The sequence below is a fragment of the Euleptes europaea genome, chromosome 18 (assembly GCF_029931775.1).
Source record: "Euleptes europaea isolate rEulEur1 chromosome 18, rEulEur1.hap1, whole genome shotgun sequence".
In the NCBI taxonomy this organism is placed as follows: Eukaryota; Metazoa; Chordata; class Lepidosauria; order Squamata; family Sphaerodactylidae; genus Euleptes; species Euleptes europaea.
The window spans coordinates 9,349,273-9,410,220 of NC_079329.1; the positions used below are offsets into that span (position 1 = coordinate 9,349,273).

At 47.9% G+C, this 60,948-nt stretch overlaps 2 protein-coding genes across 2 annotated transcripts; both read left to right on the forward strand.

The window, feature by feature from the left end:
• The first annotated feature begins 8,375 nt into the window (after positions 1-8,375).
• Positions 8,376-17,540, forward strand: TRIM72 (tripartite motif containing 72). Its single transcript, XM_056864825.1, has 6 exons — positions 8,376-8,774; positions 10,318-10,413; positions 11,614-11,844; positions 14,796-14,818; positions 15,647-15,765; positions 16,964-17,540. The coding sequence occupies exons 1-6, from the start codon at positions 8,376-8,378 to the stop codon at positions 17,533-17,535; spliced, it is 1,440 nt and encodes a 479-aa protein (XP_056720803.1). The 3' UTR covers positions 17,536-17,540.
• A 3,151-nt stretch (positions 17,541-20,691) lies between these two features.
• On the forward strand, positions 20,692-60,623 carry LOC130490392 (integrin alpha-X-like). The gene is made up of 28 exons (XM_056864218.1): positions 20,692-20,731; positions 24,345-24,459; positions 24,934-25,046; positions 28,962-29,092; positions 31,121-31,266; positions 33,418-33,571; positions 34,474-34,624; positions 36,612-36,685; positions 39,555-39,684; positions 41,080-41,222; positions 42,478-42,621; positions 43,413-43,619; positions 43,742-43,872; positions 46,120-46,277; positions 46,885-47,039; positions 48,055-48,186; positions 49,408-49,481; positions 49,979-50,120; positions 50,239-50,352; positions 51,759-51,838; positions 52,894-52,977; positions 54,653-54,731; positions 55,631-55,738; positions 57,524-57,610; positions 58,060-58,173; positions 58,878-58,970; positions 59,645-59,755; positions 60,504-60,623. Exons 1-28 carry the CDS (start codon positions 20,692-20,694, stop codon positions 60,615-60,617), a joined length of 3,324 nt encoding a protein of 1,107 aa, XP_056720196.1. The 3' UTR covers positions 60,618-60,623.
• Positions 60,624-60,948: the final 325 nt, after the last annotated feature.

The following is a 60,948-nucleotide window of genomic DNA, read 5'->3' on the forward strand; positions in this document are numbered from 1 at the left end:
CGAAAGCAGCAAATCCAAGGCAAAACCTGCCATGCATAAATGGCCAAAGATGGTGAGGGGTCTGGAGACCCAAGTCCTATGAGGAAAGGTTGAAGGAGCTGGGGATGTTTAGCCTGGAGAGGAGAAGCCTGAGAGGGGATATGATAACCATCTTCAAGTACTTGAAGGGCTGTCATATAGAAGATGGTGCCGAGTTGTTTTCTGTTGCCCCAGAAGGTCGGACCAGAGCCAACGGGTTGAAATTAAATCAAAAGAGTTTCCGGCTAGACATTAGGAAGAACTTTCTAACAGTTAGAGCGGCTCCTCAGTGAAACAGGCATCCTCGGGAGGTGGTAAGCGCTCCTTCCCTGGAGGTTTTTAAGCAGAGGCTAGATGGCCATCTGTCAGCAATGCTGATTCTTTGACCTTAGGGGCATCATGAGAGGGAGGGCATCTTGGCCATCTTCTGGGCATTAGGGGTGTGAGGGAGAGGTAGTTGTGAATTTCCTGCATTGTGCAGGGGGTTGGACTACATGACCCTGGTGGTCCCTTCCAACTCTATGATTCTATGATCAAATACAATTTTATTTTTTGTAATGAAACAAAATTTACAGTAAGATGGAAAATATTGTTTTTTTTCTTTTTTAAATATATTTTATTAAAGTAAATAAAACATACATAAAACACATACCTTCCCAACATTACATCTTCTCAAGGAAGCTGATATTTAAAGCACTTTGTCATTATTTAACAAGATGTCATACAAACAGGAGCCCCGTGGCGCAGAGTTGTAAGCTGCAGTACTGCAGTCCAAAGCTTTGCTCACGACCTGAGTTCAATCCTGATGGAAGTTGGTTTCAGAAAGCCGGCTCAAGGTTGACTCAGCCTTCCATCCTTCTGAGGTCGGTAAAATGAGTACCCAGCTTGCTGGGGGTAAAGGGAAGACGACTGGGGAAGGCACTGGCAAACCACCCCGTAAACAAAGTCTGCCTAGAAAATGTCAGGATGTGACATCACCCCATGGGTCAAGAATGACTCAGTGCTTGCACAGGGGACCTTTACCTTTTACCGTAAAATAACCTAATTGCTATCAGTAGTCTATATTATATTTATCTTAAATTTACAGTTCTAAATAGTAGGACAGCTGTTATATAACCATTTTGTTTAATCTATATGCTAATCATTTTTACATTATTGATACTGTTTTATAAAATTTATTTTTATATCAACCTTACACAATGCTGTTACTTCTGCATTTCTCTCTCTCTCTCTCTTTTTTGTTCCTGCTTAGAAAATAATGTTTATTTTTGTATACTTCCACTTTATTTATATTTGAAAAGTTTTCTCCTGCTGGCAAAATTCTATTGTGGACCCTGATTCATCTGCACCCTTTGCAGTTTTGCACCACATGGTCCATGGTAAAGCAGGCAATGGAAAATTTCTGTGGTGCCACCCTTTCCTTGATGGCCGTAAGCACGTGCTTATTTTGCTTAATGGTTAATCCAGCCCTGCCCGTGACTGTTACAAGGACTGGGAGAGAGAGAAGCGCTTCTCGCGCCTGACCCAGACAGTTTAATTGGGAGAATGGGCAGTGGAGGGGAAACAGGTCTGCAACAAAAAGAGGACAAGGACACGGAGCTCGATGGTAGAGCCTCTGCTTGGCATGCAGAAGGCCCCAGGTTCGATCCCCGGCATCTCCTCTTTTAAGGCTCAAGCAGAAAGTGATACTGAAAACTTCTGCCCTTGCCCCAGGAAAAGTAGATGGAGTGTTGTTTTCTGGGAGGTTGCCCATCCAAGTACTAAGCAGGGCCGACCCCAAGATCTGTAGGTGGGTGATTTTTTAAACCTACGAAACAGTGCAGGTTTGCGGGGACAATACTACCTCAAATCTGAAAACATTTCCTCGTTTTTGAAGCGATGCAGCCACTGGGTGGCTCTCTAGGACTGTTATGAGCAAAAGGGACCCTGGATCTTGCTGGCAAAGTTGCCTGATTGGGAAGCAAAGGAGGCACGCTGATATTGACCACCAAAATGGTGACCTGACCTGGGCCATCTTTGACATGGGATGGTGGAATCTCTTTATAAAAGGATTCTCCCATGATCTCTGCCCCATATATTGCTCCTCAGAGGGAGACCCCAGCGGGCTCCAGCTACTGATTTGATGGGGGTAGAGAATCATGGAAACCTCCCCTTACCCAAGAATGAAGTTGGGCCCAAGTGGAAGCTTCGGTCAACTGTTTAAGAGTTTAGAGAGTGCAAAGCGGTGTCAGTTTCAAGGAAAGATTTAGTCTGAAGGAAATGGCAAAGGGGAAGATGTTTAAACCTCTCTCCCTTTGCACGGAGTACCCCCCTGACAAATCTACATACACAAACAAACTGCAGATGCTTTTAAACTACAAAAAATCTAAGATCACAAATCTCCTACCTCTCCTTTAGTTGCACCCAAAGGTATTTCCAAAGTATGGCGGCAGATCTGATGTCACTTTGGGACATATTGAGACTTGGTTCTCACAAGGATTAGATGAGGTGGTAAACTTGTGTCTGGACCATACCACTTCCGTATTAGAGTCACATGACAGGTTGCTTAAAAGCTCTCTTATTACATGTTGCCTATCGTGAAGATCACCTGGTAATTCTGCTTCTTTTTGACACTGCAACTTTCATTATCATTCTGGGGTTGATGGCCAGTTTTCAAATTATTTTCTGATGAGTTCTGCCTGCCAGAGAGGCCCTTAGCTTGCATTGCAAATAGCACAGAGGTGTGTATGTCTCACTTGGGCCAGGGTATTCCCATGCCCTTTAGTTTTGGCCCTGGAACTCGCACAATCATCCTGAAGCATGTGGCCAATTTCGAGATTCCTAGTTTTATTTTCTGATGAGTTATGCCTGCCACAGATGGACAGACAGGCTGATTCTTTTATAACATGGTAACAGCAACCAAGGGGTTAGATCACGATGGGTTAGTCTGTCAATAGCAGTAGAAAAGAGCAAGAGTCCAGTAGCACCTTCAAGACTAACAAAATTTCTGGCAGGGTATGAGCTTTCGTGAGCCACAGCTCACTTCTTCAGATACAGCTACAACGTGATTCCATGTATCCTTAAGTAGGGAAGAGTGAATTAGACACACAATGGCAATGTAAATGTCAAAGGCAAGTAAATGACATTAGCAGGCGTGATTGGATTAGGTGTGATATGCAGAGGGTAGAAGGCGTGGAGATGTTAGCATTGGTAATGAGACAGGAATTCCAGGTCTCTATTCAATCCAGGTGAACGCATTGTCTAAAGCAGGGGTGGGGAACATCAGGCCCGGGGGCCATATAAGGCCCAAAAAATAATTTATTCTGGCCCTTTGTGGGTCCTGGCAGATATCTAGCTCAGAAGGCTCTAAGACTGGTGATCCGCCCCCTCCTGCAGAGAGGAATAGCCTCTATTCAAGGCGGATGTGAGTTTGTTTTGCTGAGAAAATGAACCTTCCCCCCCCCTGCAGAAGAGTCATTAGCTATGGAGCTGCCAGGACCGCCCAAGAAACTGTGTTAACCCTTTCCCACCCAGACCGTGGAGAAACGTATTCCCTCTGTACTACAAGAGGGCTGGGGGCAGAAGTGGCGACAATGGAGGGGTTAAAGGGGGCAAGGCCAGAATGCGCGCGCGCGGGGGGAGTTCTTAGCCAGTGTGTCCTCATTTCATCCCTGCAGGTGGAGGTAGCAGGAGCCGGCTGTAGAATCTGGCCCTGACCATGTGGCAGACACTCGGAGCCGTCTCCAATCATGCCTCTTGGCTAAATGTTTGACCAAATATAGCAGGCTAATTTTTAAGTTGATAATTTTGTATGGCCCGCCAATGATGTTATAGATATCCAAATGGCCCTTGGCAGAAAAAGGGTTCCTCAACCCTGGTCTCGAGCTTCGTTATTAGTTTTTCAAATCTCCCTTTGAAATCCCTTTGTAAGAGAACTGCAAAGCAAAGGGATTTGTTTTGTTATGATATTTGGTTGGGATCAGGGTCATATGTGGGGGGGGGGCTTGGTGGCAAGGCCTTGGCATGAAGTCGTCCAGCTGAGATGCTAGTATATCCCCTCATCTGCTGCTTCCTGGGACAAGGCCTACGTTCATACCCAGAACCACCCACATGAAGCATCACCCCAGAAATCCAGTTTTGCCACCAATCACATGGCGTCTGCTGCCCTCTTTCACTCTCCCTCTCCAGACAACCTCCGAAGGCCAGACACAGTTATCTGCTACCCGCCAGGCTGCTGGGAAACGGGATCCCCCTGATTTCCCTTCTTGACCTCCAGCTGCTCCAAGCACTCACCAGGCTGCCTCCGCCCATGGAAAGAGGAGCTCGGTCCACGTAGGCACTTGTACCTAGGAGACCGCCCCCCCAACACCCGGGGAGAAGGCTGCTTCAAGGAACAGCTGTGGGACCAAGACAGGCGGACAAATGGCACCACTGGTGTGGGGGGGAGGACTCCTCCCCGCACGCTCCTCCTCCAGAGACCAAAAAAATTGGATGGCATCCTAGCCTTCCCAGAATTACAGTGCATGATTGAGCTATATATAGGAAGGGCTGGGGTGGGCTCCAGAGTCATTCCCTTGGCTGCTGTGCCTGCTCCGGGATGGTCGGTGTCTCCTTGAGGCTTCTCTGATCTCTGGCTGCTTGCTCTCCGGTTGCTGCTGCCACCTTTCACCAGCTCTAGTAAGAGATTTTTTTCCTGTCTCATTTCCCTTCCTCTTTTTTTTTTTTTTTGCATTTTCTGCTTCTGGGTTCACACCTGATGCCTTTAACCGCAGCCCAGATTCTTTCCAAATGACTGAAAGGCCAGGCTTGCGATCTAAGGACCAGTTAGTGGGGGGAAGGGGAAACCTGACGCAAGTACACGAGGGCATGAAAGTGGGGGCCTCAAATCTGGGAGAGAATGACCAGCATTAAAAAGTCTCATAGACGGGCGAGGCAGAGACCTCTCCTGGGAACTGGCTACTGGGCTACGCTTTATTGCCAGCAGCAGGGACTCATAAGACAACCCTGCCCTTATTGCTTGCTCTGTGTGTTTTGTAAGCCTCAAAGCAATACAATTTGTGGGCCAAAGAGTCCATCAAACAGAAGAGAAAGGCACAATAAAGAAATTAATGCTGCTTGCTGCAGACCAGTAGGAGTTCCAATGAACCCGTGGGTCTTCATTTGGCTGGGGCGGGAATTCTTTCCAACCCGCCCCCCACCTTTAAGGGGGAACTTCATGCTTATTTCATGGGACTAGAGGACTCTGATATTAGGGTGATTCACCCGGGTCTGGTGCTCAGTTTCTTGGAAACCTTGACAAGAAAACTTGTCTTCTCTGGAAGGCCAAAATCTACAGAGGACACGACAGGGGTAAAGGCACTTATGTCCAATGTAGAAAGAGATTATGATACCAGCTTTTAGATACATAGGGTTGCCAGGTCCCTCTTTGCTACCAGCAGGAGATTTTTTGGGCAGAGCCTGAGAAGGGCGGGGTTTCGAGAGGGAACATCACTGCCATAGAGTCCAATTGCCAAAGCGGCCATTTTCTCCAGGGGAACTGATCTCTACCGGCTGGAGATCAGTTGTAATAGCAGGAGATCGCCAGCTAGTACCTGGAGGTTGGCAACCCTATAGATACATGGGTTAAAAAACCTAGGCACTTTAATGGAGGCTGGCTCTATCAATAGCTCTGATACCTAAATAAAAACTCCATGCTCCATATCTTGGGAAGTCAGATGCTATGGACAGGCAGAGGAACGACCATCGCCATCACAAAGGGCCTTGTTTGTAAGCTTCCAGAGACATCTGTCTGGCCACTGCTGAAGACAGAATGCCAGATCTAGGGAGCCTTGGTCGGATCCTGCCCTGCGGTTTCTCATGCTCTTAATAGAAACCAGGCAGGTTTTCCATAGCTTAAGCAAATACAGCTATTGTCGTTGTTTTGGGCTCAGAGGGGGGAGGGTTGAAAGTGGGAGATGGAGGGGATACGGCCACTATGAAAGCCTTAAGTTTCAAGGTGTTCACCTTTGGCATAAACAATAGAATTCAATATCCTCCCCTTATTGCTTTGTATGAAAATATCGTCCACTGCAATACGAGGATCTCAGCTGCCCTGGTCCACTCAATGTGATCAAACATCGAAGCAGTAGAAAGCGCTTTTCTTGCAAAATTTATGCAATGTCATGCAGTGTGGAAGGATCTTATCGTGCCTTGTAGTACACTGCAATCTCAACAGCTCATCAACAGAGCAAGCAGCCCAGAGAGCCCCCAGGTATCAAAGGTGATAGAGAAGGTCCTTCAAAGGATGATGTTTCTAGGCAGACTGGAGCTCAGGTAGGGTTGCCAACCTCCATGTACTGGCTTGAGATCTCGAGCCGATAGAGATCAGTTCCCCTGGAGAAAATTTGGCAATTGGACTCTATGGCATTGAAGTCCCTTCCCAAACCCCGCCCTCCTCAGGCTCCGCCCCAAAAACCTCCAGGTATTTCCCAACCCAGAGCTGGCAAACCTAAGCTCAGGCATCTCTCTTCTTTGAAATTAACCCTGATTGTATAAGTGATCGAGACAATAAAAACGAGATGGTCTATAGTTTAAAATGCCATGTAGAGCAAAATAAAAGCAAAACCAGTCCTGCGACTGGTGTGCAGCTGCATAAAGGCGACCGGTATAGCAGAATGTGTTCTACACACACAGAGAGAAGGAAAAGGAAAGAAGCAGGCAGGCATGGCTCTCTGGGTTCCAGAACTGAGCTCCAGTTACCATGCTGGGGCTATTTATAGGGCATTTGTCAACGTGCCCGGCAAAAGGCCCAGCAGCTGTTTTATGGGGTTAACATTCCTCTCCTGCTTTCAATAGGTCAGGCTGAGTCAGTCTTGAGTGCTAGAGACGCAACGTATCTGAGGGAGGAAGGGAAAGAAAGCAACGTCCAGAGTGGGCTGGGGAAACCAGGAGCCAGAGTGGTGTAGTGATTAAGAGTGGTGGTTTGGAGCGGTGGAGTCTGATCTGGAGAACCGGGTTTGATTCCCCACTCCTCCACGTGAGCAGCAGAGGCTAACCTGGTGAACCGGATTTGTTTCCCTGCTCCTGCACATGAAGCCAGCTGGGTGACCTTGGGCAAGTTACAGCTCTTAGAGCTCTCTCAGTCCCACCTACCTCACAGGTTGTCTGTTGTGGGGAGGGGAAGGCGATTGTAAGCCGGTTTGAGTCTCCCTTAAGTGGTAGAGAAATTCGGCATATAAAAACCAACTCTACTTCTTCTAATAGAATCCAGAGGTTCTTCTCCCATAGGAGGCACAAAGGCCATTTGGACCTCTACAGGTCTATCAGTCCAAAAGCAGAGCCTCTATGATACAAAGTGAGACATCCCACCAGAGGTGGTGGATCTGGCCCATTCATTAAGGTCAGCAGAGTGGGAAAGGAGACAGATTTGACCCATGGAGCACAACTTTCCTGTGGAAGCCCCATTGAAATGAACGGGAACTGCAAGCAACCACAGCAGTTCATTCCAAGGAGGTTTGTGCAAGAGGCCTTCCCAATGGATCAGGATTGCCAGACAACAGGTGGGGGCTGGAGATTTCCCACAATTACAACTGATCTCCAGGCAACAGAGACCAGCTCACCAGGAGAAAATGGCAGCTTTGGAAGGTGGACTCTAGGGCATTATGCCCCATTGAAGTCCCTCCCTGCCCTCCTCAGGCTCCATCCCCCAAATTTCCAGGTATTTTCCCCACCCGGAGCTGGCAACCCTACCAATGGATTGTTCTGCCTCCTCATGTTAGTTAGTGACAGAGTATAGCATTTGGATTTTCTGCATTAGGCACCAAAACATGCTGGGCTGGGCCTGCATTAGACAACTCCAAAGGAAGGGCATAGAAAGATCTGTGACCTGAATTTGAACCTCTTTCTTTTGCATCAAAATCTGTGACTGCACAAAGGCCTGTTGCCTTCTGTATGGTACAAAGATGCTTCAACTGTGCAATGGTGCACTTTTTCCCTTTGGGGGAGATTAGGGTCACCAACTTCCAGATACTAGATGGAGATCTCCTGCTATTACAACTGATCTCCAGCCGATAGAGGTCAGTTCACCTGGAGAAAATGGCTGCTTTGGCAATTCGACTCTGGCATTGAAGCTGCTCCCCTCCCCAAACCCTGCCCTCCTCAGGCTCCACCCAAAAAACCTCCCACCGTTGGCAAAGAGGGACCTGGCAACCCTAGGAGAGACAGAAACCCCGAGGGGTAGGATTATGGGACATTTCTTACCTGCAAGGGTACCTTTTCCAATCCAGAGAGCAAGATGGCGCCAGCTGACTGGTGTGGGAGCGTGGCAGAAAGAGTGGGTTGACAGGTCCAAAGTTCTAGGTTTCTCGTCTCTCCTCCCCAGGTTCCTGATTTCGGCCGCCATGTCGAGCTCCCAGCAGCATCTCATCCAAGGCATGCACCAGGACCTCAGCTGCCCCATCTGCCTCAAGCTGTTCCAGTCTCCCGTGACAACGGAATGCGGGCACACCTTCTGCCAGGAGTGCCTGTCTCGGGTGCCCAAGGAAGAGGACGGCAAGGCCACCTCCTGCCCCACCTGCCAGGCTCTCGCCAAGGTGGAGCAGCTGCACATCAACAAGCAGATGGAGCACCTGGTGCAGTGCTTCCAGCAAGTCCCCCGTGACCACTGCGAGGAGCACCTGGACCCCCTGAGCGTCTACTGTGAGCAGGACCGGCAGGTCATCTGCGGGGTGTGCGCTTCTCTGGGCAAGCACAAGGGGCACAACATCATCACCGCCGCTGAGGCCCACCAAAGGATGAAAGTAGGCATCACGAGAAGAAGCCCTTCTTACTATTTTAAATCATTCATCAATTAAAGCAAACCTTTACAATCAGTTTTTACACATTCAATTCACATTGAGTCAATATTGCTATTGGCACCTTCAAAATCCCCAAAAATAACCAAGAATACTATATAATATGTTTCCCAATCAGTTAATTGTTAAAAACATTTAAAAAGTAAAAAAGAAAGATTCGTAGGATTTATTAAAATTAATCAGTTATACCAGTTAGGTTTTAGTGGTTGTTATTTAATATGGATGCCTGAGATTAATATTATTAGTTTTAGTTAAAAAAAGATTAGGTCTAGTATGAAAAAGTATTTTAATTCTAAGAAAAAGCAAGATGTACCTAAGATCAGCTTATTTCGAACAACCTGAGAAGAACCCTTCTAAGTAACCCACCTTCAGGCCTCCCCAATCCAGCTCTCCTATCAACTCCCAGCTCTTACTGCCCACTTTGAGTACATTTTAGGTTTACACCCCAAGCCTACCCTGATTCCTCAGGACCAGGGTAGCTTAGAAATCCAGCTTTGTGTGTGTGTGTGTGTGTGTGCTGTCAAGTCACAGCTGTAGGGTTTACAAGGCAAGAGATGTTCGGAGGTGGTGTGACAGCAGGTAGACTTCCCCTGACTATGGAAGATCCACTGATTTAGCAATTTGTAATAATCTCTTTTCCTTTCTGTAAATGTATTAGGACAGCAAGGGAATAGCTTGTTGCTGGGCAGGATATCTCTGTGTGTGTATGCCTGTGTGCTAAGGAATTGGGGCAAGAGTCATGGAGGGTTACAGTAAACCATAACAAGAACTGGGTGAAACTATTACTCCACTGCCGCCTTGATGTCTGGAGTGTTATCAGCCTACCTTGAATGTTGATGGGTTGTCATATCTTGAATTTGGATAAATATCCCTTCCTCAGTATGATCGGGGCTCAGAGATTTCTGTCCATTAGGGCCTCTGAGTCAGCAGCTGCAAATAAACTGTTTTCTTGAAATAACGATCTCAGGTCTCTCTCTCCCCCCACGAACCTTTGTTTACCATATCAGTGGTATGTCATTGCCTGCCTCTGCACCACGAACATACACTTCCTTGGTGGTCTCCCATCCAAATTTTGTCCAGGGCCAACACTGCTTAGCTTCTGAAATCTGAACACACATGAAGCTGCCTTATACTGAATTGGACCCTTGGCCCATCAAAGTCAATATCGTCTACTCAGACTGGCCGCTGCTCTCCGGGGTCTCAGGCAGAGGTCTTTCACATTACCTACCTGCCTAGTTCCTTTAACTGGAGATGCTGGGGATTGAACCTGGGACCTTCTGCATTGCCAAGCAGATGCTCTGCCACTGAGCCACAGCCCTTCCCCTCCCTAATGAGATCAGGCTAGGCCAGGTCAGGGCACACACACAGCTCCAGCTGTACAGAAGTTTTAAATGTCAGTGGTAGTCTTAGTTTCCCCTCTCCTCCTCGACTTGTCCTAAATTTGACCTATAACTCTCCCCCCCCCTCTCATCTCTCGGTTTCATTTTAGAGGCAACTTCCCCAGCAGCAAGTCCAACTGCAAGAGGCCCAAGTCCGGAAGGAGAAGACCATTGCCCTGCTGAACCGGCAAATCGCGGAAGTGGAGGCAAGTCATTCATACAGGAGGATCCAGAAGCCAGAGCTATACTACAAACTTATGGAACCTTATTATCAATAGGGCTGCCAGCTGTGGGGTGTGGGAAATTCCTGGAGATTTGGGGTGCAGCCTGGGAAGGGTGGAATTTGGGGAGGAACTCAGCAGGCATGTAATGCCATAGTGTCACCCCTCCGGCCAGCGTGTCATAGTGGTTAAGAGTGGTGGTTGGGAGCAGTGGACTCTAATCTGGAGAACCGGGTTTGATTCTCCACTCCTCCACATAAGCGGTGGAGGCTGATCTGGTGAACTGGATCTGTTTCCCTGCCCCTCCACATGAAGCCAGCTGGGTGACCTTGGGCTAGTCACAGCTCTCTTAAGATCTTTCTCAGCCCCACCTACTACCTCACAGGGTGTCTGTTGTGGGGAGTGGAAGGGAAGGGGATTGTAAACAGGTTTGATTCTTCCTTAAGTGGTAGAGAAAGTTGGCATATAAAAACCAACTCTTCTTCTTCTTCTTCTTAAGCTGTCATTTTATCCAGGGGAACTGAACTCAATGGTCTAGAGATCCATTGTATTTCCAGAAGATCTCCAGGCCCCAGCAGGAGATTGGCAAGCCTTCTTATTAATCACAGTGGCTAATTCAAATCAATATAGTATATGCCTTTGATATTTAAATAACTGATAAAGATGGCTAACAGACTCTAATGGCCAATGTTGAGTGAAGCATACTGAATGAAACCGATCATGGAGAAAGTCTCTTGAGTTTATAAGCCATTAATTATATGGTTGTATCCTGAACCGATCAGGAACAAAACAAATGTCTGTTCCTTGAAGTTGATGCAATTCCCGATAAAAAAGGTAACAGGATTTTGAGGCACTGTAATCCAATATGAAGAAGCTCTTGCTAGGAAAGTCTTCAGTATTATAAAGTTAGTGTAATGTTGTCCCAGGGAGGGAAAGCAACAGTGCTATGGAAGATGTCAATAATATTCCAAGGAAAAGCTTCTCTAAAGAAGTTATTTAAAACTAAAAAAACAGAATTAATGCATCATTTTTTACAACAATATCTTTAGAAAGTGGATTAGATCAATGAGTAACCTTTAAGTTTCCCCATTTGAATTTCAGTTTCACAGTAAACCCTCCATGCCTCCCATTCACCCATAAATTGTGCACCCTCTCTTCTTCTTCTTTCTCTCTCTCTCTTCCCAGGATACTGTGTCTCAGTTCAAGCGACAGGTGTCGGAACACCTGGGGGTGATGCGTGCCTTCTTGGGAACCCTGGAGGCCTCCCTGGGCCAGGAGGCCGAGCGTGTGCAGCAGCAAGCCACAAAGGCCTTGCTAAATGAGCGCAAGACCATGACGCACTACCTGGACCAGCTCAAGCAGATGGAGACCGTGCTGGGAGAAGTGCAAGAGGAACCCCAGACTGAGTTTCTCAGGGTGAGGCGCTCCCTTCTTGGCGGTCCTTTCCAGTCTTCAGTCGAGGTGGAAACAGAACCAAACTGGAAACAGTGCTGTTAAGCTCCCCTGCAACAGAATGGGGGCATTTGTCTTTTGTTGCAAGGGGTGACTCAAAAGCACATTGACCGTAATGGAAATTCGGACAGCAAACTCCGTCTCTTTCAACTCACCACTCCCAACACTTGGCATTAGGGCTGTTGATTCGGTTCGGCCCGAACCGAAAAACAGCCGAATTTCTCTCAATTTGGCGGTTTTTCGGTTCGGACGAACCGAACTCAAAAAGGGGGGGAACCGGGGAGCCGAATTGGCCAAGTTCGGGGTGTTCCCGAATAAATTCAGCCGATTCGGGCCCTTTCCCCCACCCCACGCGCCTTCAGGGAGCTTCCCTGGAGACGCGCGGGGTGCCCTTTAAAGGGCACCCCGCGCCTCTCCAGGGAAGCCCCCTAGGGCTGCGCCTCCCGGCTGGGAGGCACAGATCTGTTTAAAGGGCACCCCGTGCCTCTCCAGGGAAGCCCCCTGAAGGGGGACGGGGTGCCCTTTAAACAGATTTGTGCCTCCCAGCCAGGAGGCACAAATCTGTTTAAAGGGCACCCCCCGCCTCTCCAGGGAAGCCCCCTGAAGGGGGGCGGGGTGCCCTTTAAACAGATCTGCGCCTCCCAGCTGGGAGGCGCAGATCTGTTTAAAGGGCCCCCGCGTGCCTTCAGGGATCCCCCTGAAGGTGCACGGGGGGCCGAATTTTCCCCCGAACTCTGGATCCCCCCGAATTTCTGGGGATCCAAAGCGGGGGAGTTCGGACTTCGGCATGGCCCGAATAAAAACGGGCCGAATTTTGCCGAAGCCGAACTATACTGAATATTTTTTTCAACAGCCCTACTTGGCATCCTCATATGTTTATATTTTCCCTCTCTGAGATATTTATATGTATCCTTCTATTCTCCACAATGTAAGCCTCAAAACAGCTTACTGTTGGGAGAATTTTTCAAGTTCTCTCCCTTGAGCTCTTTTATTTTTTTGGTCTTCTCTGCCTGCTACTTAAGAGTCTCTCCGCCTGCTACTTACCAGAGCAGGAGCTAGAGAGTTTGATAGGAAAAGATAGATCTTGCACACTAAACACTCTTAAAACAGTACACCAAATGTATAAAGTAAATCATGCAGCTTTATTATACTTACAAGGAAATATAAAGCAAAGAGAGAAAGCAATACTTAACTGAATATATATATATGACAGCACACACACTGACAGACAGACAAACAGTCAGAGATCTCTGAGGTCCTTCCAAGGAAGAGACAGAAATGGGTCTCTCTCTTAGAAGGACGATGGGCTGGGCTCTTTGAAAGCCTTTTATAGGTTGAACTGTGTGAGAGGTCTCAAATGGCCCCCTCCTGCCAAATTAGTCAGGAGATGAGTTTTCACAAATCATGGCTATAAATTGTTTGGGAATATTTTGTTTCATAATAAGTTTGCCATGTCCAGGTCTCTGACAGCCATCCGTTCATCCGTTACCCTGTGTTCATAAACAATTTCCTCATTTCGTAACCAGGCACTTTGCTGCCCATCTACGTGACCTTGTTACCCCTGAACATAATTTCTAGGCACCTTAATGTTCTTTGGTTGGTTAACAATTATGCAGTTATGCAATTTCCTATGGCCTCTAGGTCAGGGGCCTGGTTTCGGAGCTAAGGTCCTTTAGAGGCTTCATGTGGCTGTTTAAACTACAGGTTATAGTATTAAGATAGAGAAGGTACAGAGAATGGTTCTTCTTAAGCCAAATTATAAATATTCCCGCCACACTTACATTGATCTCCTTCTCTCAATGTTATGCTCACAACCACCACCCTGTCAGGTAGGTTACCTTGAGAGAGGGGGGGCGGAAGGAGACGGAGAGAGGGAGGGAGGGAGAGAAAGAGAGAGAGGGGCACCCAGTAATATTCCTTGGCAGAGCTGGGATTTGAACTGGGTCTCTCAGATCTTTGCATGGTGCTCTAATCCTCAAATGTTTATATTTTCCCTCTCTGAGATATTTATATATACCCTGCAATTCTCCACAATGTAAGTGTTGTGCCTAGAAAACGCTATCTAAATAGCTCTGATAAAAGACAGCGCTCTGGAGATCATGAATTCTTTTTACAGCTTACTGTTTAATGGTGCCAAGTTTTAAACAATACAAAGCTGGGATCAAGACTCCACCAGCCCAAGGTTCAAGAGAGAAAAAGCCCTCTGTCTACCCAAGAACGAAAAGAGAAAATCACCCTGCCCGTTCTCTGGGCATTAGTTTTATTCAGTTCAGTGTAACTCCATTCGATACATTAATATAGTTCCCATGGTGTGATCCCCTAGTGAACAATGGACAAGCGATTCTGGATTGAACCAGCTCTGTAGCTGAGAGGAGCGAATGTCTCCTTACTTTGCAACATTACGGCTGTTAGTGTGTGTATGTGCTTATGCTGACGTGTTGGAGAACAAGCAGGCAGAGAAACGGAGGAAAGGGGGGGTTTCTGAAGGTTCTTGCACCCTGTTTATATATACAGGGGCATCTCAGAGTGCCATAGGTAAAATACTTTTCAGGCTGGCACTTCATAAGTCTCAAAACAGCTTACATTGTTCTCCTTCTCTCAATTTTATCCTCACAACCAACACCCTGTCAGGTAGGTTAGATTGAGAGAGGGGGGGGGAGGGAGGGGGAGAGAGAGGCACCCAGTAATATTCCTTGGCAGAGTGGGGATTTGAACCTGGGTCTCTCAGATCTATGCATGGCACTCTAACCCTTACACCAAGCTATCAGTTGACAATCTAACCTCCCATACAGGAATCCTCCTGGCAATCTTGTCTCCTATCTTTGCTGACTTTGCCGACAGGGCCTCCTGCTATAAGAGGTCCACCTCTTTTTATTCTTCTCACTAACCTCTTTCTTTCTTCTCATCCTCCACAGAAATACTGCCTGGTGGCCAGCAGGTGAGCAACCGTCTCTTTATTACCACCACACCCAGTATTTTTTTTCCTGCCCTTCACACCTTGCACCAGCCCTGCTTTTGGCCCCTTCATCCTGTAGTACAATAATCTCATTATGCACACACACACATTTGTCCACCCTTCCCGGCACACTTAATTCCTACATTATCTCTAGGAATAAAGAAAAACACCCTTAGCAAAACACGAAAAGTAAGTGAATTTGTTCAGACAGGAGAGTGAAAAAAGGGAAACGCTTTATGTCATGTCGGTCACCGTTCGTTATTTCCCTATTTACAAATTGATAAGGAGGCCTTCCCCTAATGGTACCTCCTGGCACTAGTATTCATGAGTGGCGGAGGCTAATCTGGTGAACTGGATTTGTTTCCCCACTCCTGCACATGAAGCCAGCTGGGTGACCTTGGGCAAGTCACACTCTCTCTGCCCCACCTACCTCACAGGGTGTCTGTGGTGGGGAGGGGAAAGGAAGGTGATTGTAAGCCGGTTTGTTTCTTCCTTAAATGGTAGAGAAAGTTGGCATATAAAAACCAACTCTTCTCCTCCTCCTCCTCCTCCTTCAGGTGAATGTGGAAGTTCCCTTTAGTCACCATGGTCAGTAGCCACTGATATACCTCTCCTCCATGAATCTGTTTAATCCCCTTATGCTCTGGACATTTTCCAAGCATGAAGTGCATAGAGTTTTAAAATAGAAATTGGAAAGATTATCAGAAGAAAGGAACACAGCTTCAATTTCCTTGGGGTTTGGATACACGGACCCCCCCGCCCCCCACTCAGTTCCTTCCCATTAGGTCCGCCTTCTCTTCCTTGGTGCAGACTGCAGAAGATCCTGGGAGAATCCCCGCCCATCGCCCGCATGGACATCCAGCTCCCCATCATTTCAGATGAGTTCAAGTTCCAGGTGTGGAGGAAGATGTTCCGTTCACTGATGCCAGGTAAAGATCTCAATAGGGGCTGCTATAGGGAACATCTATATACAAAAATGAAGGACTGCTATGTTTACTTGATGACTTGGCTAGAAAAGCTGGGAGCCCACAAGAAACTGTAAGGATGGAGAAACAAACAATCCCCACCACTCAAATCTCCCCTCTGGTGTATTACCTAAGTGCTTTAACTAGGGTTGCCATCAAACATTGCATATTTGGGTAACCTCTTCACCACCTGCAGGAGGTTTTTGGGGTGGAGCCTGAGAAGGGTGGGGTTTGGGAAGGGGAGGGACTTCAATGCCATATAGAGTGCAATTGCTAAAGCAGCCATTTTTTCCAGGTGGACTGATTTCTATCGGCTACACTAGTAGACATAGCTTAGGTTCTCAGGATGCTGAATTCTGCTCCCAAATTCCATACATGACCTGAACAATCCAGGGTGTAAGAAGCAACTGGCAGAGATGTCTTGCAGCTTCCCAAAAAATGATTTAAGTTCTCCGCACATTCCCAAATATGCAATGTTTGATGGTTTCACTAGGTAATGAAGTCATCACTCAACACTGGGCACATGTTTCTGAATCAACTCCAACTCATGATTCAAAAGAGAATGAGGAAATTTCTCATTATTAGTTGCTCCATGATTCTTCTTTATATGAATGACAGTTGTCCTAAAATGCCACAGCTGAAGCTGCCATGGTGTCAGTTTCCCAACTCAAACAGCATGGCGACAGCTGCATTTTGCAACGATGAAAAACATCTTCAGAAATACCATGGAATGACATGTTAGTATGAAGTTCCAGCCTCCACGAAGCTGGGCCTGGATCCTTGCTTTCAAAAAGAACCAGTGCCTCACAGTCCCACTTACCACTTGTATCTCTTTAGTGGTTAAGAGCGGTGGTTTGGAGTGGAGGAGTCTGATCTGGAGAACCAGGTTTGGAGCGGTGGACTGTGATCTGGAGAACCGGGTTTGATTCCCTGCTCCTCCACATGAGTGGCAGAGGCCAATCTGGTGAACTGGATTTGTTTCCCCGCTCCTACACACGAAGCCAGCTGGATGACCTTGGGCTAGTCACACTCTCTCAGCCCCACCAACCTCACTGGGTGTCTGTTGTGGGGAGGGGAAGGGAAGGTGATTGTAAGCCAGTTTGAGTCTCCCTTAAGTGGTGGAGAAAGGCAGCATATCAAAACCAACTCTTCTTCTCCCCAGCCTTGGAGAACCTGACCTTTGACCCCAACACTGCTCAGCAAAACCTGGTGGTGTCGGAGAACTGCAAGTGGGTGGAGTGCTCTGAGCACAAGCAGGCCGTGAGCGCCGACGACCCGCAGCGCTTCGATAAGTCCAACTGTGTGCTGTCGCGCCAGAGCTTCTCAAAGGGGGAGCATTACTGGGAGGTGGTTGTGAGCGATAAGCCGCGCTGGGCCCTGGGCATCATCTCGGCTGAAGCTGGGCGCAAGGGCCGCCTGCACGCCACCCCGTCCAACGGCTTCTGGCTGATAGGGTGCAAGGAGGGCAAGAGCTACGAGGCCCACGTGGAACACAAGGAGCCACGGCCACTGAAGCTGGAGAGGAAGCCCAACCGCATCGGCATCTACCTCAGCTTTGACGACGGCGTCCTCGCCTTCTATGACGCCAGCGATGAGGACAACCTTGTGCAGATCTTTGCCTTCCGCGAGCGCTTCACGGGCACTGTCTACCCCTTCTTTGACGTCTGCTGGCACGATAAGGGCAAAAACAGCCAACCGCTGGTCATTTATACTCCAGAGTCAGAAGCGCAGTAACTAACCAATGACTGTGGAAGAAATGCTGTGAACTTCACCCAATCACAATTTATGTTACAGACACAACTAGGACAGGCTCGGCCACAGCTCCGGTTGTAAAGCCCAGAAGTGTCCAAGGTGACCCATAACAGGCCAAGGCATTGCCCACATCCCCAGCAACTGTTGATGTTTTAACTCCGTTTGGTGTTTTACAAGATATCCAAATCACTCCCACGTACACCGCGAGAAGAGTCACCGGGCCCAACATAAATACAGAATCTTGCATGGAGTTTGATATCCCGACTATCTCAGTTTTCCCCAATTTAAAAATGCAACTTCCCAGACCTTGCAGTTTGCAAAAGAGTCTGGAAACACGTGGGCTGGGTCTGCAGACTACAAAGGAAGAAACAGTTCGAGGCTTCTTTCTAATAAGGATGGGGCAGCCCTCTGTGCCTTGTCTTCTAACTTTTACCTCTCCCACAATCCTAATCATTTGAACTCCCCATTTCCATCTCTTGCCCCCTCATTCCATCCTCTCCACCATCTCGTTCTTCATTAAAAGCTTTGAGAGTCTGAAAACACACAATAAGCAATAAACAATGTGAAATAAACAATAAATTATGTCAAAATAAGCATGCCGGTGTAAAGCTATCTCATGCCCATGATTTTGCTCTGAGCCCATAATTTCACTTTGCTCAGTATCCAGTCTGGATTGCACAAAGCCCTGATTGAAGAACAACAGATCTCTTTGCCCAAAATCAGGGGGAAGAATAGAGGAGGGGCCAAGGCTCAGTGATAGAGCGCCTCCTTGGCATGCTGAAGGTCCCAGGTTCAATCCCCAGCATCTCCAGTTAAAAGGCTCAGGTAGGAGGTGATTGAAAAGACTTGTTCCTGTAACCCTAAAGAGCTGCTCAGTAGGCTATACTGGCCTTGATGGTCTAATTTTGAAGAGGAGCTGTGGTTTAGGGAAAAAGCCTCTGCTTTGCATACAGAAGCTCCCAGGTTCAATCTCTGGCATCTCCAGTTGAAGGGACCAGGTGGTAGGTGATGTGAAAGACCTCTGCTTGAGAGCCTGGAGAGCCACCAGCAGTGTGAATAGACAATACTGTCCATGATGGGCCGATGATCTGATTCAGTATAAGACAGCTTCATGTGTTCACAATTGCTTTGGAACAGCCACTACCTCTAGTAAAAAAAGCACAGGTGCCAACATCTACAAAACTGACCAGTGGCCATCCCTATTAACCTACTCACCTGCATCCCACATAGGGTTGCCAGCTCCGGGCTGAGAAATACGTGGAGATTTTGGGGGTGGAGCCTGAGGAGGGTGGGGTTTGGGGAGGGACCTCAGCAGGGCATAATGCCATAGAAGTTCATCTTCCAAAGCAACCATTTTCTCCGGGGGAACTGATCTCTGTCGCCTGGAGATCAGTTGAAATAGCAGGAGATCTCCAGCTACCACCTGGAGTTTGGCAACCCTAATCCCACAGCTGTTTTAAGATGAGTGGTGAATGGGAAGGGGAACAGAGCCTAATGAGCTTATTTGGGGTTGGGTAGGCTTCATAGTAGGGTTGCCAGGTCCCTCTTTGACACCAGCAGGAGATTTTGGGGGCAGAGTTGGGGGAGGGGAGGGACTTCAATGCCCTAGAGTCCAATTGCCAAAGCGGCCATTTTCTCAAGGTGAACTGATCTCTATCAGCTGGAGATCAGTTGTAATAGCAGGAGATCTCCAGCTAGTACCTGGAGGTTGGCAAGCCTACTTCATAGGCAAGTGAGATCACAGTTCCTGTCACACACACACCCCTTCCTGGGATTTCAGATTGTCCTCCCAAGTTTATCCTCTTGGAGAAAACAAATAAGGAGAGAGTTGAAGGGAGAATTGAAGGGAGTAACAACTTTGGTCAGTGCTGGAAAGAGTGAGATAGTTATTATTTCTCTTCTGAGCTTCTTGCAACACTTCTGGTCTTTTCCCCCATCCGCCCCGGTAGCTCAGAATGAGAAATTGCCCAACCAAGCACAGGGCCCACTTCCTCATTAGCCATAAGTCCATCGCTCAGATCATGCCTGTTGAATCAACAGCTGGGAGGCAGGTGTTACATGGTTTGAACCCACGCAGTCTCAGGACCGGAAGAAAGGGCTTCGTGCATTTCACCACCATGCCGTACAACTGCAGGTCAGTATCGCGTGCTGAGTGCAGAATTCAGCACTGTGAAAAGCCGCAGCCTCCACTGAATTGAAAAGTGGACTGAGAAAACCTCTCAATTCAGAATCTATGGGGCAGTAGATACTGAACAAGAAAGAGTTTCTTCATACATTAGGGTTGCCAACTAGGGTTGCCAGCTCCGGGTTGGGAAATACCTGGAGATTTTGGGGGTGGAGTCTGAGGAGGGCGGGGTCTGGAGAGGGAAGGGGCTTCAATGCCATAGAGTCCAATTGCCAAAGCAGCCATTTTCTCCAGGGGAACAGATGTAATAGCGAGAGCAGATGTAATAGCGAGAGATCTCCAGCCACTACCTGGAGATTTCAAAGAACAAAAAGCCTATGCTGAATTAGTGAAACTGAAGAGAACAACAGCACGTGGGCTCAAACCGTATTGCCAACCTCCAGGTACTAGCTGGAGATCTCCTGCTATTACAACTAATCTCCAGCCGGTAGTGATCAGCTCACCTGGAGAAAATGGCTGCTTTGGCAACTGGACTGTATGGCATTGAAGTCCCTTGCCTCCCCAAACCCCTCCCTCCTCAGGTTCCACCCCAAAAACCTCCCGCCGGTGGCAAAGAGGGACCTGGCAACCCTATTATACATATATGTCATTGTTCTTCCTACATAAATGTCAAGAAATAAATCTATATGCATATTCCTAGGCATGCATCTGAAAATCCATAAAGCACTTCCTGAATTTGCAAAATGAAAGTAAGGAATACTGGTTCAATTATGAGGATTTGAAAGAGCATTATTTTATCTGCCACCTCCTCTCCTGCGGTCACAGCTGTGCATTCCTCCTTCCTCTCTCTCTGACTCAGCTTCCCCTTTCACCCCTTCCCTTTCTTACCTCTGGGTTTTGCAAATGTCCCTCGCTTGCTTCATTTGACAACATTCGCACCCACCATCATGGCTTAAGTTGCCACTTCTGGAAAGAAGTGGCCCTTTTAGCCAGCCTCTAGAACGTAGCTGAGGATGGATGCCCTGTCATTGCTCATCTGTTTCTTGGCTGCCGGTAAGTGCCCTTCTTGATTTAGAGGACGTTGTGGGGCCAGGTTCTTAGCTGGGATAGAAACACCAAAAGCTGAGCTAGATGGGACAGAAGGAGATCCATGAATAGGTCTCATTATTGAGACAGGGAGGAAAGCAAGCCGGGACGGGTTGGGACAAAGTAATTCTGGTTAGAAAGCCTGAACAGTACGTCCCATTTTCTTCAAGCCCCTTCAGCAAGATAGCCATTTTCTCCAGGTGAACTATCTCTATCATCTGGAGAGCAGTTGTAATAGCAGGAGATCTCCAGCTGCTACCTGGAGGTTGGCAACCCTAGCTGGAGATCAGTTGTAATATCAGATCTCCAGCTAGTACCTGGAGGTTGGAAAGTGCCATCAAGTCATAGCCAGTTTATGGTCTGCCTGTTGTATATGAAACCTAGAGCCAAATTTTTAGGTGGGTTACTGAAAGGAGAAAATGTTAGCTCTGAAACTGACAAACTTACTTCCCTATTATCAGACACTGACTTTCATGGACCCTGGAGAGCTGCTGCCGGTCAGAGTAGGCAATACTGACTTTGATGGACCAAGGGTCTGATTCAGTTTAAGGCAGCTTCATGTGTTCTATAGCATGTCACAATTTGCCCTGGCGGCAAAGAAAATGAGCCAATGAGGTTTTAAAGTGTCTAGCTGTTTAGGAATTTTTAGAGAGACCTATTTTTCATTTCAGTGGGTTTACATTGTATGTAATCCTGTGTTAATTGTTTTGTTTAACTTTGATCTTGTATTTAAATGTTAGCTTTGATTTCACAGAATTCTGTATACCTATAAGGACACTTGGTAATGGCCTACGGCTATACAAATAAAGATATTAATTAATTCATTCAATTTATGGTGACCCCATAGGGTTTTCAAGGCAAGAGATGAACAGAGGTGGCTTGCCATTGCCCGCCTCTGCATAGTAACGATGGACTTCCTTGGTGGTCTCCCATCCAAGTACTAACCAGGGCCAACCCTGCTTAGCTTCCAAGATATGACAAGATAGGACTAGCCTGGACCACCCAGGTCAGGGCCAGCAAGACAGTATCACTAAGAAATTTAAATTAATTTCACCCCACCTGAGATATTTTTAGGCTTAAAAGTAGCCACGATGGGTGGGAGGCTTGTCATGAGGGCACCAAAGCTGGGACAGCACAGCTTACCCTTGCTCCATACAGTTTTCTCATTCACCTCATAGTTACTATAGAGGAATCATAAAACTGCATGTTTCCCCCCCTTACAGGGCTAATTTGGAAAATGATGTGGGGTGAAAGACTGATCCTTCCCCCTCCCAACCTGCAGCTACTTTGGAGTATAATAAAACAGGAGTCTGGTGGCACTTTAGAGAGTAACAACATTTGTTCCAGCCTAAACTTTCATGGTCCTGACCTGGAAGCCCCAGGGTAGTCCTACCTTATCAGATCGCAGAAGCCAAGCAGGGTCAGCCCTGGTTTGTACTTGGATGGGAGACCACCAAGGAAGTCCAGGGTTGCTATGCAGAGGCAGGCAATGGCAAACCACCTCTGAATGTCTCTTGCCTTAAAAACCCCAATGGGGTTGCCATAGGTGACCTGGGACTTCACAGCACTTCAGACACCCAAACTTTTATGAGTCACGCAAAGTGAACTCTGACTCACCAATGTTTAGGCAGGGATAAAAGTTTAGCCTTTAAGGTGCCGATGGACTCCCGTTCTATTTTGCTGTGACCGACTAACACAGTTCCCCACCCAGAATTATCATCTCAGGACATGCTGCTTTGAATAAAGAGCCCACAAGAAAGGCACTCACAAAGCAGAGCGGAAGTGTTTGCAAGACACAGGAAAAAAAAAACTTTAAAAGAATAACCTCAAGAAACAATATTCAGATTCAAAGTTATCTCACTTTCTGAAGAAGTGGATGCCTCTTATTTCTAATTTGGAGGAAATGGAATGTCATAAAGGGTGGGAAATCCCATCTAAATATAGGTTTCATTTTTTTCATATAATTGCTCCATTTATAGTCCGTGAAATAGTGTATTTTACTTGCTTGATCTGATGAGCATAGGATTTGACATTATGAATCACCCAGTTCTCCTCTGGGTCATTCAGATGTGCATTGGCAAACTGCAGACAGGCCTGTACATGTGCTGTCTTGAGCAAGGGGACCTTGCGGGCTCTGCATGATCTCAGTCCTTCACAGCGTAGTGTGTTTCCAACTGTTTTCATGGTGTCTATGGTCCCAGCTGCCCTGAGATCATTGACAAGTTCCCCCCGTGTAGTTCTGGGCTGCTTCATCACTGTTCTCATGATCATTGCAACTCCACGAGATGAGATCTTGCATGGAGCCCCAGACCGAGGGAGGTTGAGGGTTTGGGTTAGGGTTAGGATCTGGCTGGTTGATGGGGGATCAAATACTTATTTCACTCATAATGCACATCAATCTCTGACTTTTGTCTTCTGGGTTTCTGGAGTTTTTCCTGTTATTATTCTGTCTTTCACAGCTACAACAAACCTACCATTAAAATTAAGGACTGGTCATTTCTTCATCAGAGGGCAAATTTAGCAGGGGATCAAATACTTTTCCCCCTCACTGTACATGTGTTGAGAAATTCTCATGTTACCGTCAATGCATGTACACCTGAACGTGTGAGACAAACCCCACATTTATTCAGATTCTGCAGAAAAATGTCCATGGGGTGGCCATAAAGCGATGGACATCCCTTTCATTCCACCCTCTGTTTCCGCCACTCATCTTCCAGCCTTCAAACGGTGTGGCCGGAAGCGGTTCGCCCTTCATGCAACCTTAGTAATTTCCTCTCTCGCTGTTACTCCTTCTTTGGTTGCCTCTGTATATTTCACCATTTGCCCTGAAGGAAATGGTAGGAAGGGAAGCGGTGACACCTATTAGTTGTGGGTTTGACACTGATAGTAGATATACTGTAGTTAGACGGATGCACAAGCTGAGGCCTAGCCAGCTTGTGCAGAGCAGACATGGCTGTTATTTCTGGAACTGCATTGTGGTTAGTGGATGCTGCGAGCATCCCGAGCCCCTTTTTTTGCAACTGCTTTCTGACCTCTTTCGCATCACCCTGGTCCCTTGGGGGATACCAAGCTCATTTTCTGCATGAGCCGCTGTGACTTTTAGAGATTCATGACAGGCAGAAATTCAATAGGTCTTGGTTTTCCCTTACTGGGCTGAGGAGGCTGGACTCTGCCAGCTCTAAGAAGGCCTGTTGAAGGCAGAGTTGCCATCACTTTCCCTAAAAGAGCCTCTCTACCTTTCATAATTCGACTGCGGCGAGATATTGAACATGCACTGCTCTCCTCTTGAATTTCTCATTGCCATGCGGGTAGGGTTGCCAACCTCCAGGTACTAGCTGGAGATCTCCTGCTATTACAACTGATCTCCAGCCGATTGAGATCAATCACCTGGAGAAAATTGACTCTACGGCATTGAAATCCTTCCCCTCCCCAAACTTCACCCCAGGCTCTGCCTCCAAAAATCTCCAGGTATTTTCCAACCCAGAGCTGGCAACCCTAGGCCTAGTGGCTGCCAAAGTCTTTGGTCCTCTTTGAGGCCCCTTCCCTTTTGCTGCGTCTGAACAAGCTTTACCCTCTGCAGTGCTGATGACCTGCCATGGATTCAGCATAGACACAGAACGCCCAATCATCTTCCAGGAAGCAGCAGAAGGTTTTGGGCAGACTGTAGCACAGTTTGGAAGAGGAGCCAATGGAGGGTAAGTTATGCCTGCTGCCACTTTAGATCCACATGTGGGGTCATCTGGCTCTTATCGTCCTGTCCCCTTATGCCAAGGGACCCCAACATGCTACTCATGGGCGCCATGGTACACACCAACACCTTTCCTTGTGCCCACCAAATGTTTTTTAGAAAGTGGATGGGGCCAAGAGGGGCTTTTGCAGGTGGCCCTTGGAGATGTGATTGTGCGGATTTTTTTTTAATGTTGCTTCAGCAGCAGCTGCCTCTACAGCATAAAGATCTTTGCTGTGTGACTGAAGGAAAGCTGTGGCAGACATTTCATGGCTGGCCCTGCCTCTTATAGCAGCCGTTTTGTGGCTGCGCCCACTACACTGTATTAAAATTGCAAATGTGCCTGCAAGCTCAAAAAGATTGGGGACTCCGGCCTCATGCCAACACAAGAGATTGATGTCATGTATTCTTAGACTGATGTCATGTATTCTCACTCTTGCAGGGTGCTTGTCGGTGCCCCACTCCAGAGGGGGGATGTGAATGAAATGGGTAAAATCTATAAATGCCAGCAGACACCAAGCAAAACAGGCAGATGCGAGGAGGTTCCTGTACAACGTAAGTATACAATTGCGTGAGAGCTGCTTGCCTGGGAAGCTGCAAACAGAGGAAAGGAGCTGGGTTTTGCTGCTTATACCTGGGGTACCAGTGTATCCTGAGAGTCTGTAACCACGCTAAACAAAAGCAAAAACTTGCCCTTGATGCCAGGCAGCTGGACAACAGGACAGCTGGCAAGTTAGACTTGTTTGTTTGTGGGCTTCCTGGAAGCACCTGGTTGGCCGCTGTGTGAACAGACTGCTGGACTTGATGGGCCTTGGTCTGATCCAGCGGGGCCTTTCTTATGTTTTTATGTTCTTAGACTATGGGCATTAAGAGTAGGGTTGCCAGGTCCCTCTTTGCCACTGGTGGGAGGTTTTTGGGGTGGAGCCTGAGGAGCGCGGGGTGTGGGGAGGGGCGGGACTTCAATGCCATAGAGTCCAATTCTCCAGGCCAGAGATCAGTTGTAATAGCAGGAGATCTCCAGCTAGTACCTGGAGATTGGAAAAAAACAAAGACACCATTGGGCGTGTACCGTAGGGTTTGGAAATCAGCACAGGAGCGAATAAGTATCACAAAGTGCAAATGTTTATATAAATTGCTACGAATACAACTAACAATCACATAACAATCACAGCAAACTATCCTACTATATACAACATAACAACAACTGAGCTGAAACAAACCAGACAAAGGATTCAGTATCTTAGGGCAAAAACGCATGGTCGCTTTATCCTCCTTTAATCCCTGTTTCAATCAGGATTCAGCCAAGATCGAACACATGCGTTTCGCCTAATGTGCGTTCGATCCTGGCTAAAACAGGGATTAAAGGAGGATAAAGTGACCATGCGTTTTCGCCCTAAGTAAGTCCTTGATATCTCTCTCAATCCTCAAAGGGAAATTCTTGCATCCTCTTCAAGCTTTGTAATAATGTTTCAGATGTTCCCTTTGAGGACTGAGAGTGATATCAAGGACTTACTTAGATACTGAATCCTTTGTCTGGTTTGTTTCAGCTCAGTTGTTGTTATATTGTAGATAGTAGGATAGTTACTTGTGATTGTTATATTTAGTATGTGGTTAGTTGTGACTCCATGTTATAATTTGTAGCAATTTATATAAACATTTGCACTTTGTGATACTTATTTGCTCCTGTGCTGAGTACCTGGAAATTGGCAACCCTAATTAAGAGTCAGATGCTGGGGGTGTGAATCTCTAGTGATGAGAGCTGGAGACAGCTTGGGGGTTAGAACTGGGATAGAACGTGAGTGGGTTCTTTCCTCTGAATAGTCCGAACTAGCCAAAGCTTACCAGACTTTGGAAACTAAGCAGGATTGGCCAAGGTTAGAATTTGGGTGGGAGATCAACAAGAAGTCCAGGGTTGCTGTCAGGCAATGCCAAACCACCTCTGCTCCTTTTGTTTTGTAATCCTGTTTTGTTTCAACGGTTGATGCATGCATTATGCTTTTTCATTGTAGATAGTACATTGTTTTCAGTGTACTGATCTCTAATTTTGAATGTATGTACTATAGTGCTCCAATTGCATTATCTTTAATTGTCAAATGTTGAATTTCAACTGGAAAGGTGGACTATAAATGTAGTAAATTAATAAATATTGAGTTTTGAGTAGAATATGCTTTCTCCTCCTTTCAGGTCCTACCGATGCTGTGAACATGTCTCTTGGTTTGTCTCTTTCTGCCTGGGAATCCAGGTTTTTGGTAAGCAACACCCACAGAGTGTGGACTACAAAGTTGCTATTTTCTCCAGGGGAACTGATCTATGTTGTCTGGAGATCAGTTGTAATTCTGGAAGAAGTCCAGGCCCCAACTGGAGGTTGATAATAACCCTAGGTAGGGTTGCCAGTTCTGGTCTGGGAAATAACTGGAGATTTTGGGGGCGGAGCCTGAGGAGAGTGAGGTTTGGAGAGAGGAGGGACTTTAATGCTGTAGAGATCAATGGCCAAAGCGCCCATTTTCTCCAGGGGAACTGATCTCTGTCGCCTGGAGGTCAGTTGTAATAGCAGGAGATCTCTAGCCACAAACTGGAGGCTAAAGAAATAAAACTTATGCTGTACAAACACTAGTTTAGGAAAACAACAGCACAGGCTCAGTATCTATATATCTTTTGTAATGAGTCAATTCAAATATGCATAAAAAACAAAACAAAACAAAAGTTTGATTCTTCCTTCAGTGGTAGAGAAAGCCGGCATATAAAAACCAACTCTCCTTCTTCAACTGACTCTTCCCCATCAGGCCCTCATTTCACTTCCTGAGACATCCTGAGGACTGCATAGCCCACCTCTGGACAATAGATGTAGGGTTACTAGGTCCCTCTTCGCCACTGGTGGGAGGTTTTTGGGGTGGAGCCTGAGGAGTGTGGGGTTTGGGAGGGACTTCAATGCCATAGAGTCCAATTGCTAAAGCAGCCATTTTCTCCAGGTGAACTGATCTCTATCGGCTGGAGATCAGTTGTAATAGCAGGAGATATTCAAGCTAATGCCTGGAGGTTGGCACCCCTAAACCGATTTACCGGAATAATTAGCAGGCGGGGATTAGTGACTAAGGCTTTCAGGGCCAAGAGAGTGAGGGTTGTGGATACGGCTGAACCACAAGACCGTTGAGGTCATTTTTTAATCTATTTAAATATATTTATGAACAACCTGCCCCCATCAAGTGGGCCCAAAGCGGTTTACCAAAACAAAAACAAAAAAAGGCCTAACTACCCACTGCTAACCACCGCTCTTTGGTTACACAGGTGTGCGGTCCCACAGTGCATCAGACCTGTGGGCGAAACGTGTATCTTAAAAGCTATTGCTTTCTTCTGGATGGGAACCTGAGGCAGACGCAGCACTTCCCTGCCACTCTGCCAGGTAGGACCAGGATTCAAAGGAGGAATGAAATAAAAAGACAGACGCCCCGGACTACCTATGGGCTGGGAAGATGGGAGTATGGGATAGAGATAGGGTTGCCAGTTCCGGGTTGGGGAATACCTGGCGATTTTGTGAGTAAAGTCTGGGCGGGGGGTTGGGGAGGGGAGGGGAACTCAGCAGGGATGTGGTGTTATACAGTCCACCCTCCAAAAGAGCCATTTTCATCACAGGAAGTGACCTCTGTAATCTGGTCAGTTGTAATTACTGGAGGTCAGTTGTAATTACTGGAGGTCAGTTGTAATTACTGGAGAACTAGGGTTGCCAGGTCCCTCTTTGCCACTGGTGGGAGGCTTTTGGGGCGGAGCCTGAGGAGGGCGGGGTTTGGGGAGGGGAGGGACCTCAATGCCACAGACTCCAATTGCAATTTTCTCCAGGTGAACTGATCTCTATCGGCTGGAAACCAGTTGTAATAGCAGGAGTTCTCCAGGTAGTACCTGGAGGTGGACAACCCTATGGAGAATGCTAGGCCTCACCTGGAGGTTGGCAACTCTACGCCTACAAACTTCCCAGTGGGTTGTGCCTTTATGCAAGTCTCACTGAATTCATACTCCCCAGGTTTGTGTATATAGGGTTCTTGCGGCTTACCACACAATCCTAGCCCTGTATAGTCAGGAGGGACTGATTGCAATGGGAAGTAGGGGCCTGCAAAGAGGCCATCATATGCCCACCTCAAGCACACATTGAAAAGCTGAGGGAAATCGTTTACCCTTGTTGTATATCAAGATCCTGTGATGTTACATGGGCTCTGGTTTCCCCCCTGCCATGGGCATTTTGCCCTGATCTGGATAGCCCAGGCTAGCCTGATCTCATCAGATCTCAGAAACTAAACAAGGTTGGCCTGGTTAGTATTTCGATGGGAGGCCACCAAGGTGGTCCAGGGTTGCTATGCAGAGGAAGGCAATGGCAAACCACTTCTATTCGTCCGTTTCCTTGGAAACCCTATGGGGTTGTCATAAGTCGCCTGCGTCTCAACAGCCTTTCCCCCCACTAATGAACATTCTGTCCTCTAGAATGTCCAAAACGAGCCAACGACATAGTTCTTCTGATAGATGGCTCAGGAAGCATTGAGCCCGATGATTTCAGACAGATGAAGACGTTCATTTCTGAAGTCATGAAACGCTTACTCACCTCCAACACACAGGTAACGCTAGGATGGCGAAATCAGGTGGGTTACAGGATGGAGCGATCATGGGTGGGATCTATAGAGTTGTTTCTTCTCAAGGGCCTCTTGTGTCTGGAGAAGGCTCCTCACCACTAGTTCTACGCTTCTGAGGCCAAAAATCCCAACTCTGAATACCCAGAGCTGACATAGATTTAAAGGCTCCGTCCTTATAGTCTGGAACACTGCAAGACTATGCTGGTTATGACCTTTGAAGTCCCTCGCAACCTGGGACCTACATATTTGAAGGACCATGTCTTTCCATTTGTCCCTGTGCACCAACCACAGTCATTAAGCAACCTTCTGTTGGCTGTCCTACCAATTAGGGTGATTGGGATTGGCCTTTTGACTTATGGGAAGTTTACCAGCAGACTGTTATCCTGGTGGGCTGTTGGTGTCCTGCAACAAGCCAAGCCAAGGCCCAGCAGTGTTGGTAGCCTTGCAGAGCTGGTCAGCTCAGACGCAGCCAATAAGATTGCCAACCGGCTCCAAGTGGAGCCTGGAGATGTCCCGGAATTACAACTGATCTCCACATGACAGAGATCAGTTCCCCTGGAGAATATGGCTGCTTTGGAGGGTGTAACCCTATGGCATTATACCTAGCTGAGGTCCCTCCCCTCCCCAAACCCCACCCTCTCCAGGCTCCAACCCCAAATCTCCTGGAATTTCCTCACAGATTTGGCAATACTACCAGCCATTGATGAAACAGTATGCTCATCAGCATGGTGCAGTGGTTAAGAGCGGTGGTTTGGAGCGATGGACTCTAATCTGGAGAACAGGGTTTGATTCCCCACTCTTCCATGTGAGTGGCGGACACTAATCTGGTGAACCGGGTTGGTTTCCCCACTCCTACACATGAAGCCTGCTTAGTGACCTTGGGCCAGTCACAGCTCTCTTCGAGCTCTCTCAGCCCCACCTACCTCACAGGGTATCTGTTGTGGGGAGGGGAAGGGAAGGCAATTGTAAGCCGGTTTGATTCTTCCTTAAATCATAGAGAAAGTCGGCATATAAAAACCAACTCTTCTTCTCATCCAGCACCTCTTCTGGGCAGCAGTGTGGGAAGACGCCACAGGCAAGCCTATGGCTACCATTCTTATTGCCTCTGGCAAAGTCTGAACAGAATGGCCCTAGGACCATTTTAGCATCCCAATCCACGCTTTCTTCAGGATCTTCGCCCATGACTAGCAGAACGCACTAAATCAAAATACGTAATTCAAAATATGTAAATATACTTGCTTAATATACATAGGCAGTTTGCAGAATTCAGTATTGACACAGGATTTAAATCTGGCATTTCCCCCCCCCCCCATCCAAGAATATATAGGTTTGGTTCATTGATTTTGCCCCTGATTAATGTAAATTCATGTATATATTTACAATAGTTTAGGGTTGCCAGTAGATTCCTTTGAAATGTGTTGGAGGAGAGTGTGTTATGGATACCGTGGACTGCCAAAAAAACAAATCAGTGGGTTATAGATCAAATCAAGCCTGAACTGACCCTAGAAGCTAAAATGACTAAACTGAGGCTATCGTATTTTGATCACATGATGAGAAGATAAGAATCACTGGAAAAGACAATCGTGCTAGGAAAAGTTGAGGGCAGCAGGAAAAGAGGAAGCCCCAACAAGAGATGGATTGACTCAATAAAGAAAGCCACAACCCTCAGTTTGCAAGATCTGAGCAAGGCTGTCAAAGATAGGACATTTTGGTTGATTCATAGGGTCATCACCATGACTCAGATGTGACTTCTGCTCTTAGCTCATAGGGTTGCCAAGTACCCAAGGTGGGCAACTGTCAAATAATTACCATAAAACCATATAAAATCACATAATTAATAACATTAAAATAATAAACGAAACACATCAAAACAACAGTAAAAACCAGCACTGTAAAAAAAAAAAAAAAACCTTTAGGTATGACAGTTGTTGTATATTCTTTGTCCCAGCCATGTTTCCACACTCTCTCGTCGTTGTTTCCCCTTTGGTGTCCCTCTCCCTCTTTTGGTTTCAGTTTGCCTTGGCCCAGTATTCGAACCGCTATGCAGAGCACTTCAGCTTCAGCAAATTCCAGAACAACCCAGATCCCGATGCTCTGGTTAGAGGTGTCAGACAGCTTAGTGGGGGAACTCACACAGCTACCTATATTCAGAAGGTGGTGTAAGTATTCCCTCTTTGTTTGTTCTTTCCATGGAGATAGATCACGATGGGTAGCCGTGTTAGTTCTGGCAGGGTATAAGTTTTCGTGAGCCACAGCTCACTTCTTCAGGTACTTCTTCAGGTATCTGTGGCTCACAAAAGCTCATTCCTTGCCAGACATTTTTGTCGGTCTTTAAGGTGCTACCGCACCTCTTGCTCTTTTCTACTGCTTTTTGTTGTATGGTGCAAAAAGAGATTCTGTACAGGATAGTGCTACCAGCCAGTGGATGGCAACTGTCAGGTGCCGGGGGTGGGGTGGGGGAATGGGGGGGGGGGCAACCAGCAGCATTACCAATCCCCCCCATCACCAGAATGGCAGTGGGCAGTGGGAGCTGAAGGCAGGCAATCTCCTGTCCCTAGTGGGTAAATCGCATTCCCAGAAAGGGTGACACGCTGTCTAGACAGCATGGTGTAGTGGTTAAGAGTGGCAGGCTCTAATCTGGAGAACCGGGTTTGATTCCCTACTCCTCCATATGAAGCCTGCTGGGTGACCTTGGGCCAGTCACAGTTCTCTCAGAACTCTCTCAGCCCCACCTCCCTCACAAGGTGTCTGATGTGGGGAGGGTAAGGGAAGGCGATTGTAAGCCGGTTTAAAGGTAGAGAAAATCGGGGTATAAAAACAAACTCTTCTCCTTCTCCTCCTCCTTCTTCTCTCTTTCAGCTCTGATAGAATTCCAGGCTGCTTCCACAAGGGGGTTGCTCTGGTTTGGGTATTTTTTGGAACATCCGCATGACTTTGGTCTTTTATGCATGGCTGTTTCCCTCTTCACCCCTCCGATTACTTCAGATCTTTGTTATGATTATGCATGCCATTTCCAACTTCTCAAAGAGAAATGATTTAGCAGAATAGCTGCAGGCTAATGGAAGTATGCTTGAGAAAGGGAGGCGGGAAACAGTCTGATCATTACAATTACCTGTGTGGATGCTCTGTTGCTGCTGCTGAGAGTACCTCCACATTTGCAGAACTGCACAGAGGACTGTCACCGTATAAAGGCAGCCCTGGTGTGGTCCTACAGGTATGTATTCAATAGGGGGACATGTGATGAATGTCAGACCAGTACTGGGTAAACCATGGTTCAAATCCCCACTCTGCCTAGAAACTCGGGGTTACCTCTGAGTGGTCCCAGACTAACCTACCTTGCAGGATCGTTTGGAGGATAATAAAACATACACCTTCCTGAGGTCTAGGGAGGAATGATCAGATAAAAATGTGATTGACTGAACATCATATTTTAAGGTCAAATACCCTCAAAATGTGGCACTGTGTTATGTTTCTAGCAACAGTGGTCAAATTATGGCTTGTGTAACTATATGTTTTCGAAATGCATTTGTATAGCTCATGAAACTGTAACCAGCAATCAGATGTTTGTGTTCTTACATTCCCATAAACAATAATTTCGAAGTACAATAAAAATTTCAACAAGTTCCACTTTAATAGGGGTGTTCAGTTAAGTCCTGCGTGGTTGCCTCGAGTCACAGTGATGAATCAAGCAAACTTGCCATTAAAATGCAAGAAACCAATGGCTGCCAGAGACCTAAGATCTAAAATTCATGTGACACTAAATCGATGGGTCACTATAGCAAGTGAACTAGTTGGAGTAGGTAAAGGTCCCCTGTGCAAGCACCGGGTCATTCCTGACCCATGGGGTGATGTCACATCCCGACGTTTCCTAGGCAGACTTTGTTTACGGGATGGTTTGCCAGTGCCTTCCCCAGCCATCTTCCCTTTACTCCCAGCAAGCTGGGTACTCATTTCACCGACCTCAGAAGGATGGAAGGCTGAGACCACCTTGAGCCGGCTATCTGAAACCGACTTCCGTCAGGATCGAACTCCGGTCGTGAGCAGAGCTTGGACTGCAGTACTGCAGCTTACCACTCTGCGCCACGGGGCTCAATAGTTGGAGTAGAGCAACAGTTATTTGCCATTAATAACTTAAATGCATTTCATAATTATTTTCTTTGCTTTCTCTGTGTTTACGTTTCCCAATTTTCCATGACTCTGCTTTAATTGGTATGTCATGCTCCTTAATATTCAGTTAAGCATTGATCATTGCTTTATTTCTAAAAAGGAACTGAACGGCACTTTCTCTCTCCCTGGCATTTTTTTTCTAGGCGTGAGCTCTTTCAGCCGCACAAAGGTTCCCGCCCAGGAGCCACAAAAATTTTGATAGTGATAACAGATGGACAGAAAACAGGAGATCGCCTGCAGTACTGGCAAGTGATACCAGAGGCCGAGAGCGCTGGCATAATCCGCTATGCCATTGGGGTGAGGACACTAAGCAAGAAATCTGAGGAATGCTTGCACATTCTTTCCTGAATTCCCCCCCAGATCTTGGGGGTCCTGAATTACCTTGTCTTGTTTCCAAAGTGGAACCAAAGCCATGCACTGCAAAACAGTGCAAACCTATGTTCGATTACATCTAGAATTTTTTGGTTTTGTGTTTTACTAATGCTGCTTTGCTAAAACAGCACATAAAAGCAATCTTACTGTGATTGCACATAGGATTGCATTGCCATTCCTCTGGTGTGGTGTTAAACCAATGCACAAGAGTGCATGTGAGCATCAGCAAAATACTTCCTGAAAAGAATGTTGATGCAGTCATACATGCAATCACATCAAGATTATTTTGTTACAGTGTGTCATCAGTACTCAAGTGAACATCACTGATAAAGAAATTAGGGGAGACAAATTAATGGAAGGTCCTGAAAGCTGTGGCAAATGGCTCATCCATCCTCCTTTAAAGCAGAATCAAGCATGTGTGGAATTTAGCTTTAATATTTAAAAAGAAACAAACAAAAAGGCTTCTAATAAAATCACTCATGACTTCAGATTCAAAACGTACTTATTTTCAGCCAAATGTAGGGTTGCCAACTCCAGGTTGGGACATGTCTGAAATTTGGGGGCAGATTCCGGGCAGGACAGAGTTTTGGGAGGGAAGGCACTCAGCAAGGATGTGATGCCATAGAGCCAAAGCTGCCATTTCCTCCAAGGGAACTCATCTCTGTATTCTGGAGACCGGTTGTAATTCTGGGTGAACAGGCCCTACCTGGAGGTTGGCAACAGGGTGGGATGAAGTGGTGTTAAACCCTTGGTTTTGATTGCATCTGATATCTTTTGTTCCCTGCTTCATGCCCCTACCCTTGTCCTTTACTTCTCATTCCACCAAGGTTGGAAGCGCTTTCAGTCATGATAATGCCAGACAAGAGCTCAAGGACATTGCCTCTCTGCCCAGTTCAGAGCATGTTTTCCCGGTTAGCAACTTTAACGCCCTAAGGGACATCGAGAACAAACTTCAGGATAAAATTTTCGCCATCGAAGGTACCAAATCTAACAAATGCTGCTGCTGAGGGAGGCGGGCGTAGAGATGAAGATCCGTGGCCTGGACCCGCAGTTGACAGATAGGGGCTCATATCTGGAGCTCCCTCCAGTCCACATTTTACAGACCATCAAAGTAAAGGAGAGAATTCACACATGCAGGACAGCTGACATGAGTGTTTCTATCATGTCATGTTATGTTATGTGTGGGCAGAGATGGGGAAGGAGGGGAGAAACAAGGTTTCTCTCTCCCCTTCCCCTCCCGATTTCATCTGATTTATGCTCCTATCCACCTGCCTACAGATTTCCTTCCTTTGCCATTTTCTTTCACTTCAGGGATGAGTTCTGTAGAGGGAGGGATCTGTGAGGAAAACATGTTGGAAGTTTAAAAATCTGTGTTTTTGTAGATGTTTGAGAATTGTCAGCCTTCCTCACGGTACTATGATTTATTTTGCGTTTTACAATTATCCTGGATCCAGCAGATTTGATTTCCAACAGAAATCCTACAGTGTGAGATAGAAAATAAATAAATGAATGAATACAAGTCGTGCTCAAATTTCAAAATAGACTAGTGTGGTGCAGTGGTTCAGGGTGCTGAACTAGTACCTGGGAGACCCAGGTTCAAATCCCCACTCATGCCATGGAAGCTCACTGGGTGCACTTGGGCCAGCTGCCCACTCTCAGCCTAACCTACCTCACAGGATTGTTGTGAGGAGAAAATGGAGAATGATGTAAGCTGCTTTGGGTCCGCATTGGGTAGAAAGGCAAGGCATAAATGAATTAAATAGATAAACAAACAAGCAAACTAATGAACCAGAGCTCAGTCCCATTTTCCTTTTGTTTTCTCCCATAAGGGGGAGCAGGACTGGGCTTCTACCTTGCTGTGTATCAGCATGCCAACTGTAGCCTCTTTGGAACACGTACCCACCCTGTTAGCTCTGCTTGACACCGGAAAGCAGTTTGTACCAGCCAACTCTCTGGGTTTCCCTTGGGATCTTAGGGCTTATGGTCTCCAGGGAGAGAAGTAAAATCTGAGGGTCAGGAGCAAGAATCAAGGGAGCAGGTTGGTTTCTTCAAGTCTTGAGAACTTTTAGTATTAATCCCTTCCTACTCCGTCCATCAGGCTTCACCCTTAGGTCACTAAGCATAGCCAGTTGCTGAAGAAGAAGAGTTGGTTTTTATGCCCTGCTTTTCTCTACCGAAAGGAGTCTCAAACCAGCTTACAATCACCTTCCCCTCCCCACAACAGACACCTTGTCAGGTAGGTAGGGCTGAGAGCGTACACGCAGTTTCCTTCTGCTGCTGGTGATGCAAAGATTCTGCCTATATGTCTCAATTTAGTTCAATTGGGCTTGACATAAGCTTTCTCTTTCCTCTCAAACCATGTTCGTGACTATTAGTTTAAGCACACCGTCTTCAGCATGCATCATGAGCAACTGGCAATAAAGACTCAGGATCTCAGCTCTATCGCAGAAGTCCTTGGGGGACGATTAAGTTCAAGCCTTTGTGGGATTTACCCATTTGGAGTCATACTCTGAAGACAAATCAGAACATAAGGATTATTGAGATTGGGTGAATCACTCAACATTCCTAGGAGCGTTAGCTCTCCTTGCCACACTACTGGTGTGGTGATAGGCACAAGGTTCAGAATAGTATTCACTGCATGTCTTTACCAAGCTTTTATGCCTCAATGTGCCCAAATAATAGACCAATACTGACGAATCCACAATTGTTACTAACAGTCCTAATATCAAATAAAAGAGAGAGTTCAGAGAGAACCGTGCCTGGCCCAAGGTCACCCAGCAGGCTTCGTGTGGAGGAGCGGGGCATCGAACCCGGTTCTCCAGATCAGAGGCTGCCGCCCTTAACCACTACACCATGCCAGCTCTCAGACCAGTCAGGTGCCCATTCTATGCTCCCACCAGTCACTACTACACTCAAGAGCCTCGGACACTTGACAGTCTCTTTCCTTCCACCCTCCTCCTTGCAGGGACAGCGGTCCAAAGCAGCAGCTCCTTCCAGCTGGAGATGTCCCAGGAGGGATTCAGTGCCTTGGTGACCTCTGTAAGTGCTTCCTGCCCACCCACCCCCAGGCTACGTTTTCTGCAGGCTGATACCTCTTGGGTGTTTCCCCCCTCCCCAACAAGCTAGATTTAGGGGGTTACCGCACTTGTATTCCCAGCGATGTATTAAGAGTTTGAAAACGTTATAAAAAATACTGTTCGCACTTTCTATGTATTCCCAGGGATGTATTAAGAGTTTGAAAACGTTATAAAAAATACTGTTCACACTTTGTTTGGCCCCTTTAGCTGTGAAGACATCTTCCAACCATTTATTAGCCGTAGTATCCAAAAATCCTTTTAAAGCGATGCTTTTTATAACATTTTCAAACTCTTAATACATCCCTGGGAATACAAAGTGCGGTAACCCCCTTAGACTGTTGAAGGGCCAGTGAAAACATTTAGGGTCCCTTGGTTCCCATCCCAACTGTGATTCTCAGGGGAGGGACATAATACTGATAGACTGGACTCCCTTCACATAAACTGGCAAACAAGGGACTTTGGTGTTTGAGATGCTTTGTGAGGAAGAGGGGCACTGAATCCCCGTGAGGTTTGTATACAGTATGGAGATTGTCGCGGGATTTGGCCAGGCCAGTCCAGGGTTGAGAGGGATCCCTTCGGGCTCATCTTGTCTTCCCACAATTCCCTTATAATGTTTAGGATATAAGAGTAGGGTTGCCAGGTCCCTCTTTGCAACTGGCGGGAGGTTTTTGGGGCGGAACCTGAGGAGGGCGGGGTTTGGGGAGGGGAGAGACTTCAATGCCATAGAGTCCAATGGCCAAAGCGGCCATTTTCTCCAGGTGAACTGCTCTCTATCGGCTGGAGATCAGTTGTAATAGCAGGAGATCCCCTGCCAGTACCTGGAGGTTGGTAACCCTATATAAGAGGTGCCCCACGGGGTGAGACAAAGTGCTCCACCCAGTCTAGCATCCTGCCTCGCACGGTGGCCAGCCAGTTATTCTGGAGGGTGAACACTAGGGCATAGAGGCTGAGGGCTTCTCCTAATGTTGTCTCCTAGCATTGCTATTCAGAGGTTTACTGCCTCAGGCTACAGAGGTGCCCTTTAGTCATCTTGGCCAGTGATGGACATAGTCCCCTGGAGTCTGTATAATCCCTTGTGACGGCCATCTATCCCTTCCTTGGCATGAGCTTGGGGGAATCTCTGCCATGACACCCCTAGGTAGGGCTGCCAGGTCCCCCCTCTCCTCCAGCGGGAGGCTATGGGGTGAGGTCGGGATTGCGCATGCACTCCAACGCACATGTGTGTCGCTTCTGGTTTACAACCAGAAGTGCCGCCTCGCAAGGGGCCCCATACCTCTTAGTTTGAGTGGTAAAGCGGCCCTTTACCACTCAAACTAAGAGTTTGAGTGATATAAGGCCCCTCGCAAGGCGGCACTTCCAGTTGTAAACTGGAAGTGACGTGCGTGTGGTGTGTACGTGCGTGTGCATGTTTGCCCGCCGACCCGCAGATGGTCAGTGGGCAAAGGGGCGAATTGCCAGGGGTTTGCCCACCACCACCGGGCACCTGGCAACCCTACCCCTAGGGCTCCTGTTCGAGACCCAGGGAGGGACTGAGTCCCACCAGCCTAAAATTAAGTAGTGATTGGGGGCCGTGGCTCAGTGGTAGAGCATCAGCTTGGCATGCAGAAGGTCCCAGGTTCAATCCCCAGCATCTTCAGTTAAAGGGATCAGGCAAGTAGGTGATGGGAAAGACCTTTGCCTGAGACCCTGGAGAGCCACTGCTGGTCTGAGTAGACAATACTGACTTTGATGGAACAATGGGATGTATTAAGAGAGAAACTAACCCCAGATATTTCCCCACTGTCTTCCTTCCTTTGGAACATCTTAGCCGAGAATCCAGAATTCCAACTCCTCGCAGAATAAAGACTGATAAACAGAATGATTATCATTATTGGATTAAAAATAATAATAATTTAGAACCTCTAGAAAAAAATTTGGATAAGAAAGAAGTTAAACCTTTATAGAATATTTGCAAATGAAAAAGTATTGGAATAATTTAAAAGAAAAAGAATTAACTGAAATTAGAGAAAAATCTGAGTTTGAGAAATTAATGCTTCAAGATAAAGTTTCAACTTCAAAAATATATGCAATTTTAGTAAAAGAAAATTTAAATTCAACATTAGGCTATAGGGACAAATGGGGATATTTATTTAGAAAACCATTGAGCGATCAAGAATGAGAATATTTTTTTTCAAAGGGATTGGATTTCTCAGTTAGCTTGCAAATAAGAGAAAATCTAATTAAGATGGTATATATGTGGCATTTAACTCCAGTTAGAATAAGTAAAATCTGCAAATCAATGAACTATAGTTGCTGGTACTGCGATAAAAAACAAGCAGACTTCATTCATATGTGATGGAAGTGTGAGAGAGCTATAACGTTCTGGACTGAAATAGTGAAATATCTGTCTGTTGGAATGGAGATTGATATCCCAATCATTATAATGCACTCATTTTACTCATTATAATGCACATCAATCTCTGACTTTTGTCTTCTGGGTTTCTGGGGTTTTTCCTGTTGTTATTCTGTCTCTCACAGCTACAATAAACCTACCATTAAAATTATGGACCGGTCATTTCTTCGTCAGAGGGCAAACGGGTAAATTTAGCAGGGGATCAAATACTTTTTTCCCTCACTGTAAATGTTATTTGGAAATAGTACCAGAAATTTCTCCAGCTATGATTAGGGTGTGGGGGTGCAGTGCTTGCCCCTCCCCTGCAAAAGAGGAAATTACCCAAGTGCCACAGATGTGTTTTGCCATCAATTGCAATGTACATTTTGGGGTCCCCCCCACATTTTTGTTTATGCAATGCCCTCTGCGGGTGCTTTTCCACCTCTTGTGATTGTTTTAGGATGGTTTTGTGTTGGGGGCAGTAGGAGCCTACGACTGGTCCGGAGGGCTTTTCCTATACGGCAGCAGCAGCAGTCCAGACTTTATCAACGTGACCAGCTCCACTAAAGAGATGAACGATGCTTATCTTGGTAAAAGTCCAAAGCAACTTTCTCTCCCCCCCCCCCCGTATGTACTTGGACTGTCTTGAAATCCTTACTGGTTTGCCATAAGTGGGCTGCGACTTGATGGCACTTTACACGCACACACTGGGGCTGTGTCAGAATCATTGGGAGCATTTTCCATTCCCTTGACTGGTGGGAAGTTCAGAGCAGCGTTTCAGAGTCCATCCCCTTTGGATAAGATGGTACTACAGACTTAGCATCTCTGGTCTCTTACAAAATACAGATTGTGCAGGGTTGGAGTGCAGAACAAGCATGCAGCCCATACCATCTCTCTCTGTGTGTGTTCCAACTCATGGCGACCCTATGAATCAACGTCCTCCAAAATGTCCTGTCTTTGACAGCCTTGCTCAGGTCTTGCAAATTGAGGGCTGTGGCTTCCTTTATAGAATCAATCCATCTCTTGTTGGGTCTTCCTCTTTTCCTGGTGCCCTCCACTTTTCCTAGCATGACTGTCTTTTCTAGTGACTCTTGTCTTCTCATAATGTGACTAAAGTACGACAGCCTCAGTTTAGTCATTTTAGCTTCTAGGGTCAGTTCAGGCTTGATTTGATCTAGAACCCACTGATTTGTTTCTTTGGTGGTCCAGGATATCCGTAACACTCTCCTCCAACACCACATTTCAAAGGAATCTACTTTCTTCCTATCAGCTTTCTTCAACGTCCAGCTTTCACCCCCATACATCGTAATAGGGAATACGATGGCATGAATTAACTTAATCTTGGTGGCCAATGACACATCCTTACACTTCAGAATCTTTTCTAGCTCCTTCATTGCTGCCCTTCCCAATCTCAATCTCCTTCTAATTTCTTGGCTGCAGTCTCCCTTTTGGCTGATGATGGAGCCAAGGAATAGAAAGTCTTCAACTATTTCAATTTCCTCATTGTCAACCTTAAAGTTGTGTAATTCTCTGTCTCTACAGCAATGTTATTGTCAACTCCCCAAATCCAAAACCCCAACTGCTGCTTTTTCTCTCTTCTGCCCCTAACTAGATTGAGCAGCCTGCGGGGTGGGTGTGGCTTGCAAATCCCCAGTGCTCATTCATGCCCGTTGTTCCTCATCAACAACCAAAGCCTAAAGCAGGGTGCCAATAGTCACAGGTGTGGGAAAGATCCAGACTATCCCTTCCACATGGCAGCCACTCCAGGTTTAGAAAAGATCCCAGGAAAGCCGGGGAGAAGCCAAAAGGTACACAAGGGTACCGTGATGCTGTGTGGAAGTGTGAAAAACCTAATCAGCCGCAAAACTGGAGCAAATCTCCAGTGCGGACGTGACATTTATAAAGCTGTAAAGTGACTACTTCCATGCCAAAAGTCACTGTGCTTTTTCTCTCTAACTCTGTGACCGTCTTTTTGCTCCTCCAAGGGTATTCAGTGCAGATGGTTCAGCTGAGTGGACGGCGCAGCTACGTGGTGGGGGCCCCTCGTTACAAACATGTTGGCCGGGTGGTCCTGTTCAGCCAAGAAAATGGGCAGTGGCAGCAGCAGTCAGATCTGTCTGTAAAGAAGGTAAAAGGGCTGTGCGACAGGCTGCAGGGGATGCCAGCGTGGTGTAGTGGTTAAGAATGGTGGACTCTATCCTGAAGAACTGTGTTCGATTCCCTACCCCTCCACATGAAGCCTTCTGGGTGACCTTGGGCTAGTCACAGTTCTCTCTGAACTCTCTCAGCTCCACCAACCTTACAAGGTGTCTGTTGTGGGGAGAGGAAGGGAAGGTGATTGGTTGTAAGCCACTTTGAGACTCCGTAAAGGTAGAGAAAAGCAGGGTATAAAACCCAACTCTTCTTCTTCGTTTGTGTATACCCTGCCTCTCTGGAAAAATAAAGTACAGTGGATGACATATTAAAATTACAATACTCAATAAATATGTTGGTTTTTTTAAAAACAAAATAAATATCGAATCCACATAATGGAATCCACAAGCCCCCAACAAAATAAATATCGGACTAAAAGAGAGGCCTAAAAAAGAGGAACTGCCTGATAGTAAAACACTAGTCTAAAAGGCCAACATTAAAAATCTAAGGGCTCCTATTTTATTATTAATTATTATATTATATTTATTTAGGACATGAGCTTTCTTATATCCTGAAAATCTTGTTGGTCTCTAAGGTGCTACTGGACTTGAATCTAGTTGTTCTACTGTAGTCCAACATGGCTATCTAGGATTGCCAGGATCCTTCTAGTTGCCAGTGGGGGGGTGGGGAGGTAGTATTAACAGTGCTAGGTTGGGAAACTCCTGGAGATTTGGGGATGGAGCCTGGGGAGGAAAGGGACCTCAGTGGGGTTCAATGCCATTGAGTCCACCCTCCAAAGCAACGATTTTCTCCAGGGGAACTGATCTCTGTAGTCTGGAGATGAGTTGTAATTCCGTGGACTCCCCAGGTCCCACCTGGAGGCGGGCATCTCCAGTCCCAATCAATCCTTTAGGAAATGCCCCGTTAGCTAAACCTGTCACTAAACGGTTTAAAGTTAATTTTGTAGATCAGTGGTCTCCCCACAACCCACCCTAAGCTTCTGTAGTATCGAACCTGAAGGTTTTCAGCTAAACAAGACAACAGCATTCATTTCAGTCCCAAGTGAGTAGAAGACCCTGGTGGTTAGGGGGCAGAAGAAGCAGAAACACAGGAGCTGGCTAAGGGGGACCGAACAACAGATGATTTTTGAATCATTGGTAGTTTTACTGCGTTTTTCTGGTCGCTTCCTGCAAACCATTTTTGAAGGTTTTGCAAACTTAATCAATAATTTTAACCAGGGAACCTTTCAGGCCCTCCAGATTGGCTGTTATTTTGGGGCTTCACTGTGCTCTGTGGACCTTGACCGCAACTCTGAGACGGACCTGATCCTCGTCGGTGCGCCCATGCACTATGACGGCACGGCAGGAGGGAAGGTCTACGTTTTCCAGAGGCAGGTGCGTGGTGGAAGAACGCTGGGCTGACCTTTCCTCAAGACGGCCCGGAGAAGCCCCTGAGGACAACTCCTTGGGAGTAGCTTCTCTGCTGCAGCAGACTATCAAAAGGATGCCTCCTCTTGCTGAGGAGCAGGAAGCAAAACCAGGAAAGGGCAGCGGACATTATACTTGTGTGTTAAACAATGGGACAGAGATGGTTGTTGGATTATGGGGGGAAAGGTAGGGGGGCCCTTAATGGGATCCACAAGGCTTATCCTCTGTTGCTCCTCCTACCCCAGTGTGGTGTAGTGGTTAAAGTAGGGGTCCTCAATGTGGTACTTGTGGGCACCATAGTGCCCACCAACACCTTTCTTGGCACCCACCAAAATGGGTGGGGCCAGGTTAGGGTTTCCGGTTATGGTGGGCAATAGCCAATTAATGGGGCTGCCTGCCGCCCCTCAGCTGGCCGGCAGATGGAAGCCGGCCAGCTGATGGGGGGGACGATTGGCACGCGTAATAACATCACTTCCGGGATTACCCCAGAAGTGCCGGAATTGCAATGGGATGCTCTATCGCTCTCCCCCCCAAAACTCCAAAGTGTCTTGCTAGAATGGACAAAGAGAAATATAAGCATCAGGATATATTGGTTCGGTGGGCACAGGAGACTTGTTTCTTCAGTGTGGAATCTTTCAGGGCACCCCCCAGAGGGTGCCAAAGAAGAGTCAGTGTGGGGTCACAATGGAACATTTTCTTCCCTGAGTTGTTCTGTTGCGTCACCCGCTCACCTGGTGTCCCCTTCCCTAACTTGTCAGGGGGAGACGTTTGTCTGCACCCAGGAACTGCAAGGGGAGCGCAAACACCCTCTCGGCCGCTTTGGGGCCAGCATGGCAGAAATCGGTGACGTAACAGGAGACGGTTGGACAGATGTGGCAATCGGCGCTCCGATGGAGGATGAGAATCGAGGAGCCCTGTACATATTTGAGGGAAGCTACAGATCCATCAACAACAAGTATAGTCAGGTGAGAACCAATTGCTCCCTCTCCCCGTGTTCTCCAGGAGCAAAGGCAGCCAACATCTTGGACGCAGCCTCCTTCATACTGATGGCGGCCTCCCTTGCTGACCTACTTTCTCCTGCCCGCAGCGCATCCGAGGGTCTCAGTTCCCCAACCAGCTTCACTACTTTGGTCAGGCCGTTGCAGCCGGGATGGATCTTACAGACGATGGACTCCCGGACATCGCAGCCGGGGGTCATGGGCAAGTGCAGCTGCTGAGGTGAGGACTGGGGGTGGCCTTTTGTGTCTATGTAAACATACCTCTGACCAGGCCTGGACCAGGCTAGCCCGGTCTCATAAGTTCTCAGAAGCGTAGCAGGGTCGGCCCTTGTTAGTTCTTGGATGGGAGACCACCAAGGAAGTCCAGGGTCGCTGTTCAGAGGAAGGCAATGGCAGGCCACTTCTGAACATCCCTTTCCTTGGAAACCTCACGGGGTCACCGTAAGTCAGTTGTGACTTGGCAGCACTTTCCACCAGCACAGACATGTGTGTCTTGACCTGGATGGCCCAGGCTAGCCTGATCTTCTCAGACCTCAGAAGCTAAGCAGGGTCAGCCCTGGTTCATACTTGGATGCCTTGCTATGCGGGATCAGGCCATGGCAAACCACCTCTGCACCTCTCTTGCCTCAGAAACCCCATGAGTGTGTGTGTGTGTTAAGTGCCGTCAAGTCGCTTCCAACTCATGGCAATCCTATGAATGAAAGTCCTCCAAAATGTCCTATCTTTGACAGCCTTGCTCAGATCTTGCAAACTGAAGGCTGTGGCTTCCTTTAGTGAGTCAATCCATCTCTTGTTGGGTCTTCCTCTTTTCCTGCTGCCCTCAACTTTTCCTAGCATGACCCCATGAGGGGTCGCCATAAATCAGTTGCAACTTGACTGCGCTTTCCACCACCAAACATATTGCCATTAACAGATGAACCCATGACGCAACTGCTGGTGCCTCTAGCTCAGTATTGTCTGCTCTGATTGGCAGCAGCCCTCCAGGCAGTGAAGGGTCTTTTTTGGCATCTACTGCCTGCCCCAGATCCTTCAACTGGAGACTGAAGCTTGCGCCTTTTATACACGTAGCACACACTCTGCCTCTGCGCCGTGGCTGCCTGGGTGATGCAGCGCAGGGTCAGTCGCCTCTAAGGTTGAAAAAGTAGAATTATGAAGTTCAAAAATAACCATTTACAATGGTTCCACAAAACTGTGCAGTCTGTGGGGAAGGGAAGTGGTTGTATGATTCATAAGAGAAGAAAAATAGGGCTACACCAAGTGATGTGCCAGCAAAAAGGACCTTTCACTAAACCTTTCCACAGCAGTTGAGTTCCACAGCAGAACTCAGTTGCTGTGGAGAGGTTCAGTAAAAAGAACTCTGATCCCCCTGGTGAAGCTTAAGTAGCGAAATGAAAAGAAAAAGAAGAAGAATTGGTTTTTATATGCAGACTTTCTCTGCCACTTAAGGGAGACTCAAGCTGGCTTACAATCACTTTCCCTTCCCCTCCCCACAACAGACACCCTGCGAGGTGAGTGGGGCTGAGAGAGCTCTAAGGTCACCCAGCTGGCTTCGTGTGGAGGAGCGGGGAATCAAACCCGGTTCTCCAGATCAGAATCCACCACTCCAAACCACCACTCTTAACAACTACACCACGCTGGCTGTACCTGACAATAAAGCTGTCACCAGTCACCTTGCATCTTGTTTTCCTTTTTTGGTTTGTATGATTTATACCCAGCGACGTCCAGGACTCTTAAGGACTGGGGAAAGCATTTTCACAGCCGAGGGCTAAAAATTCAGATGGCATTCTTCCCATTAATCAGAAAGTGTCACAATAGGCTGATGCTGGCGGCACTCCCCATATAGCCTATAGCCTGTGAACAGCTGTCTCCTTACTCAGACAGCTGGAGGGGGAGGATGGAAGTTTTCACTGTAGATTGAGTCCTGGGAAAGTGAGTCACAGAAACGCGTCCTTGAGTAACAGGAATAGCCCTCCCCCATGCAAAAGATGTGTAACAACTTTACATGCATTGCACATTGTGGTGTAGTGGTTAAGAGCAGTGGTTTGGAGCGGTGGACTCTGATCTGGAGAACCATGAGCGGCGGAGGCTAATCTGGTGAACTGGATTTGTTTCCCCACTCCTACACACGAAGCCAGCTGGATGACCGTGGGCTAGTCACACTCTCAGCCTCACCTACTTCACAGGGTGTCTGTTGTGGGGAGGGGGAGGGAAGGTGATTGTAAGCCGGTTTGATTCTTCCTTAAGTGGTGGAGAAAGCCAGCATATAAAAATCAACTCTTCTTCTTCTGGTGATTATCTGGAAAGACCCTAATTTGGGTATGTTGCATAATGTGTCGATAGATTCATGGCGTTACACAATCTAAGCGACACTTCCCTTTGCTGCTGTGGCGCGGGGCGCATGTTCTCAGAGAATGCCTGCCTAACGATTCTGAGCCTCCCTTCCGCCCCCCCACTCTCTCTGCCTCAGGTCTCGGCCTGTGCTCCAAGTCCAGCCCAGCATCTCCTTCTCCCCATCTATGATCCCCCTCTCTGCCTTTGAGTGCCAAGGCCAGGAACAGCTGAACAGGGAGGTCAGCACAGCAACCGTCTGTCTCTCCGTCCGGTCGAACACTCCGTTTGCACACGGTAGGGTCCGCAGCATCAGGGGCATGAGTGGCGCTTGGGGGTTGGTACCCAGTGTATGCATGGCATGTACCGAGGATGCACCAAGGGCAGGCCCCGAAGCAGCGTGAAAAGGGCTCAGCTGAACCCCTTCAGTGTTTCAATTATGCGCCATAGTCACCAGCACTTTTCAAATTGCATTCCTAAGAACCTTCGGGTCCCACAGAAGCTTTAGGGCAGGGGTGCCAAATATAAGGCCTTTATACCAGTCTCTCTCTGTGTGTGTGTGTGTGTGTGTGTTAAGTGCCATCAAGTCGCTTCCAACTCATGGCGACCTTATGAATGAAAGTCTGGTCCTTTTAACTGCATATGCCAGGGATTGAAGCTGGGATCTTCTAGATGGCAAGCAGATGCTCTGCCTCTGAACTAGTGGACAATTGGCGAGCACACTGGAACACACCTGTGCCATCTGCAGTGTGTCGTAGTTCTTCAGCAGATAAATGGGTGTGGAACGGGTTCCCTGAGGGAAGGAAAGCCCCTGATTACAGGGAAAGAAGCTGCACAGCACATCCCAGACATACCCACAACATCTCCGCTCATTCTCTGTTTGTTTTCCACTCCTTTCCTGCAGCCGGTAGGATTTCGAACACCATTTGGTACTCCTTGGCTTTGGATCCCGGTCGGATGAAAGTCCGGGCTGCTTTCGACAGCGGCTCCTCCACCGTCACCAGTGAGATACAGATGGGCTTGGCCCAGAAGTGCATGACGTATCGCATAAAGCTGCCGGTCAGTTCAGAGCTTCAGTGGGGGAGGAAAAGCCAAGGCCAGGTTGGGGGGGGGGTGTCTTTTGGCCCATGAGAAAAGGGCTTTCCTTTCTTTGCTCCTATGACCCATAGGTCCTGAGCAGTTACTTCTTAGAGGAAAATATGATGGAGAGATATTTGGCCACGGCCAGTGTTATATTTGGATCTTTATCCATCGGCAAATAGGGGACTATTTTGTCTCTTGTTATGAGGGCAGGAATTCTCGCCAATATGGGGGATGATCCATTTATCTCGGTGGTGTTTAAAGAGGGGGCATTCCATCACCTTGTGAGATAATGTGTCAATTTTCTTTGAACTGCATGGGCAGAGTCTGTCAGAGTATGGTAGATTTCCATATCTTCCATTTAATACTGCTGAGGGTACAGCAGTTAAACGGGCGAGCATAAAGGCTCTTCGGAAGGGGAAGGGCTGTCATGGTGAGATCGCACCTGGAGTATTGTGTGCAGTTCTGGAGGCCTCACTTCAAAAACGATGTGGACAGAATGGAGTGGGTGCAGAGGAGAGCGACGAGGATGATCAGGGGCCTGGAAACCGAGGCCTGCGAGGAAAGGCTGAGCAAATTGGGAATGCTCAGTCTGGAGAAGAGGAGGTTGAGGGGGGACATGATTGCTCTCTTTAAGTATTTGAAGGGCTGTCACTTAGAGGAGGGCAGGGAGCTGTTCCTGTTGGCAGCAGAGGATAGGACTCGCACTAATGGGTTTAAATTGAGGATGGAAAGGTACCGGCTGGATATTAGGAAAACTTTTTTACAGTAAGAGTTGTTTTGACAGTGGAATCAGCTACCTAGGGAGGTGGTGAGCTCCCCCTCAGTGGCAGTCTTTAAGCAGAGGCTGGACAAACATTGGTCAGGGATGCTCTAGGAGGGCCCTGCATTGAGCAGGGGGTTGGACTAGATGGCCTCTATGGACCCTTCCAACTCTACGATTCTGTAAGCAAACCTGATCTCACTTTCTCTTTTGGTCTCTCCGTGATGCAAGGTGTGTGTAGAAGACAGCCTCACGTCCATAAAGCTGCAGCTGAGTTACAACCTAACAGGAGAGCCCATTCCTTCTGCGGACAACCTGAGAGCCATCCTGAAGGAAGATTCTCCCCGTCTGTTTGCCGCGTCGGTGAGTCCATGCCTTCTGATGCCTTGAGGCAGCTTTACATGGCTTGGGGATTGGTTGTTGTGTAACTCAACATGTTCAACTGTCAAAGATCCAAGGCTTAATTCACATTAAAACATATCTGGTGGAAAATTTCATCATGTCACAGCTGACTTATGGCGACTGTGTAGGGTTTTCAAGGCAAGAGACTATGGGAGGTGGTTTGCCATGGCCTGCCTCTGTGTGGGCTGAGAGAGTTCGGAGAGAACTCTCCAACTGGCCCAAGATCACCCGGCAGGCTTCATGTGGAGCAGCGGGAAATCGAACCCAGTTCTCCAGATTAGAGTCCGCCGCTCTTAACCACTACACCACGCTGGCTTCTGATAATCTTCCTCTTTCATATATCGCTGAATCTGGCTCGTTCACTCATAAAATGTCTTGCTCGAAGCTCTCCCCGCTAACCCCCACTTTGACTCCTGGTCTGTTTGTAGAAGGAACACAGGAGGGTCTTAGCAGGCTGGAGCAGAAGGGAGAAGCGGAGAAATTCCGCTCCATGAGCAGATCGTGCTGGACACAAGTCCCTGATCAGAGGCTGTTGAACTACAGAAAGTCAAGTATTAAATGAGATTAGCTACTGGTATGGTGTAAGGAGCCCCGTGGCACAGAGTGGTAAGCTGCAGTACTGCAGTCAAAAGCTCTGCTCATCGACCTGAGTTCAATCCCAACAGAAGTTGGTTTCAGGTAGCCGGCTCAAGGTTGACTCATCCTTCCATCCTTCCAAGGTTGGTAAAATGAGTACCCAGCTTGCTGGGGGTAAAGGGAAGATGACTGGGGAAGGCACTGGCAAACCACCTCGTAAATGAAAGTCTGCTTAGGAAACGTCGGGATGTGATGTCACCCCATGGGTCAGGAATGACCAGGTGCTTGCACAGGGGACCTTTACCTTTTACCTTTTTATGGTGTAATAGACATTGCAGTACCAGAGAGGCGCTGGGTTCACATTTGTTCTCAGCCACAGCAAGTCACATTTAACCTACCACACAGAGTTATTGTAAGGATAAAAATGCTTGGGGAAAGCCATGGCTCCCTACTGGAGCACCTTGGAGAAAAGGGCCGTGTGGTGGATAAACACATTTGACATTAAAATCAAAGGAGGAGGGTTTGAAATTGTATAGGGAAAATGCTACGTTTTAATACTCCCACCAATAATGATATGCTTCCTGCCCCTCCTCCTTCCACTCACAGCTGCCCTTTGAGAAGAATTGTGGTCACGATGGAGTCTGTAAAGACATCTTAAAAACCGCCTTTAATTTCTCAGGGTAAGTTAGGATTTCCCCCCCCCCCCATATCCCTCTGTGTGTGTGGGTTAAGTGCCGCCAAGTCGCTTCCGGCTCATGGCGACCCTATGAATCCATGTCCTCCAAAATGTCCCATCTCTACCCAATGTCCCTCTCTACCCAAATGGAATTTACCCAGCAAGCCAGGCGTCGGACTGGCAATATCCCATTAACTTCTGGGCCTCTCAGCTTTGGTGCTGAAGAACTGCGGGGAGGAATGTGTGCCATACTGCCGGGACACCTCTCCGAGGAAGCCCACAACGCTGCCTTGGCCTACTTTCCACCATCTTTTCCTAACTTCATTCAGAGTTCAAGCTCAGAATATACTTTCCTTCTCGGGACTGACCCCGGGGACTTGGGAAGCAGCAGCGGAGGGCAATGGGGCCTGTGTGTCTGTGGATTGCCTCTCTCTTCCTCCCCAGAAATACCACAGTCTTGTTTCAGAGATTCAGCACAAATTCTCTTCCCCTTTTCTTCAGCCTAGACACGCTAGTGGTGGGTCAGGACCTGGAACTCAACGCCACAGTCTTCTTCCGGAACGACGGGGAGGATTCGTACAGCTCCAACCTGACTTTTGTCTACCCTTCAGCGCTCTCCTACCGCAGGTTCAAAATACTGCAGGTGTGGGGAGCAGAAATGTCGGGGAGCCAGGGAGGGGGCCTGGCTTGGAGGGTGGGGAGAGGGGGTCTCTGTGTTCCCATTACCCACGTTCACAATCCCGTTCCCCCACACTACTCAGTCTAACAGGAAGAACATGGGCATTAAATGCTTCTCGGCCCCTGCCTCAAGGGAGGACTCTTTGAGGAACACCACCTGCAACATCAACCACCCCATTTTCCGGAGTGGGGCTGAGGTAAGTTCCTATCCCCAGAATATTGAGGAGTAGGAAGCCCTTCCCATCTGGCTAATATTTGTCCTGCAGCCAAAAATGATCCTCTGATTCTGGGCAGGCCTGTCTCCGTGGGGCTACCCCCATTCCCAAAAAGTGTTTTGGTTGCTTGGCAACCACCCTAGAGGAGATGCTCTTCAGGTGACAACCATATTCACTCCTCATAAATAGAAACAGTTGAAGAAGAAGAGTTGGTTTTTATATGCCGACTTTCTCTGCCACTTAAGGGAGAATCAAACCGGCTGACAATCACCTCCCCTTCCCCTCCCCACAACAGACACCCTGTGAGGTAGGTGAGGCTGAGAGAGCTGTGACTAGCCCAAGGTCACCCAGCTGGCTTTGTGTGTAGGAGTGGGGAAACCAATCCATTTCCCCAGATTAGCCTCCGCCGCTCAGGTGGAGGAGCGGGGAATCGAACTCAGTTCTCCAGATCAGAGTCCACTGCTCCAAACCACCGCTCTTAACCACTACACCACGCTGGCTCTCTACACCACTCTTAACCACTACACCATGCTGGTTGAAGTGAATGCTGGGCTTCTCAGCCCTGGTGTAGTAGTGCTTTGTGTAAGGATGCCCTGAGCACACAATGAAAAAAGAGTGTAACCTTCTTTTGTCCGAGTTTGAAGGAAGTCTAGAGGTTATTATTCCAAAATAAATCACTGGTTACACGTGCCTTCAAAAGTATCCAACACTACAGAATTTAAAATAGGGAAGTAGGGTTGCCAGCTCCGGGTTGGGAAATACCTGGAGATTTTTGGGGCGGAGCCTGAAGAGGGTGGGGTTTGGGGACGGGAGAGGCTTCAATGCCATGGAGTCCAATTGCTGAAGCGGCCACTTTCTCCAGGGGAACTGATCTCTATTGGCTGGAGATCAGTTGTAATAGCAAGAGATCTCCAGCTAGAACCTGGAGGTTGGCAACCCTATCGGGAAGTGTCATGGCTCCTACCTTGAGAACACTGGGGACTGTTTTGTGAGAGTTTAGTAATCTCTAGCAGAGTACACCAACTCTGGATTGGGAAATTCCTAGAGATTTGGGGGTGGATCTGGGGGTGAAGCCTGGGGAGGGTGCAGTTTAGGGAGGGGAGAGAAGTCACTGGGGTATAACGCCATAGAATCCACCCTCCAAAGCTGCCATTTTCTCCACAAGAACTGATCTCTGTTGTCTGGAGATGCATTGTAGTTCTGAGAGATCTCCAGGCCCCACCAGGAGGTTGGTAACCCTAGTATCCTCAGGCCCATCTGATAAAAGTCCTCAGATCTCTAGGAGAAGCAGCAGCCATGAGGGTTAACCATTAACAAAGTGTTACCATCTGCTTTAAGATCTCCTGGTGCGCTCTCATGCGTCATGTGTTGCATCTCCCCTGTTTTAGGTAATCTTCAATGTATCTTTTTCCATTGACCCTGAAGGAGTTTTGGGGAGTGAGGTGCAGATCAATGCCACGGCTGGCAGGTGAGGCTAAACCTGCCGTTTTCTCCTTATTCCTAATGGTGGAAGCTGAAAACACAGTTAGGAAAGTTTGGTTTGGGGAGGGGGTGCACGGGTGGGTAGGGAAAAGGGCTGGAAGAGGAGACGTCTCCTCATTGAGGTCTGGTCACTTGGAACCTCGACAAGGCTGGTCCTTTCCTCACCAAGCCTAATGGGGGAAGCCTATAGATCCCGTTTTACCACACATCGCTATGAAGTGGGATTTGCTTGCAGGACAGACTTAAGCCAGTAACAGATCAGGAGCCAAACTTGTGAAATCACTTTCAAGCAGAATTAAATTCATAATGCAACTGGGTCTTGAGTCTCTGGGTTGGGAAATACCTGGAGATTTTTGCTGGCAGAGCCTGAGGAGGGTGGGGTTAGGGGAGGTGGAGTGACTTCAATGCCATACTTATGGTTTCCAAGTGCCAGGTGGTGGCGGGCAACCCCCTGCCAATCCACCTGACTGCCCGCCGACCAGCTGAGGGTAAGCGTGCAATGCACTGCACGCGTGCCTGCCCACTGAAACACGTCCCTTCCGGTTTACACCCGGAAGCGCTGCACCGCAAGGGGCCTTTTACAAGCTCAAACTGGGAGTCTGAGAGGTAAACGGCCCCTTGTGATGTGTTTTACACCTGGGAGTGCTGCATTGCAACGGGCCTTTTACCACTCAAACTCTCAGTAAACCAGAAGCGATGCAGCACTTCTGGAGCGCGCGAACGACCCCCCCCCCACCTCCGCTCCAAATAACCTCCCGCCGAAGGAGAAGGGGGACCTGGTAAGCCTAGCCATAGTCCAGTTGCCAACGCGGCCATTTTCTCCAGGTGAACTGATCTCAATCGGCTGAAGATCAGTTGTAATAGCAGGAGATCTCCAGCTGCTACCTGGAGGTTGGCAACCCTAATCTCAGTCATCACATCTAATGAAGTAATATACATTGTGGCAGGGGAGCGGGGGAAATGGGGCGCCTGCAGAACACAGTTGGTCAGTGGCACGTGCGGCATGTTCTGACGCATTTCTCCCTTTTCTCCCTTTTCCAGTGAAAACAACAGCCCGGTCACCCAGGACATGTTTCACCAAGCAACGCTGCCCGTTAAATACGCCATATACGTTTCTGTCAAGAAGTACGTGACCGCAAGTATTATGAGGCAAATGCAGACACCTGCCTGGGCCTCCGCCATCTTGCTAGTGGGTGGTGGAGGCGCCCCCCCCCAAAAAAAATAGACAAGGTTGCTTGTATGGGACAGCCATCTCAGGGTGGTTTTCTTCAAGGAAAATTCCATCCTGTTTTATGATTCAAAATAGTAGAGATGCTGTGACTTGTATGACCAGGGTCTTTTATGCATGGCTGTTTCACTTGCTGTCACCCCCCTGACAGCTGTGGGTCTTTTGTGTTGATTATGCATGCCGTTTCCGACTGTCAGAGGTCGCCTCACTCTCCCCCTGCCTTTCCCCACGTTTTGCCCGCGTTTTCAAATCTGAAATCAAACGGGTCTCTGAAAACGTGGACAGTACGCAGTCGGGGCACTTTGCCAGTGGGATGCCCCTGGAAGGTTGCCTGTGGGCCGGGAGAAAAATGTCCTGTCCCTTTAGGTAAAGGTCCCCTGTGCAAGCACCGGGTCATTCCTGACCCATGGGGTGACGTCACATCCCGACGTTTACTAGGCAGACGTTGTTTGCAGGGTGGTTTGCCACTGCCTTCCCCAGTCATCTTCCCTTTACCCCCAGCAAGCTGGGTACTCATTTCACCGACCTCGGAAGGATGGAAGGCTGAGTCGACCTTGAGCCGGCTACCCGAAACCAACCTCCGTCGGGATCGAACTCAGGTCGTGAGCAGAGCTTTTGACTGCAGTACTGCAGCTTACCCCTCTGCGCCACGGGGCTCTTATATTAGTAGGGGCTTAATGTGTGGGAATGGGCAGTTGAAGCTTTTAGGGGATAAGAGGTAAACAATATCGCCTGGTAAACACCATTCCATTAATCCTCTGTTAAATGAACAGGAAGAGCCCCGTGGCGCAGAGGGGTAAGCTGCAGTACTGCAGTCTAAGCTCTGCTCACGACCTGAGTTCGATCCCGATGGAAGTTGGTTTCAGGTAGCCGGCTCAAGGTTGACTCAGCCTTCCATATTTCCGAGGTCAGTAAAAGGAGTACCCAGCTTGCTGGGGGTAAAGGGAAGACGACTGGGGAAAGCACTGGCAAACCACCCTGTAAACAAAGTCTGCCTAGTAAACGTCAGGATGTGACATCACCCCATGGGTCAGGAATGACCCAGTGCTTGCACAGGGGACCTTTACCTTTTCTAAATGAACAGGAGGCTTGCTTGCCTCCTATTGTACTGCTATTAATGCCACCAAAAATTCTGCCACCTGGAAGAGATTGCCTCACCTCATGTTTTGTTACGGCCTCCTCTTGGAGTCAACAATGAATAGGCAAGGAGGGGTCTTTTCCAGATCTGTCTGGCTTCCTCTCCTCTCTCGTCTCCTCTCCTCTCCTCTCCTCTCCTCTCCTTCCTTCTTTCCTTCCTTCCTTCCTTTTCCTTCCTTCCTTCCTTCCTTCCTTCCTTCCTTCCTTCCTTCCTTCCTTCCTTCCTTCCTTCCTTCCTTCCTTCCTTCCTTTCCTTCCTTCTTTCTTTCTTATTCTTTCTTTCTTTCTTTCTTTCTTTCTTTCTTTCTTTCTTTCTTTCTTTCTTTCTTTCTTTCTTTCTTTCTTTCTTTCTCATGCCTTTGCTCCTTTGCCCCAGATCCCCCATCTTCCCTCCTTCCCTCAAATATACACCTCAGGCCTTCTCTTTTCTTCCAGTATGGATGATTCAACCAAGTATGTCAACTTTTCCATGGGGCAGGAAGACGGAAACCAGTCAGTGGAACATCGTTATGAGGTATGGGAGGACACAAAGAGACAAAACATTGAAAGATGAGCAACATGCGTTACCGACCTCCAGGTGGGGCCTGAAGTTCTCCCAAAATGATAGATGATCTCTAGACTATAAAGACCAGTTTTCCTGGAGGAAATGGCAGCTTCTGAGAGTAGACTGTATGGTATACCAGTCTAGGGCTTCCCCTTCTCCTAGACTCTGTGCTATACCATAGAATCTAGGTGAAATGGAAGTCCTAGAGAGGGTTGATGGTCTGTGACTTCTGTTTCTCCTATGGTATACTATTTAGAGCAGAGGTGTCAAACATACGGCCCGTGGGCTGGATCCGGCCCTTTGAGAGCTCTTATCCGGCCCACAAACCAGCCGAAGGAGCTACCACCCCCCAGTCCTATCTGGGCTGGCAAGGCATGGCCCAGCCCAACCAAGTGCATTTATGTCATATCCGGCCCTCGTATCAAATGAGTTTGACACTCCTGATTTAGAGTGTACATTATACTATAGAGACTAGGTGAAACTGACTGATGATGACAAGTTATGTACAGTGGGGGGAAAGGGCAGTAGGAAATGATATGAGGTGGCAAATTGAAATTTAAAATTTGATGGAAGTGCCCCTACATGAAGGGTAGGAGTGGGAAGGGCTGACCTTCGTGCTGGATATGACGCCAAAGAATATGACCTCACATCCCCACTGAGCTCCTTCCTGTCCCCAAACTTTACTCTCCCCAGGCATCACCCCAAATTTCCATGAATTTCCGAAGCTGGAGTTGGCAACTCTAGCAGCTCACCAGAAGTGTAGTGGGTATAAACACTTGAAAACAGCAAAAAAAGTGTCTTAGAGCAAAGAGTGGAAAGAGCGTCCAGCTTCCACTTTACACTTTGCTAAGGATCCTCTTCTCGTTCAGGTGATGAATTCAATCAAGCGACAAGTCCCCGTGTCAGTGACGTTTGCGTTCCCCGTGCAGCTGAACGGGATGTGGGTTTGGAATGCGTCCGTGGACATCTCTGCCGAGGTATATCCCTCTGATACCATGTAGATGGGATTACTCTAGGTTAATGAAACTAGGTTAAATACTAAGGGGCATAAGAGGGACACAAATTATTTTCCCTCCCTCTGCCTCGTATAATACTGTCTTGACCTCCCGAAGTGCTGTAGATTCGGGAAAGGCAAAAGAAAGTCATTCTTCAGACACCACGTAATGTCTTTGTGACATTTGCAGGGCAATCCTATGCAGAATGGCATGCATCTATATCAGTGATGGTGAACCTTTTAGAGACCGAGTGCCCAAACTGCAACCGAAAACCCACATATTTATCGCCGAGTGCCAATGCGGCAATTTAACCTGAATACCACCCCCAGAGGGGGCCCAGAGGGAGAGGCTAGGGTTGCCAAGTTCCTCTTCACCATGAGTGGGAGGTTTTTTGGGGTGGTGCCTGAGGAGGGCGGGGTTTGGGAAAGGACTTCAGTGCCATAGAGTCCAATTGCCAAAGTGGCAATTTTTTCCAGGGGAACTGATCTCTATTGGTTGGAGATCACCCGGGGCGGGGCAGAGCCGGAAAGGCCAGCGGCTTGGAGGAACCGCGCGTGCCGGCAGAGAGGGCTACGCGTGCCGGAAGTGGCACGCGTGCCATAGGTTCGCCAACACAGATCTATATTCATTGAAGGCTTGGAAGGGTGTAATTTCATTTAGGATGGCACTGTTGGTGCTACAAGGTACAGGGGGGCACCAGTGTAAGGGGGCTTGAAGGTGGGGGGAGCTGACAACTTCATGGAGGATCAGATGGAATTTTTGTGTTTGGTGGTGGAAAGTGTCATCAAGTCACCCAGTTAGGTTTTCAAGGCAAGAGACAAGCAGAGGTGGTTAGGCATTGCCTGCCTCTGCAGAGTGACCCTGGACTTCCTTGGTAGTCTTCCAACCAAGTACTAACCAGGGCTGACACTGTTTAGCTTCCAAAATCTGGTGAGATCAGGCTAGCCTGGGCCATCCAGGTCAGGGGTACTTCCATGTTTATCTACCATTTTAGCAGGGGACAAGAAACAGGGAGTGGGTATCAGCATCATACTCTACTTGTGGGCTTCCCAGGAGCATGTAGCTGGCCTCTGCTGGCTGATGATAGGCCACTGCTTTGCTCCAGCAAGGCGGCTCTTGCGTGTTCTTCTCCAGCTGCCAGTCCTGTGCTCACAGTCACTAATCAGGGATTACATCCTGCCCCCTTTCTCAAAGCAGGAAGGAGTTGCAGGTTGGTCCAAAGCAAAATCCCCCCCGCTCCAGAAAAACCATGTGAAATCTTCTATTTGGACCAACCAAAATGACACAGAATAGGGTGCAAGTTTTTCAGTTCTCCAGAACCCTTCACCAGGCTGTATGTTAGCGACATTCTTTCCCCCTTAAACATCCAGGGTGATAAAGGGTTCTGGAGAATCCAGAAGGTTGCAGACTGTTTTGTGTTGTTTGGGTTGATCCTAATAAAAGGCATTACTTGGGGTGTTTTTTTTTTGTTGCTTATGCAGCCTGTCTTTCTATTATTATTACTTCCATCTTCCTATTATTGCTTTCTGTTATTGCTTTTGCACCACCCTCTTGCAGTTGCTGGATTTAGACTGTGTTAACTGACTTTATCATGCAGTGTGTTCCCCCTCAAACCACCACCACTGCATAGTTGAGCAGCAGCCCCTGTTGAAGAGGAGAAGCCTTTTCCCTCCAGCTTAGAAGTAGCTTCTTTGCCCTCATGGTTCTTTAAGGGAAAAGGCCTCACATGTGCCTAACTAATGCCAGAATCTCTCTCTTGTTCCTCAGCAGTTCCACCAGGCTCAGTGTGCCCTTGAGAAAAAGACTCCGGGGTCCAAGGATTTTGTGAACCAACTCCGCAATCGGGCTGTTCTGGTGAATCTCTCCCTCCCTTCCTGCCTGGGTCCCCAGTAGAGCCAGCCCAGCAGCCTCAATTTAAAAGCAACTGGCCCGGGGGGGGGGGCATTAAGAAGAAGAAGAAGAAGAGTTGGTTTTTATATGCTGACTTTCTCTACCACTTAAGGCAGAATCAAACCGGCTTACAATCACCTTCCCTTCCCCTCCCCACAAGACACCCTGTGAGGTGGGTGAGGCTGAGAGAGCATGACTTGACCCAAAATCTAGTTCACCAGATTAGCCTCCACAGCTCATGTGGAGGAGTGGGGAATCAAACCTGGTTCTCCAGATCAGAGTCCACCGCTCCAAACCACCGCTCTTAACCACTACACCAAAACTTCCAGGTATTATAACCAGTAGCCCCATGGGTCAAGGGTGTTCCTACTCGGTCCACCCGCACGACCTTTTATCCTTCCATCTCCTCTCAGGACTGCGCTGTGGCCACCTGCGAAACAATCCGTTGCAACATCCTGTCCCTGGAGCAGGGGCAGCCGCTGGAGTTTAGGATCCGGGGGGCTCTTGGCTTCAAGTGGCTGTCTCAGGTAAGTAGGTCGCTGCCTTATTGGGCCTGGTAGGGAGAGTGATTGGAGCCTTTCCTTTGTAAGCCGTTAGCATGCTCCCGCTATGCTCTGTCCCAGAATCAGTTGTGTCTCAGAGCCAAACTAGACGTTATAGTGGCCATAGGGTCGACCCGTGGCTGTTGACACTATTTTAGAGAAGAATCTGGCCAGTTACAAAAATGCCATGAGGGCCGCAGCACGGGGTGGGTGGGGGGAAGACCAGGCAACCTATCTCCAGGGGAACTGATCTCTGTCACCTGGAGACCAGTTGTAATTCCAGGTATCTCCAGGCCCCATGTGGAGGTTGGCAACTACATATAAAGCTGATACGTGCTTCTGGTGTAATTATGCTCAGAGCCAGCTGCGTACCTGGAATTCTACAAACAAGCAGAGAGTCTTTCTTGATGCCCATCTGCCAAAACCTCCCAAGTAGGTTTGGCAACCTGCAGGTACTAGCTGGAGATCTCCCGCTATTACAACTGATCTCCAGCTGATAGAGATCAGTTCCCCTGGAGAAAATGGCCGCTTTGGCAGTTGGACTCTATGACATTGAAGTCCCTCCCCTCCCCAAACCCCGCCCTTCTCAGGCTCCGCCCCAAAAACCTCCAGGTATTTCCCAACCCAGAGCTGGCAACCCTACTCCCAAGCCACACAGCTTCTCAGCAGGTTTCTCCCATGTCTTCCAGACCGAGCAGAAGAAAGTGGCCGTGTTGAGCACGGCGCAAGTTTTCTACGACAACACAAAGTACAGCCAGAAGGAGGGCTTCATAAAGAGCCAGGTAAGGAGTATGGAAAGATGCCATAGGAGGAGGGTGTGGTCTAAAACCAGAGGGAATCCTGGCTCTTTGCTCCCTTCTTTAGCTCTGGGTGAAGAGGGAGTTCCATCGTGGCATAGTGGTTAAGAGCAATGGTTTGAAGCGGTGGCCAAATATCTCTCTATCATATTTTCCTCTAAGAAATAACTGCTCAGGACCTATGGGAAGGAAAGAAGGTTTGAAGCTTTGGACTCTAATCATAGAATCATAGAGTTGGAAGGGACCACAAGGGTCATCTAGTCCAACCCCCTGCACAATGCAGGAATTTCACAACTACCTTCCCCACACTCACCCCCAGTGACTCCCTACTCCATGCTCAGAAGAACCGGGAGAACCGGGTTTGATACCCCACTCCTCCACATGAGCAGCAGGCGCTAAACTGGTGAACCGGGTTTGATTCCCCACTCCTCCACATTGAAGCCTGCTGGGTGACCTTGGGCTAGTCACGGTTCTCTTCGAGCTCTCTCAGCCCCACCTACCTCACAGGGTGTCTGTTGTGGGAAGGGAAGGGAATTGTAAGCCTGCTTGATTCTTCCTTAAGTGGCAGAGAAAGTCGGCATATAAAATCCAACTCTTCTTCTATGGAGGTGAGGACACCGAGGTACAGATTCTCACAATATGATCCTCTTGTGCTGTAGGTGAACACAGTGGTGGAATATTTGGAGGTCTACAACTATCTGCCCGTCATTATTGGCAGCAGCGTGGGGGGGCTCATCCTCCTGGCTCTGATCATCGCTGGTCTGTACAAGGTGAGAGCTGTTGGCGTTCTCTGCTCCGGCTGTGGGGTTCAGGATGGCCACTCTTGCCCAAGTCCAGCGAGGCAGATGTCACAAGCAGAGAACTGGCTGGGGCACCCTAAGCAAGGTGGCCAGTTGTGCATCCTTAAGGCTTGACTAGGGGAGGGGGCCCGTGGCTCGGTGGTAGAGCATCTGCTTTGCACGCAGAAGGTCCCAGGTTCAATCCCTGGTTTCTTCAGATGAATGGGCTGGTCAGTTAAATGATCACCAGCTTTCTGGGGCCATTTCACACTGTGAAAATGGCACTGTGGAGAGGACTACTCTTTCTCTTTATGTACCCTACGGTCCCAATCTCAGTCAAACCCATGCACGCCGGGGAAACATGTCCCAGAAGAAAATGTAATGCACAGCCCCATCCTTTATCTACAGCTGATAACGATGGTCTGGCTTCTCTCTACCTGTGGCTCAGTGGTAGAGCATCTGCTCGGCATGCAGAAGGTCCCAGGTTCAATTCCCGGCATCTCCCATTAAAGGGACTAGGCAAGTAGGTGATGCGAAAGACCTCTGCCTGAGACCCTGGAGAGCTGCTGCCACTGCCAGCCAGAGTAGACAGTACTGACTTTGATGGACCAAGGGTCTGATCTGATTCAGTAGAAGGCAGCTTCATGTGTTCGTGTGTGTTCATGTGTACCTTATAGCTGAAAAAATCAGGAAAAATGGAATCCTCTTTGGACTTCTTTCTCCTCTTTTCTCCTTTCAGTTCGGGTTCTTCAAAAGACAGTACAAACAGATGCTGGACGAGGCCGGAGAGAGTGATGTGGGGGCTGGACCTTCCCCAGGCAGTGGCCCCGATCCCCAAGCTGCCAACGCATAAGAGATGCCACAACCCACATCTTCCCTTGGCTCTCTTCTGGCATACTCTATGGGACGCTGTACTGAAGAAGAAGGAACAGGTGTCGAGCCCAGGCCTGTTTCATAGGGTGCCTTTTCCCTATGGGAAAAGTGCTTGGATATGGGGAATGACCACCTATTTGTGTGAGATTGTCATGTGGGACAATGACACACATACTGACAAGTTGCATTCAATTGTAACTTTGCATTTCGATTTGGGTATATATGTTTATTCTGCACCATTTGTTCCTGAACTAACGGGGAACCCAGTGCACAATTTTAAATAAAGAATGCAACCAAAAGACGGGTTTCTA

What these genes read in the sequence shown, in the direction of transcription:
- TRIM72 (XM_056864825.1), top strand. Translation starts at nt 8,376, where the DNA reads ATGTCGAGCTCCCAGCAGCATCTCATCCAAGGCATGCACCAGGACCTC. An exon ending in GGCAAATCGCGGAAGTGGAG is followed by an intron (nt 10,414 to 11,613) that starts GCAAGTCATTCA and finishes CTCTCTTCCCAG; the next exon opens with GATACTGTGTCTCAGTTCAA. An exon ending in GTTCCGTTCACTGATGCCAG is followed by an intron (nt 15,766 to 16,963) that starts GTAAAGATCTCA and finishes TCTTCTCCCCAG; the next exon opens with CCTTGGAGAACCTGACCTTT.
- LOC130490392 (XM_056864218.1), top strand. Translation starts at nt 20,692, where the DNA reads ATGGATGCCCTGTCATTGCTCATCTGTTTCTTGGCTGCCG. An exon ending in GAACACTCCGTTTGCACACG is followed by an intron (nt 46,278 to 46,884) that starts GTAGGGTCCGCA and finishes CCTTTCCTGCAG; the next exon opens with CCGGTAGGATTTCGAACACC. An exon ending in TCATCGCTGGTCTGTACAAG is followed by an intron (nt 59,756 to 60,503) that starts GTGAGAGCTGTT and finishes TTCTCCTTTCAG; the next exon opens with TTCGGGTTCTTCAAAAGACA.